General features: G+C 36.4%; 4 protein-coding genes across 4 annotated transcripts; 2 read left to right on the forward strand and 2 right to left on the reverse strand.

The window, feature by feature from the left end:
* The first annotated feature begins 10,593 nt into the window (after positions 1-10,593).
* Positions 10,594-14,164, forward strand: LOC113352629. Its single transcript, XM_026596428.1, has 7 exons — positions 10,594-10,659; positions 11,031-11,475; positions 11,571-11,750; positions 11,864-12,126; positions 12,196-13,024; positions 13,114-13,235; positions 13,724-14,164. Exons 2-7 carry the CDS (start codon positions 11,040-11,042, stop codon positions 14,162-14,164), a joined length of 2,271 nt encoding a protein of 756 aa, XP_026452213.1. The 5' UTR covers positions 10,594-10,659; positions 11,031-11,039.
* An 18,874-nt stretch (positions 14,165-33,038) lies between these two features.
* LOC113354423 (transcription factor MYB30-like) lies at positions 33,039-34,395 on the reverse strand. Its single transcript, XM_026597760.1, has 3 exons — positions 34,254-34,395; positions 34,013-34,142; positions 33,039-33,918 (listed from the first exon to the last, which is right to left on the reverse strand). The coding sequence occupies exons 1-3, from the start codon at positions 34,393-34,395 to the stop codon at positions 33,063-33,065; spliced, it is 1,128 nt and encodes a 375-aa protein (XP_026453545.1). The 3' UTR covers positions 33,039-33,062.
* Positions 34,396-61,234: 26,839 nt separating this feature from the next.
* On the reverse strand, positions 61,235-62,635 carry LOC113352630 (transcription factor MYB30-like). The gene is made up of 3 exons (XM_026596429.1): positions 62,500-62,635; positions 62,218-62,347; positions 61,235-62,102 (listed from the first exon to the last, which is right to left on the reverse strand). Exons 1-3 carry the CDS (start codon positions 62,633-62,635, stop codon positions 61,235-61,237), a joined length of 1,134 nt encoding a protein of 377 aa, XP_026452214.1.
* A 6,128-nt stretch (positions 62,636-68,763) lies between these two features.
* Positions 68,764-71,237, forward strand: LOC113352631 (peroxidase 12-like). The gene is made up of 4 exons (XM_026596430.1): positions 68,764-68,855; positions 69,818-70,070; positions 70,181-70,375; positions 70,468-71,237. Exons 1-4 carry the CDS (start codon positions 68,764-68,766, stop codon positions 71,095-71,097), a joined length of 1,170 nt encoding a protein of 389 aa, XP_026452215.1. The 3' UTR covers positions 71,098-71,237.
* The last annotated feature ends 852 nt before the right edge of the window (positions 71,238-72,089 follow it).

The raw sequence follows: 72,089 nt of genomic DNA on the forward strand, positions 1-72,089 counted from the left end.
AATAAGTAGGAGATAGAAGAGATATACTTTTGAGTGATAGATAAGTTCAAGTCTCCACATACCTTTTTGTTGATGAAGTTCCACGGTTCCTTGTATAGATCTTCGTCGTTGTATGATGAATCGCCATGAAGTCCTTGAGATCAACTACACTTTTCTATCCTAGTCCGAGACTTAGCTATTTAGGCTATAACAATGAGAGAAATCGAGATTCTCGATCATTATTATATAGTGTCATGGTATTATTATATAACATCAAAGTCCAATTGTATCACTACTTTAACAATAATACTACGGTGATATGTATCACTCCCTCTTAGTCAATACTCCATCTCGATCATGGAAACCACTCCCCCTTACACAATGATCCGAAAACCATATGTATTTGTAGTGTGAACTACAATATTTCTCCCACTTTTTGTCAATAAAATTGGCAAAGGTACAAGAATGGGATCATAATGAAATTTCCACAACAGACATTTCATGACCAAAACAAAAATACATACCAACTTAATTTAGATGCAATCTAATAGCCGAAGCTAACATCATTCATCAAGGAGTTTTAAGATACAAGATAACCCCTATAAAATTCCAAAGCCGCACTCCCCGCAAGATATTACCATTAAGCACAAGTTCAAAAGAACTCTCCCCCATTTGATGTCATTCTCGAGAGAACAACAAGAGCGACCTTAATTTCGATAGAAAAGTATGATTTTTTATTGGATACCAAAAACCATGAGAATAATTTTCTATATCCAAAACTCAACCAAATTAATCACAAGTAAACCCATGATTAATTCAATTGGAATACGCAACTAAATCAAACCACAAAACTGATCAATTTAATTGAAAGTGCTCAACATAAGTAAACTCACGGAGCTACGACTAAGTCAATCACACGGATATGACTAAATTAACCGTTTAAATACTCAACATAAGGAAAACCTTACGGAATATTGACTACATTAACCAAAGAACATGATAGTGTATCCTTTCATATACTCAACACAAGAATTTGTGGAATATATGAAAAATCAACTAGATTAATTACAAGAGAACCTATAATTAATCTAATTGGAATAAAAATAACCAAACTAATCACCGAAGTAATCAATTTAATTATTTTGGGCTCAACATATGAGAACTTATGGAACCCCGACTAAGTTCATCATAGAATATGACAACCTTAACCGTACATGTACTCGACATAAGAAAGAAGACTTATGGAGTACTAACTAAACAACCAAACTAGTTGATTAATTTAGTTCCTAATGCTCTTGATATAACATCTCATGGAACAACCAACAAATCCAAGGTAAATCGACTTAGTTGTAAGGTCCTCAACATAAGACACACAATGGATCCTTCAGGGTAAAACATAATAAAATGGATCAATGAAGATCAATACCGTGGATAACATACAAGGATCTATTCTATTTTCCATCATAACGACATAATAGACTTTATCCTTGTTGAACAAAAGATTTTATCCTATTTTCCATCAAATTAATGATTACATAGGCTTAACTTTTGTATATGTCAAAAGTCCATTCGTCCTTTCATCCATTCAAATACCGGTTCATGAACGACTTTACTTTTGACTGCAATATGGGACCTTCAAGTTCACTGACGTAAAAAATACATATCCCATAAAAATATTGCAATATCACAAACCATTAAAATAATGCAATAAACATCATCCTCCAAATATTTTTAGAATTTAATAACCAATAAACCTAAAAAAAAATAACATAAGAAGATGAAAACAAAAATAGCTATGTGTAGTCACAATCATCGCTATTCAAAGCACTAGTTATTCTTACAACTAATCCAAAGGAAGACTTAGTAGGTATTGTAGATCTTATTAATTATTTCACTTACCTTGAATATTCTTCTCGTATTCTCTATACTCTTCAAGCTCATCTTCGATTAAGTCAATCCTTGATTCAAGACTATCCATTTTCTCCTCAAGTTTTTTGGAAGACACTTCAAGTTCATTTTTCAGAGCACGAACTTGTTCCAAAACGAGACTCATGGTAGAGAGAGCTTATGAAACTGAGAGACAGAGGGGTTCGCATCAGAAGAAGAGACATGTTTGTCATATCACATCTCATTTTCATAAGAATCGAAACGAATCTTCTTTGAGGGAAATAGAACTTTCCATACATCGCTTTCTTTACTTGAAAGACTATAGGAGGACATGATAGAGAGGATGAAATGAGAGTGTGGAAGAGGTTGAGCCTTTTAAAAGGATTACAGGTGTAGAATTCCCAGAAACATCCTTTTTACCAAATCCTAACAGAAGTTGGTGATTAAAAAGTTGAAGCTGTTCACGAACAAGACTTGGAAAAAAAACACAAAAAAATCTGTTACATTCCCCTTGTATATTATGATTCTTGTATAAGAGTAAGAGAACATGATTAAATATTTTTTTTGTGGGTTGTAGTAATGAGGTTCAAACTCTCGGACTTGTGAAGATTAAATTTAAAGGTTTAATAAAATTATATACAAAATTATTAACAATGGGTGCGAGAGGTAACCAAGACACTAGATTCCACTATTATGCAAAATTGAATGATAAATATTTCAAAACTCTATTCAATTCTTAAGTCCTCTTTTATCTTTAATTCACTATCAATCATACAGATTCTCAAACATTATTTGTAAACCTTAAGCATAGATTATCAAGAGATTAAACCAAGCATAACCTATCAAACTGAATAACAAATAATTAAGACAATCATTCAAATAATTTAAAACTCTGCAAAAGCAGCGATTAGGTGAATTATATAATTAAATGAAATAGTTACCCATTTATGTTGCGTGAATAGCTTCCTCCATTGCATTGGTTACGAGGGAATTAGCTCATCATAGTAAAAATGCTCTCAAAATAATTTATTATGGCTCAAAAATGGTTTACAAATGATGAGAAGAAGAGAAAATGGTGTAAACAGCTAATGTGCGACCCACAGGAAGCGTCACACAAGAACGATACATATGAATTGCTGTAATAAATTACGACCCACACTCCGCTTTCGCTGTCACTGTTGAAGAACGACTGCTCTGGCAGGTCCGTTCTTCGTGTTCTTCATCATCAGCAGCAGCAGCAGCAGAGTTTTGTTAAACTCTGATTTCGTCTTCTCTAGCTCTCCCTAGCTCCCAAAACTCTCGACACCCTTTTCCAAACTGTTTTTCCTTGTATTTATAGTGAATTGGAGCAAAAAATCCGACCATTGATTGCATATATTCTCCATTTAATCCAAATATTCTCGGCTGCCAATAATAACGAAAATTTCCAAAATTAACTCTGTCACACGTTAGAATTGGTTCTGCACACTCCAATTCAGCTCTCCCACGCCTAGTAAGTCGTCGAACGTCCCTTAATCACTTCCATGCATAGCCAAAACACACACAACAACGTGTACAGGGTGTGTTCAGTCCGTGTAGCTCTGTTTTGAGCTCGAGAATCAAATCGATATTTCCAGCCAATTCCGATCAAATTCGACACCCAAACTATCTTCCTTAGGATAAATCATAACTTCCTACCAAGTTTGAGCGATTGAATCGCACTCTAACTCATTCATTTTGACGATCACAATTCTACCAGTTGAAAACTTCATTTCCCGCCAAAACACAAATTCAAATTGTTGAAGAAGGTGCCCCTTATCCAGAGTGTTGGGGTGCGAATAGTAATTGAGGTGGAAATAGTAATTTTTCTGGGTTCCTCCGGGACATTTCTGGGACGCTTCCGGCGCATTTCTGGGGTTCCTACGGTACATTTCTTTGGGGTGTAAAACACTGCTTTTTGAGCCCATTTCGCCGCAAGGGCTTATTTCTCTAAAATTTCCTACAAGAACACAAAATAACACAATAAGTACTTAATCGAGTCTAACAATACAGAAAATTGAGAACAAAATAGACACATAAATGCGTATATTAGAACACAAGAATCATTTTTTTTAACAAGATTATTCAGCATAAGGCCTCCAATCCAAGATTGGACTGGGATAATCTTTGCAAAGAGAGAAACCACCCATTTCACTAGGTTTCTGCTTATTCATTGTGATCAGAGTTTTAGAAAACTTGATTGCAGATCTTTGCAAATTCGGCACCGTTTTTGAAAACACCTTTTGATGAAAGGTAGACTTCCTTTTTGTTTTCAGCATACTACGGTTGGCCAGGAAGGACTTTTTTTGATTTGACGTGCTAAGATGATCCTGAGGTTAACTCAACTGAACGGAGTGACTTGGTAGACTCTTTTCCGATAAACTCCTGCAGTTCAACACAAAATCAGGAGAGATTTTCTGATCCAACACAGGCGGACATGTCACATGAGAATGATCAGCAAAAAGTCTAAGAGAGCAATCATAGATTTCCTTAGAACAATAATCAAGAGTATTCATCCATGCTGTAGTTATCTCTCTTGTCTCCATTTCAGGATTTTTCGAAGAGGCTTGAACACACATAAGACCAATTTCATTAGTACGGCTCTTCTTGGTATTCTTATCCTTTATATTGACTAACGAAGTTTCCTTTTGAGACTTTCTTTTACTACGTCTGAGGATCTTCTTAAGTTTTTGTATAAACAAAGACAACGTAGAAATAAAGCAATTCTCACTTTTGTCTTTCGTCAATTTTGGATGACAAGATTTATGATCAGGAGAGGTGACACGGTTGCCAAGCAAATGATGATCGTCTCTGACCACTAATACGAGCCACGGCAAGCCAGCTTGGCAGGCTAATAACGGGTCTTAAACAGACCTCGATATGACATGCCAAAAGGCAGAGATATTGAGCCTGGTCTGGGCCATCTTTGAGCATGGGCCCGACCTGGGCCTACTTATTCACGGGCAAGGTTAAGCTTGTGCCTACTAATACATGCTAGACTTGAGCCGGCCTGGCCTTGTACACCTCTAGTCGTACCGGATTTTTTGAGAGTGTGCACCATACTCCTGATAATTATTTCATATAGATCTTAGCATACCCCAAAATATCTTATTTTTAAATGAATTCTGGTACACCTCAAACAAACCGGTACCCGTTACCAAGGTCGACAACGTTATACACTACGCCCATTCAGGCCCGTTATATATATTTAAGTGCATCGTACACATCTTCTTTGAATAAGTCGGTCGGTCGTCTACCCCCAAAGAATTTGTGTATAAATGCATTCGGATTTTTGACGTCTAACCACGAGGAAAATCCTAAATTTTTATTGGAACTATAGTTTGATTATTCCGCAAGTTAGGGCAACAGTAAGTTCTTGTTTAGAGCATATTGTTATTTATATGTCATCATCATGATGTCGGGAAACCGAGGTTAGGTTTATTAACACAAATCTTACCAAGTAGCAAAGCTTTATTGTACTTATACTTTCATAGTCTTATGTGTGGTTTCCCGTACTCACAAGCGGGGTAGCCGGCATATACGATATTAGATGTTAAACAATCAAGGTGCGTCTAGACGTATTTGCAGATATGAGTTGATCTGAAACAAATACAGTCTGTATCGGTATATATATACGCAATTGGTATGGGGAAATTCAGATAAACTGAGGATCTTAGATCAATTTAAACATAAACTGATATCATAGGATAGATGCGGGTTATATCGACACATAATAAACAGACCATGATTCCTGTTCCGCCATATTTTATTTTTAATAGCTAAAGCTAGGCCCAGACCTTTACCCAAATCTAACCAGTTGGACTAGCCTCATTGCCAGACACAAACTCGCCAAACCCCTCTAATCCAGTTTGCCATTTTTAATCCCGATAATTTAGCTCTGTGTGCTGTTACAAATATATGCCTCGGTGACGTACTGAGTTGAACTTTCTTAGTTACATGTTTATTGCAGTTTTTGGGTAAATCGAACTAAAGATGAAGTGGAGTATGCAAAATATATACTTTTCATGCTTTTAAAAAAAGATCAAAAAGTCTAACCAAATTGTTTAAAAAAAATCGCCAAAAGAAAACCCATCCCAGAAACTCTCACAAAAGCCGGACTCTCTGCTGTCCTTTGAGAGGCCCACTGGAACCATACCGAAAAACTGTGAGACAAATTTAAAATGCCGTTTTGGTATTGGTTTGCCCACAAGGTCTATTCAGAACCACTGAAAAAAGATACTATACATTTCGTGCTCAAACTGCAACTAAATGTATTCTCGAGGAAGTAACTAGTATTTAATGGAAAATTCTAGACATGGGACAACTATTATTGTCCAGATATGGGACAATAGATCCGAACCTTTAATCATTTCACTCTTCACCCCGCTACTAATCCAGATGCTAGAATCATTCCCATATTCAATACCGTTGTAAGTTTGTAATGACTTTATCAAAAGGTACTTGCTATAAGCCGATAATATAATTGGTCGCTATGAAGCACGGATACTGATACGGAGATACCGATTCCGGAATACTGATATGGGGATTCGTCAATTTTTGTAAAATGGGGATACGAAATACGTAGGGATACGCGTATTTATTAAAATCATTTAATTTTATAATAGTTCATGTTAGTAAAAAGAATCACATAAAACAAAAAAAATCTTAAATACTTTAAGGAATATTAAAATAAAACAGATAAAAGTTGTCTAACATCTGGCTCACCCATCACCCATTTATATTGTGTTCATCAAAGAGCATCGTTTTTTGTTGCGGTTCGTCAAGTGAAAGATTTGCAACTTCAAGTTCTTTCACACCGTCTAGTGTATCAAATTTATCTTCACTGATATCCTACATTCTACTTTCTTCTTTTGTATAATTTTCACTTTCTCGTGAAAGGAGATGAATATTACTGTAAACAAAGAATAAATCCTCAGCACGTGAGGTACAATCTTGTTTCTCTTCATTGAATGGACAAAATTATATATGCTCCAATTTCTCTCCAATGATAAATTATACTAGTATATGCTCAAATTATTTTATAGATTGTATCCCCTCTTAGAGTATCCGAGAGGTATCCCAGAGTATCCCCTGTTCTTTTTGTAATTAATAAAAAGGATACTTCAAATAGAGTATCCGATAGGTATCCCCAAGTGTTCCCAAATATCTGACACTGATATGGTGTCTGACATGGATACGTCAACGATTTTGAAGTGTCCGTGCTTCAGATATTGGTCGTCATCTATACATGTAGTTAAAATCGCCTTCCAAGGGCTATTTCTATGCAAGTGTAGTGGCTAGTCGCTAGTTTGCGTAATTTACAATTCCTCAGCGTCTGCAAGTTTTGATGAATTTTAAGCTAGTCGGATTTTCCCAAATTTTAATTAGCACGGTTGACATTTCCTAGGAAAATTTAAGAACAACTTCTAAAAAAATAATTATGTTTTTGTTTACCAAAAAGCTTTGCTTGTTGACTTCTAAATATTACTTGTGCTTCGTGTATATATTATCCGGCCACCTCATAATGACACGTTTATATAGTTCAGCAATTACTAACTAAGACTGATTGCCACTAAAACTGAGCTCCCTCTTGTAATCACTTTTTTTTTTATCATGATTAATTTCTGATCTGATGGCAAATTATTTATCCGACAGATTGAAATGGTGGTAGTTATAAAGTTTCTGAGTGCAGTCGTAATCGACAAAAGGAAAAGGCAGATAATGCACAGAGAAGTGCTGGGTGGTGTTTCAATGAGAATTGATGCAAACATACAATAAAGGAAAACGATCAACTTTTAAAACCAACATACCGTACCTATACTATTTACACACTTAGCAACTAGCTAGGATCACATTGATCATACACATTGAAGAAGCAGGCAGTAATTCTTTTAGGGAGCTATATATCAGCCTTCATCTTTAATTTAAGCACGTAAAAACTAGGTTGGCGCGGCGCCTTTCAGTTTTACGAAACACTGTTATGCTGTTAAGTTAAGCATATAAGCCCTCGCAGTTTCCTTCCACTTCCAGATCCCCTAGATATGAAAATTTTCAAGCAGAAATAATATCGAGAAAAGAAATATGTTGTGACCAATTGATTAAAATCGAGATCCCCGCACATATGATAATTGAAGCAGAAATAATCTTGAAAAAAGATACACGTTGAAAACGCACAAAAAAAGTAACCATATATATATACACATATTTCCATAAATAAAAAATAAAATAGAAAAAGCATATGGGGTCTATGGATTGGACTATAAAAGGAAAAGGAAAAAAAAAAATCAGATCTCTGATTCGAGAGATTGATCCCCTTGTCAAAGAAAAAAAGAGAGAAAGATATGAAGCCCCACTTCATGAGATAATGAGCTTTCGGAGAGTTTACACTCCTTTTTTAAGCTTTACTCCATACAAATAGCTAAGAGATAAGATCTAGAGGTTTGAAGTGTGTGGTGCGAGCACATTTATAACATAGCACGATATAGCTTGAACACGGTACGACACAACATTCTACTGAGCATATCACCTGCTAAACACAGTTGATAATACAATATGTAAGAATTTGAGTAGTTTTGCCAAATTTATTGTATTTTTTTTTCTGAAAAATCATTTAATTTCTAGATGTGCTAATTTCCGAAAAATAATTTATTTGAAAATAAAACAAAATAAATGTGTCACCACGGCCATCACCAATGTTATTCGTGTGCTATGCCTGCGGTGTGGCTTGATGTGCTTTGCTTTTAACGAAAAAGCACAACACGCTTTTAATTCATAAATCATGGCACACATTATGCTAGGTATAATTGGTATGGCTAGTGAAGCGCAATAGTGGCACGTTATAATATATTCGGTCTAGTCGGTGAACATCTATGATAGCATTACGTTGTATAGACTATTAAGAGCTAAAATAGAGGGATCCTGCAGGGCCAGTAAACTATGTTGATTTGCTAAATTGTAGAGTTACTTACTAAGTAATGAAGCTTATTGGCCGACACAATGAAACTTCACTGGAAGGCAAGATAAGGCCAAATGATAAAAACAACATTTGATGTTGGCATTGATGCATATCTGTGGAATTGAGTTAGCCCAACTCAATGATGATGCAAGAACATGGAATAGACCAAAAGTTGGCCTGTGCATTAATCCAAGGATGGTCAAAACTTGGACAGTGCAAACAATTTAGTGATGCAAGAGTATGCATCACTATATATGACGCATGGTACATTCGAATGAGCTAAGTGAATGGCCAGGATGATTACTATGTTAGTTGTGCATTGGCTCGGGCCAATACAACTACAGTGCTATGTTGGTTGTGTATTCACTCAAGGTCAAGGGTTTAATAATGCGCAAGGATAACCAACTACAGTGTTATGTTGGTTATCGGCTTTACAAACATGCCAAAGATGCGATACAATGGTGAACGGTTATAGAGGAAGTCTATAACCTAATGGGAGTGTCCATAACTGTTTTGGAATAGGTTTAGAAGGACGGATCGAGTTGGGAAAGAAACTGCCAGTATACACAGTTATTGGCGGTTATGGAACTGCCTTATAGGACACGTAGATGTTCCATGCATTTGCAAGTGTTGTGCACGGTTTTTGGGCATTGTAACCACTGTATAAATATTGTAAAGATATTAGAAAATCAGTAGAATTACAGAGTTGATTGTGATATTTAAATTGGGAGAGTGCTGGTAAGGTAAATGCATAGTTCAAGAGGAACAAGTCTGTGTAAGTCCCTAAGTGAGAAATTTTTGTATATCTTCCCTCTGATGCAATAAAATGAGTTATTTGTGTCATGTTCTATGTGATATAGGTTGGCTGATTGTTGTTCATAATGTATGGTAAAGTTTGAATATGTTGTTGGGCATATTTGAGAAGAAAAGAAAAAGAAAGGTTAAAGACTTTCGTTGTCAACTCAAAGGAGTGTTGTTGTGTGTTCTGGTACAAACTTATAAGTTGAAGTAATTTTGGTTGAAGCTTAATTCACCGAATCACGTTACTGCTAGGTTACAGTTGCACAGCAAATTTGCTGGGTGCATTTGCAGGTGTAATACTAGGCACGCTTCTTCGTGTATTAGCAGAACATGACATATAACGCTTTACACATCTAGACAAAATCAATTAAATAAATCATTTAGAAATCTATGTTGCTATAACCAATGTAGTCAATTTCGTCCATACCGGCCGAAATATCGGCGATATTACCGGTATCGGACACTGAGCGATACGGAAATCCCGATATCGCAATACGATTTTTTTGCCGATAATACCGTCCGATACGGGAAATACAGTACACCGATAATATCGGTATTATCGGCGATATTTGTCATTTGCTGTAATTTCTGAGGGCATTTTCGGGATTATAAGAGAAGGGAAGAGATTTAATCCCTAAATCCCCTCGATACGCAAAGGGTAGAGATTAAATTCCAAAAATTTCGTTGCAGGTTCTTCTTCTCTATTTTAATGGCGAGATTCAGTTGATTCTATCTTAACAAGAGGTTAGTTTTGATCATTAATCGATTATGTCAATCTATGTCAACTATTTCAAATGGATTATGTCAATCTTTGTTCATACTTTGGTGTATTTTAGGGTTTTTAAGAAAACTATTGGAATGTAATTTGGTTTTGATCATTAACAAATATTGGTAGTCTGGTACCCAAAACTGATGCTAGATTTTTGCAATTTAGGTCCAAGGGAAGATACATCTTATATGCATATCCAGCAAAGGGAAAGTCGCTGAAGAAACATCAAAACAGTTCATCTAGCAACTGGGTATTAAAATAGATAACTCCATGTCTTTACAGATTACAACGATTTTAATTTTTGTGTACTGATTTTCACTGCTTATATATTAATCCCAAAGAAGCTACAGTTGTGTGATAATATTCTTTCTATATTGTCTTTCTTGCTTGGTTCAGGTCTATTTACATACTTATTGCACTTTTGTTTTGTTTGTTTCTGTTTTAGGGATTTGGATTTGAATTTTCTGTTTTACTTATTGCTACTGATTTCCTTAAGATTGGTTGTTGATGGAAATGTTGAGGTTTAATCTTTTTGTTGTGTTGTTGATGATAGTATTAGTATGTAGTTGCATACATTATCAGTCTGTTCCTGGGATTTAATTTGTTTTATTTCTGTTGTAGGTTGTGATTATGGATTCTTCTAATGCATCAAATTCAAATACGGCAAACACTACCTGTGATTTATTGCCCTCTTCTTCGGCTACTCAAACTAAAGATCCAGCATGGGAATGGGGTGAACGCCAAGACCTAGCAAATCAAAATATAATTACTTGTTTGTTATGTAAGAAATTAATTCGTGGTGGTGGAATTACTAGGCTTAAGGAGCATCTTTTACATATTAAAGGGAATGTTTCTTCATGTCCAAATGTGTCCATTGATATTATGAACAAAGTTGGTCTGGTGAATTCTGTAAAGAGGACCAAAAAAGCTCATAAGGATAACATTGATTTAGCGTATCGGCGTGCAAACAACTCAGATGAAGCCTCTGATGCTGATACCGATGTTGAAGAACAAGAAGTTGAAATTGATGGCAATATGGGCAGTCGTGGTGCTGGTGCTAGTGCTGGTGTGGGTGCTAGTCAACTAGTTTCTCAGAATCAGACAAAGAGAAAGAGGATAAGCCAAAGTAATAGTAGAGGTCCAATTGATTTATATATGAAGACAGACCACAAAAAACTCAACAGGCCACTCTTGAAAGAGACTCAGCTGTGAAAGAGAAGTTAATGAAGACTGCATGGAAATGCATTTCAGCTTGGATGACTGAGAATTCAGTATCATTTAACACTGTTCGTTGCCCAAGTTTCAAAGAAATGATATATGCAATAGGCGACTATGGGAAAGGTAAGCAGTTGTGATATGCTCAGTTGATTTTAGCTATAATACGTGCTTTAATCTGTTCTTCTTATCGTATATTCATTTGGTTTACTTTTGCTTTTTATGTTGTTTTTTGTTAGCTATGCCCCCACCATCTTACCATCAGATTCGTACGAATCTTTTCAAGGACCGGTTAGTAGAAATGAAGAAATTTGTTGATACATTTAGGGAACATTGGAAGAGGTTTGGATGTTCTATCACGTCTGATGGCTGGACAGATGGGAAAAAGCGACATCTTATTAACTTTTTGGTGAATTGTCCGAAAGGGACAGTTTTTTTGAAGTCTGTGGATGCGTCAAACAGAACCAATGATGCTGATTTTATACGTGGGCTTGTAAAGGAGGTAATTAACGATGTTGGGGAAGAAAATATAGTTTAGTTCATTACCGATAATGGTTAAAATTTTAAAAAGGCAGGGAAAGATTTAATGCTTGAATACCCAAATATGTTTTGGACTCCTTGTGGTGCTCATTGTGTTCAGTTGATGCTAGAAGAACTTGGTGGCAAGCTTCCACGAATCAAGACAGCCGTCATTCTAGGTAAGAGACTCGTTACATATATTTATGCTCATTTTCAAGTATTAAGCTTAATGAGGGAGATGATCGGTGGTGAATTACATAGGTCTACAAAGACTAGATTTGCAACTCAGTACTACATACTAGAAAGTCTTGCAAAGTATAAAACCCATTTGCAAATAATGTTTGTGAATGATAAGTGGTTGAAAATGAGGTTTGCAAAAGAAACTTTGGGAATTAATGTACTTAAAATTGTCACAAGCGGTACATTTTGGGAAGATGTTGATTATTCTTGTAGAGTGCTAAAGCCTTTGGTTAAGGTTGTAAGGTTAGTGGATATCGAGCGCAAACCTACAATGCCTTGTTTTTATGAAGCAATGAGGATAGCAAGGGAGAAACTCGAGGAGAATTTCAGTCAAGATGATAGTACTTGGGCTGTAATTAAGGCTATCTTTGATAAAAGATGGAAGAATAACTTCAATCATGCTCTACATTGTGCTGCATATTATTTAAATCCTTCCATATTCTACAAAGTCCCTGCTCATCTAATGGATAATGATCTTAAGTACATAGAAATTAAAAGGGGACTTCATACAGCAATGCAAAGGCTTATTCCCAATGAAGAAGATCTTGAGAAAGCTACAACTGAATTGAGAGACTACAGTGATGCTAACGGGATCTTGGGAACTCCGGTTTGCAAAAAAAGAAGATATAAAGATCAACCTCGTAAGTTTGTTTGTTATGTAAGTTGAAGGTTTGATTACATCTGTGTTACCTATGCATTTGTATAATTATTTTGTCCGTGTTTATGACAGATGATTGGTGGATTACATATGGAGGAATCGATACCCCAAACCTACAAAAATTTGCAATAAGGGTATTGAGTCTTACTTGTTCTGCTTCCCCGTGTGAGCGAAACTGGAGCACATTTCAGAATGTAAGTATTCTAATCTTGTTGAGTCTTACTTGCACTGATTATTTTTCATGTATTACCATTTTCCTGTAAGGGTATTTAGACCATATGTATGCCTGTAATTCAGTTTCCTGAGGTGCCGCGACACACCAAGTTGTAGTGAATGTGTAATGTGTTACCATTGTATACCACTATATGAGCAAGAGTAGGGCATTTTTCATTGTTCCATATGATGTCATGTGCTAATGATCCAAATCAGTCTATGACCCAAAATCAAAATGATCATGGTATTGTTCTCTGTGCTGCCATCGCTACCTTTGATGGACCGGTGGTGAGTCAATCTAAACCTGTCTTCTCCTTTTCCCTGCATTTAGGGTCGCTAAATACTAAGTTATGTTCCAACACACTTGATTTATATTTGGCTTTTCTATTTGGTTCAATTTATAATGATGAACATCAAGATTCAATCTGTTTGATGTGTTTCATTTACTTATTATCCTTTCGTCTTTCAGTTGCATTCAAAGAAGCGAAATCGCATAAAGCAACAAAAATTGAATGATAGCGTCTTTATTCAATACAACAAGAAATTGGAACGTCGATACAAAGAAATCAGTCAATATAATGATGATCCGAAAGCTCATGATCCCATTTTTCTGGATGAGCGTGATGACAATGATGAATGGTTGGCTTTAGAGAATTTGGATGACTTGGTTGTACAAGGAGATAATGTTATTTTGGATGATTTGCAAGATATTGTTGGTGAAAAAGGTATGCCAGTTGTTGGTAAAAGTGCTTGTATCTCCCGACGCAAATCTACTTATCCAACTGACTCTGAATATAGTGGATATGATACTGATGACTTGATGTTGGACTCTAATTATGGACTACTTGGTGGAGATGATGGAGCTACGGAAGATTATGATGTCTATGATGAATCGAATGATTTTGATTAAAATTGTAATGTCCATGTTTAATTATGTTTCCAGATTGTGAACTTTAAAGTTGTGAATTCTCCCATTTTTCCAATTTGAACTTCATACGACGACTCTTATGTTTTGAATGAACTTGTTTGTTTCTCTAAAATTGATGCATTTTAATGTTGTATAATTTTGTGTGAAACAATATAAATTATAGATATAAATTTAGAACCGATATCTCCCCGATATTTGAAACCGAGATCTCCCCGATACAATGTTGTACCAGTGTACCGGTCCTCAGCCGAGACAAACCGGTATCCGATATTGACTACATTGGCTATAACTAGGGATGAACCCCACAGTATAACTTTAATCATAAACTATTCTGTCCGCTTTAATTGTTGGCCTTTTTAGCAATAATGGTGTATATCCCAACTATGACAGTTTGGGATTGTTGTTGTCGGCCTTTTTTTAGCAATAATGAGTTTTTAAAAGGATTTTCATACTGTGTGTTGTTGTGTTTTGATGTGTAAAAAAAGTTGCTGAACGTTTGATAAAATATTGTGTTTGGTAAATTATCGGGTTCGACAAATAGTGGTATAACAAATTACAAAAGCAAACATATCTCTTGAAATGGCTTCATATTAGTTTTTTTTATAACTTTTACTATTAAATATATATAATTTTAAAAACTATTATATTTCTTAAGCGTTTTTGCTTATAAGTACAATATTCCAACAAAAAATTAATCAAACTAAATTTGAATTTCTTTTAATATTTACTGTAAATTCTTTTTTTTGGGTTTATCAAAATATAGATGAAAACCACGTCAAACATTTTTCAAATTGTAATTTGCATAGACCGCCATGTCAGTTGGAATTAGAAAAGCTTTTTTTCTTTCTGAGTACAAAGATTGAACTTGTATTAAGAGGAAAAGGTAATCATACATGGACTTTCAGTCCCCAATTACAAACCCTAGAGAGTTATATTGAAATTTACCTACAATCTAGGATTATTTTCCAATGGGTGATCAAATCTCTAAAGATAAATTATCTGAACCAATTTGATGGTGCTCCCCATTTGTATATTTTGGCTTTAACTTCATTGACCAAGGTACCTATGCTTCTGGGATTCTTGCCTGCCATTACTCTTCTATTCCTTTCATCTCATAACACCCAGCAAATGGCAAACATTAACAATGGCCATATCTTCCTTCCCATGTTTCTTCCTCTTCTAAACTTCCATGCTTGTAATTGAGAGCAAACATCTCTAGACTGCACCCATTTAACATTGTATCCCTTCAATAAATAGTTCTATATTTGAGAGGTAATTTGGCAATGCAGCAACAAGTGACTTACATTTTCATCTTCTTGTGAGCATAGAGAACAGGTCATGTTGTTGGAAGCACATCCTCTTCTCACTAAATTATCGGTTGGAGCTATTGCATTTTGTGCAGCTGACCATAAGAAGACTTGAACTTTAGGAGGGACATGCTTAATCCATATGCAAGAGTATGGTACCTGAGAGGAAGGACTGTCACTTCTTTCAATAAGCCAGTTATAACAAAATTTTGTTGTAAACCCAATAGAGACATTGCACTGGATTGAATCTTCTTTTTCAGTTAAATTTGGTGTATCTCCCAGCAGTCGAAAAAGTTCTGTAACCTCTCTGATTTCTACATTTTTGAGATTCCTTTTGAGATTTCTCTTATTGTTGCATTCTTGTTTACTGCAAGTTTATAAATTCTAGGGAACTTCTCCTTTAATGTCACATCTAGTTTCCATTTATCCCACCAGAATTTCAAAGAATTTCCATTTTGTATGTTTAGCTTTGTTATCTCTTATAATATATGTTTTTGTTGTTGAATCCCTTTGCATATACCTCTACCTTGAGGTATCAATGAATCTTTAGCCCATAGATCAGATTCATCTCCCTTTATTTTGATTTGAACTATCTTTCTCCATAACTGTTTTCTCTCACGTCCATATCTCCAGCTCCATTTGGACAACAAAGCTTTATTGGTAATTTTTAAGCACCTAATTCCCAGACCACCCAATTTCTTAGGTTTACTTATCTCATCCCAAGAAACCCAAACAATTTTCCTTTTTATCAGCTGAAGACCCCCACAAAAAGTCTCTCATAATTTGAGTTAACTTTTGTTCCATCTTTACTGGCGTGGGAATGATAGATAAGAAGTAGAGTGGCAAGCTGGATATAGTAGTTTTAATGAGCAGTACTCTTCCAGCTTTTGTAAAAAAAATTCTCCTCCATAGCGCCAACTTCTTTTAGAATTTTTTTACAACAACATCCCAAATGGAGGAATTTATGCTAGTAGCTCCTAGTGGAAGACCAAGATATTTTAGAGGAAGTTGCTCAATGTTGCAATTCAAGATGTCAGCCATCTCTTGAACTTTATCATCTGCTCCCACACTAAGAATTGAGCTTCTAGCCAGATTTACCTTTAAACCAGTCATTGCTTCAAATATCTGTAGTACAATTAGTAGGTTTTCTGCTTCTTCTTCCTTTGCATCCGAAAACACGCCAAAGTGTCATATGCATATTGTAAATGAGACCCTCCCAGCTCATTGTTGATGTAAAACCTAGAGATCATGTCGAGTTCCATGGCTTTATTCATCAACTTTGTAAATATTTCAACTACCATAATAAAGAGAAAAGGAGAAACTGAATCTCCTTGTCTTAACCCTTTCTGAGGTTTAAATTTCTATGTTGATGCACCATAGACTGAATCTCCTTGTAAATATTTCAGCTACCACAATACTGAGTGTTGTGCAGAGTTCACACTCACCAGTCTATCCAATGTATCCATTTTTCTCCAAATCTTGAATACTTTAAAACATGCATAATTATATGTCAGCTTACACTATCAAATGCTTTCTACATGTCTAGCTTGCACAATATCTTTGGAATTAGAAAAGCTCAACTAGTGGCTAGGAAATATAATAATATTGATATTCAGCACTTTTTATATTTTTCCGTATATCATATTGACAATTATATCTACAACTATTTGAATACTTACCAAAACAGAAAGGAGATGATGTAAAAAAAAAAATCAAGTTTCTTAACATTAATAAATTTTTTTTTTCCAAATACTATAGTTGCACCCTCCATAGCCGTGACTATTAATATTTATAATAATTAACCGGAGTAGCGCATAAGAACTTTAAGTCCTACATACTTGCTTATGCAACTGATTTAAACAAATTAAGGTTCTTAGTTTTCACGTTTTTGAAATAAATTGTGGTTGAAATATTTAAGAAGCGCGTCTCCACTTTCCAGTACATAATCAGTGCATAATTTTTTTTTTTCACAAAATTGCTTAAAAAGATCAAAAATCAACAATTCCTAGGTGAGATGGACAGTTAGATTTTGATACTGTTTAAATGGACAAAAATGTAAAAATAGGCAGAATGTAACCAGTTTCATCGTGTCCATTTTCAAATATTTTTTCTTATTTTTAATTTACACAGGATGTATCCAGTTTCATCCTTGCTATTTTTTAAATTTAAGCTAGGATGAATCCAGTTTCATCCTTGCTAATTTTTTTTTGACCATTTCACCCAAATTATTTTTTACTCGTCCATTTGAACCGTGATTTAAAAATATTTGGACAAATGACCCATTTTCCGTTTTTTTTGTTCGGTAGTCACTTTAAATTTTACTTATGAGTTTTGTCCAAGAGACGAAAATGCGACCTTTGATTCATAAACCTTCCCCAATGGTATTGAGAGTTAATTCAAATATTTCATGCCTTGGTATAAATGGTTTAAAAGTTGTAATTTTTCATTCTCCAGAATTTTTATTTTATTTCAAACAATAAAACAGAATTTCTTAGTTTAATTAACAATATGTATGAAAATCTAGCATTTAGATGTACGATACTTATTCTAAGATTTTTGTTGGCCATATCATTCCTTCTGCTCATCTAGGCATTGGAGATAGAATATTCCAATTGAAAATCTAAAAAACTAGTCAATAAAACTAATTAAACTTTTAACCACAATTAGAGGTGTTCTAACAGTATCGGTATACACTCATCATATTACCAGCTTAAAGGGGCACAAAAATTATTAAACATGATGCACATGTTGTTGTACTTCAAAACTTTGGATGAAATGGTACTTTGATTTGCATCGAAAAATTCTTATATGTGAAAAAATTCTTAGATGTTTGTTTGAGATTTTAATTTATCTAGGATCCATGTCAGTATAATGAGGGCATGTTAACACACGGTAGTGGGTTCAAATCAATGACTATATGTCTATATTTAAAGGGAAAAATGATTATGTCCCCAAAAGGCTGCAAGTTTTGGGATACTTTGTTGGTCTGAGAACTCCATGGTATACAAAAACACATACTTTCTAAATAACTTTCAGCAAAGAAAACTATTATCTGATGACCTAACAATTAATAAGTAAACAAAAGAAGAGTTCCTGCATGAATAACTCCTGGAAAACCATTTTGGGTTTTCAAGATCCCGCAGCACAACAGTGTAATTAGTGTAGCTGGATTATACATTGGACAGTATCATTTAGATAAACAAAATATCACAATATCATGTTTTTAGAGACGATAAACTCAGGTAATTTATCGTATAATAGTATTGAAGTCTATTATGTACCCATATCTAGTCTGGTGACTAGTACATAATAATATTGATAGCGGTCGAGAAAACATGTATTCGCAAGATGGGAGGGGAATGAAGGTAGTAGTCATTACTCGAAATATTTGGCTGAGCCGATTCCAAAAATCCTCAGCGTGGTCGGTGCACAGTGCACACACACTAACTATTTTGGAGTTTCTTCATTATTTCTCTATATATTCCTCCATATCTTTTGTAAACAAATTCAAGATAAATCCCCTTAAATTTTACACTTAACGTGGAAACAGAGTGATTAGATGATGGCAGATATGGAGGGATTAAATGCTTATGGTTTTCATGATGAAGAAATGAATCAAGCACCCAATATGGATAACTCAAAATCCAAAATGGGTGATACAATTTCTTCATGGTTAGATTTAGATGATCCGGACATTATTCCTCAAGATCTTCAACAACTTCTAGATTTTCAAATGCTTGATACAAATACCACTAGTACTAGTATAAACATGGAATATGAGCACCCTAATTCACAATGCAACCTTCCTCTCAGCTTACCTAGACCTGATTCACCGTTTCCACTCGATCTTCATGAATTTGATAATACCGTTATTTCTCCACCAGAAGATCACTATTATTACCCTATTCTTCCTGGTCACGACGAAGTTATTCTTGATCAACCCGTTGATAAAGACGCAAACTGTGAGATGTATCTTAATGTAATGGCAGAGAGTAGTTTTCAAAGTGTTGGTGTTAATCAACATTTTCACACTGATAGTGACAATCCAATCACCATGGCATCAATTTCTCCATCATCAGATTCTGAACATGTTCCTCAACAACTTCTTCCTGGTCACGACGAAGTTATTCTTGATCAACCGGTTGATAAAGACGCAAACTGTGAGACGTATCTTAATGTAATGGCAGAGAGTAGTTTTCGAAGTGTTGGTGTTGATCAGCATTTTCAAACTGATAGTGACAATCTAATCACCATGGCATCAATTTCTCCATCATCAGTTTCTGAACATGTTCCTCAACAACTGCGGCTGAAGAAGCAAAAACTCCACAATATCGAAAAGCCACCTAAATCATCAACCAAGCGACGTAATCAAAGTACCACTACGGCTGCTTCTGCTACTAATAGTTCTATAGCAGATGATGACGACGAGATGGAAGAAGATATAGATGGTGAATCCAAAACAGGAAAAGTAAATTGTAAAAATTTAGTTTCAGAAAGGAATAGAAGGAAGAGACTTGGTCAACAACTACTTGATTTACGTGCCCTTGTTCCTAACATCACAAAGGTAACATAACTACTTTTTTTTCAATTATATTTTGTTACATGCGTGGGTTTCTGATTTTGGAGACTAAAGAATTCCATTGGTGAATATGTTGCAGATGAATAAGAGATCAGTATTGGTAGATGCGATATCTTATTTAAAGAATATTCAAGAAGAAACAAATAAGATAAAAAAGGAACTTAAAGAACAACACTTATTTCAACAACAGCGACCTAGATTGGTAAACAATGTTATTATGGAGGGTGATGAAGATGAAGATGATCATGAGCATGATCTTAGTGATGATACTCGTGCAAGAACTAGCGTTCCCGGCACTGCTTCTAAACCCAAACCACAAATAATCGAGGTACGGACATGCATGCATGGCTATTCATATCACAAATATCAAAGAGATGAGTTGGTGACTCATAGCTAATTCCACACTTACCTTTTTGATTATTATTTCCTTTTTTGATTTCCTTTTTGAAAGCAAGTCATTTGTCAAAGTTTCTTCCCGGTCTATAATTTTTACAATGTTCCTGGAAAAACTGTCCCAAAAACTATTCCAAAACACCCTAAACTCTAACTGAATGCCATGAGAATCAGTACGTGAGGGTTTTGGAGAGGTTTGGGGGATGGTCTAATCTTTTTATACTTCCGCGTGACTTCCACTTAGAACACATTTTCCCCTGCATAAACGATTTCTTTTATTTATTTTAATGTAACAATACGCTCCCTTCAATCAACATTAGATGAGTGAAAAAACATTCTGATGATTCTCAAGTTTCCTCCCATAGGTGAGGTTGGGGATCGAAACCATGTAATAGCATAAATCCTACGCTATTGTACTTAAGGTTAGTTCTAGGGACATTCTATGTGTATCAAAAAAGAAATCCACATTCTAGTTCCAAAACACTTAGAGAGTTTTCATATTTTCCACAAAACTACCACTAACACCTTTAATTTTACCTTGGAAGTGTAAACATGGTAATAGCAATAAATATTTGAAAACTTCTTTCATGGACAAAGGCTAAAAAAAACAGTCTTTCTCTTTTTTTCTCTTAATATGTGTGAGAACTGCTAAATCGTAGTTTAAAATGGAATGGAGGGAGTAGCCATAAGCCAATTAGCGGTTTAAATACTTTTTTTCCTTCAAAAGGAAAAATTACATAGCACCGATGTAACATCCACCAATTCGATTTCTATTAGTTGTTGTTGCTTTTCATCCCTATTTCATTCCTCGTTACTGTTTGTTTGTTTATTTGTTTGCTATTCTAAAAAGTAACAATCTTGTAGATCGACATAGAGAAAATGGAAGAGAAAAGATTCATAGTGAAGATAACATGCATAGGTGCAAAAGGCGTGGCAGGGGATATTTTTCGCGTGATGGAAACTATTGGTTTCGAGATTAGTTATGCGGCTCTGGATCAAATTAAACCCCAACAAGTCTTAAGCACTGTCTTTATCAAAGTAAGGTGTTTCAAACTCTCTGTATTTTTGTTCATGTTAATGTTCATTATATACTTCTAAAAGAATTGGATCGCCGGCCATTGTAATGTAATAGTACTAATATATTATATACGAACAGTTCATGATCTTTGGCGATTTAATTAGTCGCTCTCAGTCATTTAAAAGATGGAAAAACCGTTCAAAGTTTTTTGAGTATATGTTTTGAACAATTTAAAAATTAGAAAATGTAATTGGAAAGTGCAGAAAATATCATATCAAAACTATTGCCTTTTTAGTTTTTTAGTCATCAAAAAATAATTGAGAAGTTTAAAACATACACAGTTTTTTAAATGGGAGTAACAAATCAATCAACAAGAATGCGGATTTGTTTTATAACTTTAATTACTCATGTTAACTGGATAACTTAAAGATAAGTTTATGCGGATGTCACTGTGCTACAATAGTAAAGTCAGGATGATATTAACAACGACATCAGCACCAAATTCTTTGTGGATTAAGAAAAAAAATTAAGCTAACTTTAGGTGGTGCTGTGGCGGGTAGATATGTCTTTTGACATAATAATTAACAGATACGCATTTTTAATGTAACCCGATAACCGACATCAATGATTGATGAAACAAATTGTAGAGTTTTTTTTTTTGTGAACTATCCGTTACTGGATTTAAATGTACTTTTTGCAGGTGAAAAAGCAAGAGAAGATGACAGAAGAAAAGCTGAAAGACTGCATTATCAGCTCGGCCTTAAGATGTGGTTTCACTATCCTATTATCATCTTCTTGTTAACAAAAGATGAAAAAAAAAAGATTGCTGGTCTATGTATTAATAATATATGATTATGATGATGCCGCTATATTTTTTACTGTTCAGAAAAGGAAGAGGCCTTGTCATGATTCATCATCAGAGTGCAGTGCATAGAGCTAGATTAGGCTTCTCGTTGTCTGATATCCTTACGCTGTCATTTGTTTTTTGCACTTCTATCAGTACGCTAATAAGTAAGACGCTGTTTAAATCTTGTGGAACAACTCTTAATTTATTATCTTTGATTTCTGCCTGGTATGTAATAATAATTTCACATATCTTGTTTGGTTTGGTTATCTTGTTTGGTTTGGTTTTCTTTAGACTTAATCCTTGCCTTATGAAAAAGAAAAGACAAACAATACATCACATACTCGCCGTACTGTACAAAATTACACCTAAAGGATGGAGGAGGGTGCATGCGCAATACAAAATTCGATTCACTCATTTGTATTTGGAGTGTTGTGTATTGTATGTGTGGGGTTTAGTCGGTGGTGCAAAGTTTGACCTTTATCTTGTGCAAACTTGATCCTAAAGTTTAGGAATTCAAGAGCCAAGTTAGGAAAAATAGCTTGTTCTTAAAGCTAAGGTTTCTTGAAGGCAAAGTTTGTGTTCTCTATATATAGTGCTAGTATTTTAGAGTTGTAAACATAATCCAACTTAGAAGAGCGGTAAATCCTTATGCTTAGGATTTTGATCTCTTTGTTAGGGAGGGTCGTCTGTTAACGTGAAGGTCAATATCGGTGTGAGAGAAAAACTTGTAGAGAGAGGATTTTGGTGTTCTAGTGTTTAGGGTTTGGGGCTTTGCCCTAAACCAGGTTTCTAGTATTTCTATGTTGCTCCTCTGTTATTAGCAAATGTGAAGACGGTGTAGAAGAGAAGACACGAGGCTGGCCTGGCGAATGATAGAGAGCTGGTTTATATGGTTTCTTCGATGGTGTTCTCGGGTATGTCTTGTTAACTCTTTGAGCCTTGTCTTGGGTAAAGAGCATGTAATGTTCTTTGATTTAATGGAAGTTTTTCTGGTGGTGTTGGTCGTGGATGTAGCCTGTAAAGGTGAACCACGTATATCTTGTGTTATGGTTATGTGTGTTTCATTATCTTATGTCTCTCTTACTATTTCTCCCATATTTGGCTTAAATCACCGATTTCCCTTTGTGATCCTGATTTCCGCTGCGCTCGGGGTGCCGATTTTCCGAACAGTATGAACTAGACTTCTTTTTAGCGCTTATTATTAGAAAACGAATTGTGTATACTTAGGTCACCTTGGTTTATTATTGGTTGTGTTTGAATCCCATGTGTCCGTACTCAATGTATACTTGCATGCCTCAAAACTGCAACTAAGTGCGGAACCAGGAAAAAAAATTCTATAATCATGTAGGATTTGAGTGAACTAAATACAAAATTATAGGTGGACTAGATACGAATAAATGATAAAAATACAAGTGCATTTATCAGAGGTCTGGCTGCTAAAAAACTCGACAATGCTGATTTAGTAGCACTCTCACACAGTCGGCATTGAATTCCCACCCCTTGTTTACTTACTGAGGCAGGCATAGCATATGTTTCCTTTAGACTCCCCAAGACATTGACGTTGACAAAAACGATCAACATCCCGGACTTCATCCTTGTCAGGCAAGTCGATCATCATATATTGATTTTATTTTATTTTTTTGATCGGCAAAATTTATAGATTAAGGGACTGCGATTTTCTTTTTGCCATCGGTCCAATACGAAACTCCATTAAGAGTAACTACACTGTTAATTAAAGAATTTCTCAAAGTAACATCATAAGAACATGAAGTTTCATAGATGATCCATTTACTAAATCAGAAGAAAAGAATTCGATGTTGTACCTTGTTCTTTGTTCTTGTGTTTGATATACGAACAACCATATAACTCGTCCAAATGAGTGATGATGAAGAACATTCGTTACATGTGAAACCAGTCGTATAGAGGAAAGGAAATATGCACTTTCTGTCTTCATGGACGAGTTTGAAGAACCCCACTGCCGCTGATTTTGTGTGATCATTCACGGACGAATTTGAAGAACTCCCACTATCACATTTCCGTCTTCACCCTAGATAGGACCTAATTTGGCATTACAATTATGTTGTTATGGGAACCATCCATAATTTGGTAGTCCACGACACACAAAATGACATAGCTAGGAATTGGTAGGAACTTGACAGTCCTCGGAAGTTTTTCTTAACTTTTATTTGGGTAGCACTTAATTTCAGGTGATTTGGGAAATGGTTTGAGTTACGTCATAGACTTTTAGTCATGATATCAGATCGCTGGATCAGTAGACAAGTTTTGGTGAGTATGGTAGATGTCAAGTTGCATGTTACTAATTTTCAGTCATGTTGAAGATTTTTTGCAATTATGAGCTATGAGAATGAGACTATTATTATACATGTGACATGCCGTATCTAACTACATATTCAGTCAAGTGGCAAATTTAGAATCATATACAATGCGTTATTATATGGATATTCGAGTGCATATTGAAGGATTGCTTTTAAAGAAGTTAACATGGCTTCACAGAGGTGTCATGCCAAAATCCATTAATTAAAGCATCAATACGAGCTCTTGAAGAAGTTGACATGGCTTTCAGAGGAAATTGATATTCGAGTGCATATTGAAGGATTGCCTTTAAACAATGCATGGTAAGACAATTGGCTTATCAATATAAGCAGAAAATTTGTTCGCTAGCTAGGGAATTAAGACTGATGGCAGAGATCTTCTTCATATGCTCTGGCTAGACTACTGCATTACAAAGTTCCGGTTCACCCATTGGAGCGAAAGGATGGAGTAGTTCGATAATTAGAAGAAAAGAAAAAAAAAAAAAAAAAACATAAGAGCGCACTTAATAGCATAAAATCCATTTATCTTCAAACACCCAAACGTTCAAAGTCATCTGATTCCTCCTGATTCTTGCATAACAAAGCAAGCCTTCCGACTCCCTGCCAAGATATTGATTACAGCAACTATCAGATCGACTATAATACGAACCGTTATCTTCTAACTCATGATCACATTCGTAAGCCAAGTTTATCAACCTACATTGGTTACCACCAATTTTTCGTTCACTGAAATTGTAAGCTAGGATTCTATTTCTTCTGTCAACCCAAAACAAAACATCATTAAGGAAAACTAAATTATTATAAACAGGGAATCGCCAAGTGACATCTTGTGGGCATAAAATTTCACATATCTTCCATTCATTAAGTTCAGAAGAATATATTTCAATGTTAAATTTGTTCGTCAACGAATTTCCAAACTTCGAACACACACAACCTTGTAACAACTTGCGGAATCCTGCCTTGATGAAGACGCATAATCACACACGAATCCAGTAAGAACAAATGCACTGGCTATTGAAGGTGGAGGAAGTGATGCCCAATTCCCAGTTATTACATTGCAAACATAATATGTCTCCTGCAAATATACGCTCGTCGTACATATAAGGAGGCCATTACTTGAACATGAACATAATAAGGCATAACTGTCCAGTGTTTAGCTGATCTATTTTCGGATCTAAGAACTTCATATAGAACCCATTGTGACCAAATACCAATTGTGAACAAAAATCAATAGAGGAAGCAGTACTTACAGACGTTTTTGCCACCGTGCTATCCGGAAGGTGATGTGTCGGAAAACCAATATACGCTGGTCGCACATATAAGGAGGCCATTACTAACACAACCAGGAAAAATATGATTTGATTCTTTTTTAAGTGGTCCCACGTTTATTTGGTCATTTCAAAAATCACATTTTCCATTTGATCTATAATTATTTAAAAATATTAAAATATCTAAAATAACCTTTATTTTTTTATTTTTCTTTCCTCATCACGTGAATGATTTTTCTTGTTTTCTCTCTCTTCTTTATTTTCTCTATCAATTTCTCTCTCTTTCTAACTTTAATAAATAAAAACTTAAAAATGAAATATCTCTCAAGATATAAGTCGAAAATTAATATATTTTATATATTCGGAAAGCCTTCGACGATAGCTTTCCAACGAGTACCATTGTCGCTATGTTTCAGAGCTTTTAATTTCTTTCGGTATAATAGTTCATTTTCGAGAATGAACACTATTTTTGAACAAGGTAGTTCTTTCTAGTTCTAGCAATTCATTTCGTAAAATGAACTTGTATATACTAGCAATTTATTTTGTACAATAAACTCATAATAGTAGCAGTTCATTTCGTAAAATGAACTCGTATATACTAGCTACTTTTTTGTAAAGTAAACTCATAATAGTAGTTCAATTTGAAGAATGAAGTCGTAATGATAGTTCATTATTATAGTTCATATTGAAGAATGTACTCGTGATAGATGTTCTTAATTTCGAATGAACTCATAATAGTTGTTCATATTCTAGGATTGATAATTCATGTTGTAAAATGAACTCGTAATAGTAATTAAGAATGGTAGCTCATATTGTAAATGAACTCGTAATAGTTGTTCATTATGGTAGTTCATTTTATAAAATGAACTCGTAAACGGTAGTTCATATTTTAGAATGAACCCGTGATAGGTGTTCATATTGTATAATGAACTCGTAATAATAGTTCATTATACGAGTTCATTTTGTAAATGAAGTCGTATGTTATTTAATACAAAGAGTTCACTTTTTGGAATGAACTAACTAGCATGATAGTACATTAAAGTAGTTGATTTTGTAGAATGAACTCGTATAATAGTTCATTAAAGTAGTTCATTTTGTAGAATGAACTCGTATAATAATTCATTTTATAGCCAAAAAATAAGGCAAAAAATAAAAGCTCCGAAACATAGCGACAATGGTACTCGTTGGAAAGCTATCGTCGAGAGATTTCCGAATATATAAAATTTATCATTTTTGGACATATGGTTCAAAAGATATTTAAGTTTTAAGTATTTATTTATTTATTTTTATTAAGAGAGATAAAAAAGAGCAAAAAAAAGGGTATTTTTGCCACAAAGGACTGTGACATCATTGATGACATCATTCCTCGTGGGTATTGTCCACCCTAAGATCAAACAATAATTTTTTGGACCAAACAACAATTTATATTTTTAAAACGGTCCGCGAATTATAACCCCAGAGGTGTCACCATCCTTCCACAAAAAACCCATCAAAACAAAAGTAACACAAAAACCCCATCAAAACAAAATTAACACAAAAACCCAAATTTAAATGTTGGTTTCATCAAATTTTATGATGACACCAAAATAAAATTTGATGAAACCAAAATTTAAATTTGGGGTTTTTGTATCCATTTTTAAAAATTTGGGGTTTTTGTATCAATTTTGTTTACAATGGAGTTTTAATGGATCCCAACATTTGAGTGGGGTTTTTGTACCACAAGTTTGGTCACCATGGGTTTTTATGACTAGTTTTTTTTTTAAAAAGGACCAAACAGACATTTGACATGAGTCAACTGGACCAAACTAACTCTAATATATTATTCTTATGACCAATTGGTGTTTCCTACAACATAATAAGGCATAACTGTCCAGTGTTTAGCCGATCTAGTTTCGGATCTAAGAACTTCATATAGAACCCATCGTGACCAAAAAACAATTGTGAACAAAAATCAATAGAGGAAGCATTACTTGCAGACGTTTTTGCCACCGTGCTATCCGGAAGGTGATGTGTCGGAAAACCAATGCCGCAGTTTAGGGTCCATGGGAGATTTTTTCTTAATCCACTTATGCATGAATAATGGGTTTGATAGAAGTGTGAAAAAGCGGGGGTCTAACAACACCACCCAATATTTCGCTTAGCAATCTGTATGGAATAACTCTGAAATACTTTGCTAGAGAATGAACTAGGAAGTCAAACTCAATCTAGATAAAAGTATCTCAAGGAGTTAATATTTCTCTCTTGATTTGATTTTTACTTAAGCTAAAAACAATAACGAGTCTTTATCAAATACAAGGAATACTTGGACGGTACCAAAGACCAATGTCCAAGGATCAATCAATATCAATCAACAACCAAAGGTTGGATTTCCAATTGATGATCACGAACGCACAACCTGTATTATTTCAATTATATAAAATATAATGCGGAAAAGAAATAACACAGACACCAGAAATTTTGTTAACGAGGAAACCGCAAATGCAGAAAAATCCCGGGACCTAGTCCAGATTAAATACACACTGTACTAAGACGCTACAGACACTAGCCTACTGCAAACTAACTTCGGACTGGACTATATTTGAACCCCAATCAGTCTCCCACCGATCCAAGGTACAGTTGTAATCCTACGCCTCTGATCCCAGCAGGATACTGCGCACTTGATTCCCTTAGATGATCCCACCCACAACCAAGAGTTGCTGCAACCCAAAATCACAGACTTGATAATAAACAGATCTGCCTCACACAGAAAAGTCTATCAAAGGATAAATTTGTCTCCCACAGATAAACCCTAGGTTTTGTTCCGTCTTTTGATATAAAGTCAAGGTGAACAGGAACCAATTGATAATCCGGTCTTATATTCCCGAAGAACAGCCTATATTAATCAATTACCTCTCTACAATCCTTCCTAACTACACAAGCGGATTGCCGAGAAATCACAAATACTGAAACGAAGATGTTTGTGACTTCTTTATCTTGCCTATCGGAGAACTCTCACGATCTCAAGCCAATCAATCAATTGTACTCGTACGACAGAAGATGCAAGATCAGATCACTCAACTACGATAAAGTAGTATCGGTCTGGCTTCACAATCCCAATGAAGTCTTTAAGTCGTTAACCTGATTTTAGTGAAGAAAATCAAAGGTAAATGGAGATCGACTCTAGCGGGCACATTAGTAGCACACAAACATGTGGGGATAAGTTTTTCACAATGTTAGATGTCTCCTTTATATAGCCTTCAAATCATGGTTTTTCCTTAGTTACAAAGCAATCCTTATTCACCGTTAGATGAAAACCTGATTTAGATTCAAGCTAATATTTCTCAACCGTTAGATCGAAAAACCTAGCTTGTCACACACACTTGGGTAGACGTTTACTGGGTTCGTGAAAACCATGCCCAAACGTGTACGTGTATGTTGGTTCAACATAGTAACCCAAAAGGTTAACCATATGAGCATTTCATATTAACCTTGTTTTTCTTCACCATAACTAGTTCAATTGAATCAAATGAACTAGTTAAAGATTTGTTCAATTGCTATGAGATCTTATGTAACTACACAAGACACAACTGAAACAAAGATGATTCGATTCGATTGAATCGGCTCATGAACATTATAGCCACGGTTTGCATAAAGCATTCCTTAGTAATTTAATGTTTCATGTTCAGAGAACATCTTTACATCATAACCTCTTAAGTTCACAAACAAGTTTGCGGACTGGGTTCGCGGACTGAGTTCGCGGACTTAGCACACAAACGAGTTTTGGAAAATCCAGCAGAAATTCTCGGTCGAGAACTTCCGACAGTTCGCAGACTGAGTCTGCGGACTGGGTTCGCGGACTTGGAAAGCCAATTCCACAATCCTCCCGATTTCTCTTGATCAACAAAGTTCGAAAACTTCGGTTCAACAATCATAAAATTTGATGAAGCCAAAATAAAATTTTGATGAAACCAACATTTAAATTTGGGGTTTTTGTGTTAATTTTGTTTTGATGGGGTTTTTGTGTTACTTTTATTTTGATGGGTTTTTTGTGAAAGGATGGTGATACCTCTGGGGTTATAACTCGCGGACCGTTTTTTAAATCCGGAAATTATGTGGAACAAAAAGAGAATACATTCATTATTAGAATGTTTGATTTTGCTGACCGATGGTAATTATTATTCATTCATTCATGCTCAACACTTGCATAACTCTTCTTTTCATTCATTTTGCTGACGGATGTTGATAAAAGGGGAGAAGCTTTTACTCAATGACGGACCTACAGCTGGGCTAAAGGGGGCTTTAGCCCAGGTAGGCTTCCCAGTCCACAAGCCAAATTTTTTTTTTTTTTTGCTCGACCAAGGCTTCTAGCCCGGGCCTTAAAACGAAATTTACCTTTCCTGGGTCCGTCCCTGCTTTTACTCCTAACTGAACTTTGTTAGTAGTTGTACATCTAAGGTTTGCTGCATTGAAAAACATATCATGGTAGATGTGTTAATGCTATCCCAATTGACTTCAACTTATGCAAGTATTGTTGGTTTTTTACGTGTCTGGATGAATGAATTATCTGGTGGATAACATAGTACGGATAATACATCAAAGTTCATCATTAAATGGAGATAAGGATATCACAGTTCATCCGGTGTCGTACAATAGTAAATTTAATGGTACTGTTTGTACCCAGAAATATTTCCAGGCACTAAACACGATGATTTTGGTGATGATGAAGAAAACAGGGTTAAAAATATGAAACAAGCATAAAGATTAGAGACACGAATTTTACGTGGTTCAGCAAGTTTTGCCTACATCCACGGACGAATCCCCTTGGGGACTGATGTTTTATTGATATCAGAATTACATGATTTTTTTTCTATCTTAGCTAACCTCCCTCCCCCTTTTTTGGGATTGTAATTCCCTGTATTTATACAAATGTGAATTAGGGTCTTCCCCTAATTGCCTCCTGGTCATAAACTGTATTAAGTTTCCCTTTATGCCTCCGGGCCATGAACTGCCCTGCATTAATTCTGCATGAAACTGCATAAAACTGCCCTCATGTATTAAGTTTGCATGAAACTTCCCTGCATGTCTATTGACTTGCCCTGCATGTCTCCTGGCATTAATCTGCCCTGCATGCCCCCTTGTATTGATTTTCCCTGTTGGCAGACTTGCTTGACTAGCATAACGGGATGATAATATGGATGGATGATGTCTGGCAGCACAGCTGACAGCATGGGTAGAGACTGGATGGCAATGCGGCATTGGCCGCCGACGTTGGCCACCGGCATTGGCCTCCTTCCGAATTCCTAGAAGCGCGACTGGAAACTTGACTTCGATAGTTGATTGACGGTTGACTTTGACCATTGACCTGGTGTTGACTTCATGGATCACTGGACTTGCTGGTAGCTACTTCAGTGGGTAGGATGGTGGCAGCTGAATAGTGGCCCATGCAACATTCTGGCCCAATATGAGGCAATTTTACTCATGGTACAAACAAGTACCATTTTATCTGAGGGTGTACCAAAAGAAATAGGGAAGGAGGATATCATTGCCATCTATTACCTGGTCAGGCATATTCGATTTGATTTAATTTTTTCTTGATCGGTAAAGAATTTGGTGCTGGCGAGTTTTGAGCTCAAGTCACTGGTATACTAACTTTACCTTTATACTGCGGTGACACCGGCACCAGTCAGGCACATTGATCAACCTATTCATTGTCAACTTCCAAGTTCCATAGTTGGTCTTTCTATTAACTGACACAACTGGATTCGCTGTTAAAACCAGTAGAAAATACCATTACATGTATGAACAGGGGAACAAATTCTTGATTAACTAACTAATACGTATCCATGGGAGTGATGCAGTTTTGAGTTTATATCACTTAGTTCATGAAATAAGGGTTTGAGAGTACCGAAAACTATAAGAGATTTTGCCGAAAAAGACCTTAAAAAATTGTCCAATTCCGCATATATGGTCAACGTATTATTGAATTCCGAAAACAACATACATGACCAAAAGAACAAAATATGACCCCAAAAAATGATGTCCATGTCCTTATACACGACTGCACGATGAATACAGTGAGAACCACTTTTTGGAGTGCACTAATAGTGCGTTCGAAATATTGACCAGTCATGGACTCACATTCGTGGTTAATAGCACTCGGACACTATTTAGTCAACGGTCAACATTACAATTTTCGAATGTCCACTAGGAGTGCACCCGAGTACCGGGGTCAGACAATTGAAATAGTCAATGTTCAATGTTATGTTTGTGGTACGTTTGTGGGACTCAATGAGTCCTTGTTTGACCAAAACAATTTCTAAGAGTCTATTTTCAAGGGCAAAAAATGTATAAAACGTTGCTAAAAGTCCAAAATGTTATTGTTGGAATTTCCGATCACGAACAGTAAGTGCCAGAATTTCACCATTTTTCAAGTCATGTTCCCGTAAACAACTCAACCCATAACTTTGAATATTTATCTTCGCTGTTTTAATTATGCTGACCTTCATTGTTACTCTAGATCATTTTGTACAAAATGTTCGTCTTGTCCTTGCTCATGGTGTTGGTGATTGAACATGCAGTTTATTTGCTAATGGTGTTTCTATTGTCCCATCGTCTAGTGTTTCCACTACTCCTGGATGCCTTTGTTCCATCTATTAGTAGCATCATGTCCTGGTAAAGAGGGTCAGATTCCAATCAAGACGCTAAAATGTAATACTGTATACAGAAATAAACAACTTCCTTACTCCACTATTAATTGACCTTCTTTTACTAAAGGGGAACCGATCTTTTGAAGCCGCTCCCATATTCAATTGCTGCCGGCATACCCTATCTTGCATGTCGCTTCTCCGAGTATACGTAGCGCCCTCTTTTAATTCCATTTTCCACATAAATTCGATAAATTGATAAATTGGAAGTAGAAGAATACAAATTCGAACTCCATGAATAAGAAAGAAATCATATTGAATGAGATTACTGAATACTTTATTTTCTAACCATACTATATATATTTGGAGATAATTCATTACACTCTCTAAGCTCCAAAAACAAAACAAAAATTATACCGGAATAAATAAATTATATATGCAATGTAAATAAGCAAACTTAAGGAATGAAGTCGATCTAGGTAGCTAGCTAGCTACATCGCGCCACATGATAATCAATTCGAACATTCCTCCATATGATCTTCCTCAAGAACCTGTTGAGTTGCTTCATCCAGGAGCCACTTCTCTAGTACAGAAAATGGAGGTTCGTTTTGATCATCTTCGATCAACCTTTGGTGATCACTCGCCAAGATCGAATCAACCATGTCTTCGATTGTGGTAGTTGTTGTTGTAGTAGTAGTTGTTTGAGCTTCCTCTGGTGATGCCGATGTTGTCCCATGAATCTTAGTTGACTGTGGAGAAGATTTCTGCTCCCAACAAGCCACATTACTTGTATTCTCAAATGTTAAAAGAGATTCAAAGTAATCTGCCTCATTTGAGAGATGAGCATCATCGTCATAGCGGGTTTCTTGTTCTTCAACTTTCTTAATGAATATCTCATCATCATCAAGGTTATTGTCGCTAGTGTTGTGGTTGTTGTTATCGGAGTTGTTGCTGCCGCTGGGTACTACTTTGCCTTCTGATTGGTTAGTCTTTAATTCGAGTTTACTACTACTCAACTTGTTAGGAGAAGTTTTCACCCAACCTTCCAAGAGTCTTGAGATGTTTCCTGTGCTTGAAGCATAAGTAGTAGATGAGGGAGTACTAGTACTACTACTAGTAATACTATTAATGAACTTATTTAAGGCCGAAGTTTGATGGATATTCAGATGATGATCGCATTCTAAGTTTCTTGTTCTATTAAAACTATTACTACTATAATCTTTGTTAAGAAATTGAAAGTTAGGTGAAGATGATCCCGAATGATGCGACTGAAACTTCTTCATCAGTTTTTTCTTTAGATGTGTATTCCAATAATTCTTTATATCATTATCTGTTCTTTGTGGAAGATGTGAAGCCATTGCCGCCCATCTGTGTGAAACACCAAAAAAAAAAAAGAAAATGGTCAGCTAATTAAAAAAATAAATAGTTGGCTACTTTACGAAAGAAATGTAAATATATATACTTGTTGCCCCATAAACTTTGAAGACTTATAATCATCTTTTCTTCGAGTTCAGTGAAGTTTCCTCTTTTGATTTCCGGTCTTAAGTAATTAGTCCATCTCAACCTGCAACTTTTGCTGCATCTTAGCAAACCTTGTAAAACAACAACAAACAAAATTTAGGAGATAGACATTAAAGTATATATACGTACGATCGAAAAGAAGTATAATAATAAAATTCCTGAGGAGAACATTCTATACTTACCTGCATTAGTTGGTACTGATCTCCAATTCGCTGGTCCGTGTTGTTTTATATAAGATGCTAAAAGATGGTCTTCTTCAGGAGTCCAAGGTCCTTTCTTGATTTCAAGTACTTCATCACAGCAACATCTTGGCCTATTTCTCATGGCTTGCTTATTGCTTTCTTTTTGTTTCTCCTCTATTTTTATATGATCTATCTATCTTTTAAAGTAATGTACTCTTCAACTTTCCTTCTCTAAGAAAAACAACCTACCTACTTCTTCATATACAAAATGAATGAATGTACAATTTGAATGAGTTGTGAACATAAATTCATGAGAGAGATATAGAGAGGGGGGACTCGTTTGATGATCTGATCTATGAAGTGATAACTACCTACCTCTGGCTTCTTCAGCTTCTTCTATCAAAAAATATTAAATTCAGTCAAATTTACAATAGTAAGTTTATATCCATTTTTCAATTCTTCTAGGCAACCCTCCAAAACAAAAAGAAAAATAAAAGAAGAAAAAGTAATTAATGGTGTTATCAGGTTTAATAAAGCCGCGGTTTAGGTGTTATATATGAAGTGAGTTGATTTTCTTATTGTTTATTTGGAGTATCATGCTGAAGTTTATCAGAACAATGTACAGTTTAATTCTCGCAGTAGATCTTATGATCCATGAGAGTCCACGGTATTGTACCTTTCTTTACTTAAACGAGTTTTCAAGTATATTCTGTTTTTCATGATTATATATCCATAAATTTGCATTGATATTTCATTTTTAACCAAACAGAAATTTATGTATTTGTCAGATAAATTCATATCAAACCAAACATCTTCTGCATTGGATTTCTATATGTAATCAAGTTACCACACCGGGAAAAAAATAATTAAAAACAAACAAACACAAAGTACTCTAGATATGATAAATGGACTATCGTGACATCTACTGATCTACATATGGTATCTGGACTATCGTGCCAAAATTATTTTTTCAGAGGAAATTTTTTGTGGTAAAGAACAGCAGGATCGATAGATACCAGATCTCACAGAAAGATCATCAAATACCAATCCAGAGATCTAGTGAGGTTTTGATATAAATTGACAACTCTCCTTAGAATACTTGTATAAATCTTGAAGAACAATGACTGAACAGTTTTATTGACTAATTAAATTACAAATTGACTTCAACTTAAGGGCCTACGGCGCTGTTCTTCTTTTTTATGTGTCTGGCTGAATTATAGGTGGATAACAACAGAGTACGGGCAATGCATCAAAGTTCAACATTAAATAGAGATAAGGATATCACAGTGCATCAGGTGTCGTACAATAATGGTAGCATTTATGATATTGAAAAGCTAGTCCAATCGATCTTAATTGTTGAATCTGAATCACAAAATCAAAACCTGGCCATCCATCTAACTGTATTCTCAGATTCGCATACCACTATATCAGTGACACTGTTCCATATGACAAATGACAATAATATATATTTTTAATATTAATGAACGGAAATAAAATTCGGCAATGCTACACGGCGTCCCGTCCGGTTCCGCGCCCTACTCACCGCCCAAACTGATGTGTTTTCAGATCACGCCCTACACTTGGATTCTCACTTCTCTCTCTCCAAGTTCTTCTATTCTCTCTCAGCTAAAAAACAGATGGGCGTAGAGTAGGGCGCGGAACGGGGTGCAGAAAAGCATTGAATAAAATTACTGTACTGAATTAGCCCAACAATGATATGCACGTACAAGATAAACATACTCCTTAGATCAAGGCTTGTTGCCTTTAATTCTTCACCAAGAAGGCTCGTCTAATACGAGTACATTTGCAAAAAAAAAATTTTTTTTAAAGAAACTGAGCAAGTATCCACAGTCATTGACCACCCCAAGCAAATTGGCACCCTATTAGCAGGGTGTTTTTCTTCCAATCTAATGCAAAATAACAAAGAAAGCAGTTCTCTCATGCTGGTGGAAATTATACTCCGAAAAGAGGTTCATCCGTATGAAGCCTGACTAACATTTGATACCCTAAAAAAAGAATTATACTCCGGAAAGAGGACGTGGCATTATGGAGAATTCAATAAAAGAGTCTTCTTGTCTTTTATTGAATAAAAAGACAACCATTTGGAAAGAAAACCACAAACAGAAAAACAATAAAAACATTCTTGTCTGAAATTTAAACAAGGAATATGATTAACATGCCAACTAGATTGAACAAGGACATAAACCAAGGATCATTTGCAAAATTGCAATTGTTCTAAGAAATTGTGTTCCTTTTTTTTTAGTAAACGTTCAGGGGCTATTTTGCGTTTCCTCACCTGCCAAAATTGCTAATTAGTGTTTCCTCCCCAAATAGATTGAAATTATTGTTTCCTCCTATCGTTAGGAATTCCGTTACTCAGTTAGCTGAGTCAGCACCTGTGCACGCGTGGTAAAAATTGTACACGTGTTTCGTCACCTTCCCAAAATACCCTCTAAAAATCCCTTACCTCCAAAACCCAAAAATGTCTGAACAGTACACACTTGCTAGACCTGCTTCTTCATCGTCACTTTTACAGAAGCCAGTCGGGTCTTCGGCATAAACCAGAAAAGAATAGATAATCAAACTTTTTGTTCATTGATCATCATTTAAATGGAGAAATCAAATAAACTTTTAAATCAAAACCCAACTTAAGATTCCCAACAAAACAAATTATTCAACCGAAAAAATCAAACAAAATCTATGTTAACCAGTTGGACAACACCCATGTTAGTTTCTCACCCAATATTAAACATCTATTTCATGTCATTTTGCTGCTCTAATAAAAGACAAGTATACACCATTAATGGGTCGTCAATCTTATTTACATCCCTTACCTCCAAAATCCAATTTTGTTCCATAAAATCATCACCATTTATTGTCAATCTCCGATCTATACTTGAATCTAAATCTAAAATCGAGTTTCTGTTCGATCTAATTCATCCAATAATCCATAAAATATCTTAAAGATGTTAATGGGATCAATCCAAATGGAACTGGAGATGGGGTCGGGATGAAATTAATAATGATGATGGTACTGTTAGTAATTCCTAATGGAATTGAAAAAATTATTTTTGCTTGCCTAATGGAATTGAGTGAATCAGTGATCAAGAACAGGGGTTTGGGGAATTAGTTAATGAAGATGGGACTTGGTGATCTTATATCCAGATCTAGAAAATTCTAATTTGTTTTGATAAAAAAAAAACACCCTAATTTTAGAATTCTAAAATCTCATGAAACGTGATATGGGACGGGTTAGGATGAGGGGGTCTTGGGGTTAAAATGAGTTTTAACGGACGAAGAAGATGAGGGTGTTTTAGGCAGTTTATGCGACACGTGTACCTTTTTTCCGCCTGTATATTGATGCTGACACATCTAACTGATATTTGGATGAAAAATCTAACGACGGGAGGAAACGCTAATTTCAATCTATTTAGGGAGGAAATGCTAATTATCAATCTTGGGAGGGGAGGAAACACAAAATATCCCAAAGTTCAAACTAGAAATCGAGTGAAAACGTTTGCAGCAGTTGAAGCTATTGAATTGGTCACCAAATTGATAACCATGTGATCATCACTGAATCTAGATGCGACAATCTCACGGAGAAAATAAAAGTACACGAACAACTTGGCTTGGCAAGAAAATACATTATGGAAAGACTAGAAAATACATTATGGAAAGACTTCAAAGTTCCACGTTTTTAAACTATCAATCTAGTCAAAGTTTTGATTTCACTTATGCAACCTAGAGGGTACATACGGCGTATTCTGCATCGGTTCTCAAATCTAATGCAAATGCAACGTGTTATTACTTCACCATTTTTATCCTGTTAGATGTATATTTTCTTTTCTAAACTCTAAAGGTCATAAGCTACACAAGATCTGACTCAGCCAATACTTCCATGACTCTGTAAGTATTGTCTTGACAGGATGTTTGTTTTTTTGTGGACTCGACGTCTGGTTCCGACTCAGTCCCTGACTCATCCCAAGTCAAATGTGTGACCTTTTGTCTTATAATTTGAGTCAGATCTGACTCGCAAACTGATTCAGACCTAATGCCTGATTCAGACCCATTTGATCTAGGGAATAAAATTCCCTTGATTCATGAGACCAAGCCACTAAATCACATATTTTTGAGTCAGATGAGTCAGATATGCAATCCCTCCTGTTAGTTCTGAGGGTTGTGATGATCTTTATCAATGCCCTTATCGTGGACTGGATGGTTGCAAAAATGGTGTTGGTGGGAGAGGGTATCTGAGAGGCTCATTGTTTAACCACTTGAAGAAGCACCGTTACAACAGGGAAGATGGTATGAATAGATGTCGTGAGAGGTTACGAAGCAACGAAGCTGTTTACATAGCATGGGATTCAGTACCCAAGTACATTTATAGTAATCATCCAAAATGGTAAGAAAGCATTTAGCACCAGTAAGTGATGGAATGGAAAAGGGACCCAAAATATCACCATGTATCAATTGAAAAGAATGTGTAAAAAAAGTGATACTTTTATTATACTTAAGACGTGATTGTTTTTCCCTTGGGAATACATCACACAAATGACTGAAAGGAGAACGAATGTAAGTAAATTAATTGACTAGCTAAGAACTTAAAAAGTTCATATTTGGATGGCCGAGACGGCAGTGCCATGTGCTGACATGATTATTTGCATTGAATGGTAAAACAAATGGATGAAAATTGAAATAGTAGAGACCAACAATGCATCTACTCTATCCAATATCCTTAATTGTTTGACGGTTCTGAAAGATGCAAGACTCTTGTGAGAATGAGACACAATAATTTGCTTTGGTGGTCAATTGACTGACCCAGATCAATTTAAACTTGAAGTTGGGAATATGAAAGATTTTAAGAAGTGTTATAGAAGATCTGATAATACAATACTTCCAATATGTGTTGCTGATATATGTGATCCATCTGGAAGTTGAATTGTGTTTGGTTTAGAAACCAAGGTATATGAAGAAAAGAAAGAACGTGAAGAACAAATATGGTGAATAACACCACTATCAACTATCCATATATTATTTGAACAAGATAAAGCTTTACCTGCAAATTTTGCAATACATCATGGCCTTCACTGTTTAGTTCAAGTAAAGAGAGTAGGCGAGCATATTGAGAAGCGGTGGTATTAGGTGCATCAAGTGCAGAAGCAGTAACAACACCAAGGGTATGAGATTCAGCATCTCTCGAATTTGGCAATTCTTTAGCGTAGTTATTAAAATTCTAGCAGGTAAGTTTTGTATGGCCATGGTTATCGCAGTGCTCACAGAAAGGCAGGGGTCGCTTATTACTATTTTTTTTTGGTGCAAACAATCTCTGATTTCTGGGTTCACTACGAGACACATTCAAAGTTGTAGATTCAACTGAAGGAATTGAACAAAATTGATACCTTGTTGTTCTTCTTATTATCTCACATGGTTGTATATCTTTGCATGATATGACATAGGTTGCATTAGCGAAATCTGGCTACGCAGTTGGGACAATCGATTATGTAGTCCTTGAAGAAACTCCATTGATCTTTCTTGATTATGATTAACCATAAATCTCTTTCCTGATTTACAAATACACGGTTGAGGTGGTCGAAAAGAATCAAGTTGATCCTACAATGATTTGAGCCGACTGTAGTACATGGAAACACTTAAATTGTCTTGTTTGAGTGTTGAGATTGACTGGATACAGTTAAGAAGAATTATGAGGAGAAAAGCGTTCCTTGATTTCAAGCCACATATCCTTGATCTGATTTATGGATCGATAGAGTTTGGAATCCATCTGCCAACCAAATCGTCATAGCGTCTCCAGTGTGGGAGATCCGTTGCATCTGTTTGTGTCTTGATCATGCCATCAATGTAACTTGTCTTACCCTTCGCACTGATAGCTTTATTCATTCCTCTTTCCCAAATACAGTAATTCTCACTATTGAGCAGAGGAGTAAAAATCACAGATGTTGGATTATCAGTCGGATGTAAGTATATAATAAGGACTGGTTGGAGAGATACCAGAGTCATTTTATGAAGCAATGATGCTTTGATATGCCATTGAAGGGTTTATCTCGCCTTCTCCAGTCATGGAGATGAAGATGCAGAGAATTATTTTTTTAACCTAGCTCTAGTGTACCATCTTGAAATGGTGGTATTTTGTTTTGTTTCTCACACAACTGTGTTGAGATTGATTTTATTGAGTTATATACATACGGATTACATAAGTGCAAAGTTCTACATGGATAAGAATATATAACAGAGAAAGCAAAAGAATAGGTATAGCTAAAGAATATGAGGACTAAAACCTAATGAGCTAAAGAATAGGAAGACTAATAATTGTCACACCAACCTGTGCGTGTGAGAATTTAATCAAGTGACTGATAAACTTAATGGAAAGCAATATTAACTGAATGAAATTACTGCATAATTTAGTTTATATCAGTACTATATATTTGAAAATAACTTTGATAGTCTAAATAAGCATACTTAAGGAATGAAATTGATCTAACTTACTAAAGAAAACTTAAAGAATGAAATTATCTAATTAACTACATGCTTATAGTCTTGTAAAATAGAGAAAAAGAGAAGGAGACACAAAATACAAGGAAGAAGAAAGAGAGATTCTCATTAATGTGTGTATTAGGAAAACCTTAAAGCCTCTATTTATAGGGATAGATATATGGCATCCCGGTAATACACGGGATTTATCCTAGATATTCTTAACATAATTATACGTTTATAACACTCCCCCAGATGAGCACTGTTTCTAAGTCACTCTGAATATAACAGCAAAACTCAAAGAGAAAAACCTGGATATATATATGTTGCCTCGTTAAAACCTTGACAAGGGAAAACCAGTAGGAAAAACCTTGAAGAAGGAAAAAGAGTACAACGCGATAAGTCCAGTGAATGCACCTTAATTTGATGATGGCGCTCCCTCTGATGAGTACTTCAGTTAAATCTTGGCTTGCAAATATTTGAGTCGCAACTTCCCAATTTGATGAACGTATTGTTCTTTCGTGAATAAAATTGATACTTGATTAAGTTTTCTTTTGTGTAAGTCTTCTAATAGTAATTTTCTCGAGTCTTCATACTTCTTTAAGTACATTGAGGACTTGCTTCTTGTATTGCTAGCTTATATGGATCAAAATGATATCCAAATTCATAGGAGATGGTTATGTTTATGTAGTCTAACAAAACAAAATGACCTAGTTAATGGTGGGAATCCACCAAATAATCAAAATTGATATAACTCCCACTTGGATGACCACCATGTTGAATTAAATTGTCTCAGTAAAACCTCTCCAGTAAAAACCCAATGGGAAAGAAGATATATGGACGAAGGAAAAACAACACAATATCAACATTTTGAATAAAAATTCATTGTCGGCGATATGTTGCCTCGTTAAAACCTTGTCAGGTCTTAGAGCATAGCTCGGTTGAACCCACCAAGCGTTGGTATGTAAAGTTTGGTTGTCATATTTTAGTGAATCAAAACTCATGTTAAGAGTCGCTTGATTATGTACTAGAGTCAACTTCGTATAGGTTAGCTTGAAAGTATTAGGATTTGAGACTTTACAAGTATTGCGAAGACTTGAAGATGTGAAGAAGCAAGGAGCTACAACGACAACAATCATCCTTCCACTTGAGGTTAGTGATATTTGACTTGAACTGTTTCATTCCCTAACGTATATTTCAAGTCGTGCATATTGAAAACAAAACTGCGAAGCATATTTGAACTCTAGATAATAGACATAATATTAAGGAATACAATACGAGGTTTATTGCTTAACCATTAAACTTTGTAGATAAGACAACGCCATAATCATTTGAATGCTATTGTGATTATGTATGGGTATGAGGTGAGATTCATCCTAGGGAACAATGTTTTACATGTGTTCTAAGGAAGTAAGTTCATAAACTTGTTTGTGAATCAAAAAGGAAATCACCAGGAGTTATTGGTTTTGTTATTCACTGCATATCTTATGAACAACCAATATGTGTGATTGAGTATAACCGTTCACGGCTTGTTGTGTTCTTGGTAGAACTATTCACAAAGGCCTGACTTATGTATTGGTATGACTTTTATTAGTGAAACCGATCTTAAGTAATCACCTGAGATGGTATGATCGGGTTTGTGATTTTTTGTCTGACCAAATATGGGAAAGAGGAACCGATCCTAGTAAGAGGTGCAGTACATCAAAAATAGGAACCGATCCTTGTATGAGGTACAGCAAGGTTTATAGCGGAAAGGGGAACCGATCATATGGACATGTGCAACACGTTTTTAGGAAAATGGGAACCGATCCTATGGACATGTGCAACACATATAAGTTAGATACTATATATATGTGGGGAAACGATCCTAATACCTAGTCAACGGAATTTTAGAAAGCTAGTGTGACTTTGCACAGTACTCACATTTTTTTTAATAGGAATGGAAATTTCATTGCTTAATTTTAAACTGAAATACATAGTTTCTCATTTATGAGATCCTTTAGCCAAACCGGAAAATCAGAGCCCAAAAATTGATCACTACTAAGTACTCTACCATCCTTGGCCAGGGTGTCTGCAACAGAATTTGCAGCCCTTGGCACATGTGTGCACTCCCAACTAACAAAAGACTTAAGCAAATCTAAACAATCTAGAATGGTGGCATTATTAGTCCACCCTACAATGCCTATTGCACCATTTATTGTATTCACTACATTAAGAGAGTCACCCTCCGGGTGCAAAGGCTGAATATTGGAACTCCTTGCCCATTTAATTGCTTTATATGCATCCAATGCTTCAGTTTGCTCCTCATCTTCAGCTACTCCATTCTTGCTCCATGCTCCTTCAACATTCCCTGCACCATCAACCATGATTAGTCCTATCCCCATAGATTTATTAACTTTCAAGAAAGATGCATCAAAGTTGACTTTATGGAAATCCATTCTAGGAATAGTCCATCTAGCTTCAACTCTAGTAACTGTCCTTTGAGCATATTGAACAACTTGTTTCCTTAGATGTCCATTCCACTCATTTAGATATTTTTGAATCTGGTTCACCACAGTTGGAACCTGCAAGTTAATATTATCAAACACTAGTGAACACCTGGCTTTCCAGATATTCCATAAGATTGTACCTGCAGAAACTATCAACTGACTCACATTTTTGTGATCAGAGAACCAGCTTTCCACCCAATCTTTTAAATTCATGTTTCCTATTATTCCTGCAAAATTGTTTTCTACGGAAACCCAGATATCTCTTGACACAGAACAGTTCATAAATAAGTGATCAACAGATTCAGGTTCAGATTTACATAAAGGTTATAAACTATCAATATTTTTCACATGTTTAGCTAATCTGTCATTAACAGGAAGAAAATTATGAACACACTTCCATAAAAAATGTAAGACTTGGGAGGCAAATTAGCCTTCCAAAACTTTAGCCGGGGGAAATTGAGCTGAGCTGCACAGTACACTGGATCATTACCTGCATTATTAATCACTCTATATGCAGATTTAACAGTAAAGATACCATTTTTTGTTGGAATCCATCTTAACTTATTTGTTCCTGACTTTGGAATTCTAATTTTAGTAATTTTAGCAACAATATCATTATCAAACAACGCACAATACTCACATGGAAGGTAGAACCGAAACTTGTTTTGGTAGAACTGTTAAACCCAGGATTGTGATTGAATGTTATTTGATCAATCGTATAGTTCTTGAAAGTCAGATGAACCAATTCTAAACTTGTTTGGAAGTGTGGAAAATCGTATTCAAGGTTGTAAGTGTGAAAGAGAACTTACAAAGTTAAGATGTCGACATACTTTGAACACGTGTTATGAATGTTTATTTCTTTAATTGTTCAAAGTTATTCCTCAATAGCTAAGGGAAGAGAATCCCCGGATAGAAACATAAATAAGTTAAAAATATTTTAATTAAGGTATTTAACTTCATTTTGTAGGGAAATAAGAATTAATAATGTGCATTTACTAATTAGAGATTTTCCGAGAGACTTCGATCATTATTTTTGGACAGAGCATTTCCAGGAATTATGGAAACCGAGTTTGTGCTTTAATGAATATATTGAGAATATTTTCGGTTTTGGAAATTTCTTGGTGTCCAAACATCCTTGTCTACAAATACTTGAAGTTTGTCTTTCTTGCAAACTAATCCTTCGTAACAACAGACTTCCTCTTTGTTGTGTTGTTACTGGTGTAGCCGCCTATTCGAGGAGGAGAGTAACCTAATTAGGCGAAATATCTTACGACCGCTCAGTTTAAAGTCTTCTTTGGGATTGAGAAGCTCTAGCGTGTACCGTTGGTGGGAAACTAGATAATTGCGGTTTATCTTTTGTTTTCTTTGATTTGATTGACTAACGGTGGTTGAACTTTGATTGCACCTAGTTTGTTTATGCTTGAGAATCTTCTCTTCTGATATAATATTCACTCAAACTATTTCAAAGTTTGGACAGGGATCTTTAGACTGTTGTTAGTTCTAAAGACGATCTTGTGATAATCTATTGTTAACAGACTCCGTTCTGTGCATGATTCATCACAAGAGATTCAAGTGATTATGTGTAGGTTTTTGTTGAAGATCTAAGAAGATTTGAAGACGAAGAATATATTGAAGATTTCTGATTTGTGGGTTCATAATCTTTGGTGTACACAATACTTGTTTCGGTAAAACAGGATCCAATTAATAATCGGTTTATCTTTGTGATAGATTGGATTGATTAATTGAGTAGATCGGCATCTGATGAGTGCCAAATAATGTATATATTTATCCCTTTTTCTTTGGCATTTAACTCATCTTTTGTGCATTAATTCTACATTTTATCCCATATTCTGTATTTTCATTGTTTTCAAGAATAAATATTTTTATTAATTAATTTTGCATTTTTAGGTAATAAATAAAGTTCGGATGAGTCGCGGGGCGAAAAAGAGCAGAAAAGTAATGAAAAGCCGTGATAAATCACGCAAGGAAGCCGCGAAGAATGGTGCGCACAACCTCATTTTCTACACACAAAAGCGCCTCCGTTCTCAGCCGTCATATCAGTTCCCAAAAGCATCCGATGGTCGCTCCTTCATAGAGCATCAAAATCTGAAGTCTCTGCCAAGCACCACAGCGCTGAAATTCCAAGCCTTCAGATTAGATGGTTGTTGAATCCAACGGTCGCTCCCTTGCTGTTCATCAACGTCTGATATCTCCGCCTTACACTACAACACCTAACCCCATCTAGAGCCGTTAACTTCGTTGTATAAAAAAATCCAGCGGTCGCTACAAGCTTCACTTCATCTCACCGTCCGATTGATCTTTCATATCCCTATCCCACGGCGCAGCATCGCAGATCATCACACTCGATACACTCGCCTCACACCCTAGCGACCGAGCACCTACACCTCAACCAAACGCACCCTTCCCTTCCCCATCGAACCATCTCCTCCATCACCCCCTCTGCAGAACCGCCATGCCCCGTACCACCACCATGTCCATCTCCATCACCACCACCTCACCCCAAATCACTCCACTAATTTCTCCCCAACTCTATTCTACCTAAACCCATCACGTACCATCTCTTTAATCATCATTTACAACCTCAATTTCTCATCTCTCTGCCTGAAACCCTAGGTGAGAAATTGGGGATATATATGATAATTAAAGCATCAATTGGAGCTCGAGAGGAACGAGAAGAAGCAGGAGAAGATTGGGTCGACGAGATGGAGCGAATATCTCATCAACAGTAGGTAAATCAATTTCACCAAACCCTAGTTCTACTGATTTTGGGGGGAAATTGGGGGAAAACCTAATTATGTGTAATGGGTATAAATTGATGTCATATGAAGTATGTAGAGGACACTATATACCTCTCTGGACTAGCCAGTAGAGAATTGAGCTAAATTTTAATGCATTTCAAATTTCAGTGCTTATCAGTGACAGTTGAAAATTGCTTCTGTTTGTAGTTATCTGATATGTTGCAATTTGTGTTTAATTTATATCATATGATGAATGTGAATGTTTTACTCATGGTTAGCATGAGCTAATCAGCTTCAGGCCAAGGCTCAGTGAAGCCTTGTGCACTGTCAAGTGTGAATGAGCTAGGATAGTTACTTCCTGTTGCTGTGTTTTGATTGTGCAAATGAGAGATGCCAATGTTCATAGAGCCTGTGATTGGCTGTACTGTCAAAAGACAGCCAATGCTAGGGGTAGACTAGTGAGCAAGTTGGTGTTCTTCCATTTCTAGTTGTATGCTTAGGAATGAACATAACCTAGAAACATGTCACTTGATTAGGACACAAGGTGGATCATAAGCCTTGGCTTACCCACCAATTCCCTCTCTGTCACTTTTATTTTTCAGTCTTGTATGCTTGTATTTCAGTTACTTTTATTGCCTTTCATTTTCTTGCACTTTGTAGCTACTTTGCACTGAAGTCAGTGCACTGAACTCACTCTGCCCTTGGCTTCCAAGCCTTGGTTATTTGCTGCTTCTCTTAGCTGTTTCTTTGTTGCTTTACTTTCCAAGCCTTGGTTCTTTGCTTATCTTTCCCTGCTGTGATTCTAGTCTGTTTTTCATTACTTAGCTTGGTTCTTTGCTGATTTGCCCTGCTTTGCTCACTGCCATAGTGCATTGTCACTATTGTTAGCCTAGGAAAACTTCTTATATGCTCCTCTCCCTGTGGACAAACCCCTACTCATCATTTTATTACAAATCTTGGCCTTGTATACTTGCAAGTGTTTTGTGTGCATCTAAAAATCACACCAAGTTTTTGGCGCCGCTGCCGGGGAGCTGGCTGCCATATTTTTGAAGTTTTCATAGCTGTTGTGGCCTTGTTGTGCTTGCATAGTTGTGTGTGTTCATTGCTATCTTGTTCACTTGCTAACTGCTGCTGGAGCTGTGCATTATTTGTTGTTGCTGCCAAGCCTGCTGCAAAGCCTGCTGCCAACTGAAGCTGCCTAGCTGCTGCTGCTGCTGTTGCTTCTGATCCAACTTGCTGCCAACTGATGCTGCCAGGCCTGCTGCCAACCTCTTCTGCTGGGCTTGTGCAACAATCTCTGAACTGGGCTTGAACCAACTGAGCTGGGCTCAGTAATCTCAACTTCTGCTGGGCTTGCAACTTCTGCTCTTGGGCTTGCAACTTCAGCTGGGCTCCGTTGCTGCTGCTGCTGGGCTCTGCTACACTTGCTGCTGCTGGGCTTGGACGTGAGCTGCTAGGACGATCCTAAAGCCCAACTGGGCCTTGCAACTAAAAGGGGACTAAAAGCCTATTTTTGGGCTTCCCTCCAAAAACAAGTAAGCCTAACCCATGAGTTAACCCACTTGGGCCTCATTTAAATTCAAATTTGGGCTTGTAATAATTTATTTAATTATTTATTTGGGTTTGTAATAATTTTTATTTTATTTTTCTTTTTTTTTATTATTTGGGATTGTAATAATTTTTTATTTTCTTTTTTGTTTTTCTTTATTTTTCTTTTATTTTTCTTTTTTCTTTTATGGGTTTGTTTAAATTATTATTATTGTTTTTATTTTCTTTTATGAGTTGTGATAATTTATGATAGGTTTAGTTCAAAAAAATTTTCAAAAACCCAAAATTTTTAAACCAAAAACAAAACCCCTTCTTTAAACCAAAACCCATACAAAAACCAAATCTTCATAACCCTTGGGCCAAATTGTTTCCGATTGCTCTGTCTGACCAACATGTTAGTTAAGGTACCTACTAGGACATGATTGTGACCTACAGAGACCAGACAAACAGACTTGTTAGAATTAACCCAGACGAACCTATCGAAATTCTAAGTTCTGAGGGAGACAGTCCAGATCAACCAGAAACAATGGGAGAACCACGTACCCTCAAGGATTATATGTACCCAACTAGAGCCAGTCAACCGTCCTGTATTTTGCTGCCCGAGGCTAATGGCCATTATGAGCTGAAATCTAGCACAATACAGATGCTTCCTATTTTTAGAGGTGTTGAGAATGAAAACCCTTACCACCACGTGAGAGAATTCGAGGAAATTTGTGGAACTCTGCGTTTCACTCAAATGACCGACGAAACCCTAAAGTTAAGGCTTTTTCCTTTCTCCCTGAAAGATAAGGCAAAGGCCTGGCTCTATGCTTTACAGCCTCAATCCATCATGACATGGGATGACCTCATAAAGGAGTTTTTCAAAAAGTTTTTCCCGAACCACAAGACTGCGACAATTCGTCAAAGTCTGAATAGCTTTGTGCAATTAGAAGGTGAGACCTTAGCTAGATACCTGGAGAGATTCAATGAATTATTGCTCCAATGTCCCCATCATGGTTTTGAAAAATGGAGACTTGTGCAAATTTTGTATGAAGGTCTAGATGTGTCCACCCGAACAACGGTTGAGTCGATGTGTAATGGTCTATTCGTAGATAAAACTGCTGACGCGTCTTGGGACTTCTTGATTGAAGTAGCTGAAAAGACACAACAGTGGGAATCCATCCGTGAAACCAGAAAGACTACATCCGAAGCAAAGGCTTTTAGGATTGAAGCGGATTTTGAGGGTAGAGCAAACATGGCATCAATAGTTAGGAGATTAGAAGAGTTAGAACTACATAAAAATTCAAAACCTTCCACCACTACTCTCCGAGAACATGTCGCTTCGTATGTTTGTGCTGCTTGTAACGACCCCAACCATCAATTCCAAAATTGTCCCGATTTGCTTGCAGTCCAGGAGTCTAGGCTTGAACAGGCACATGCCATGTTTCAAAACCAGAGCATAACCCTTATTCACAGACCTACAATCCAGGATGGAGAAACCACCCTAACTTTTCATGGTCAAAAGGACCCACTCAAGGAGGACCATCTCAACCCAATCAGAGCTATCAAAACAATCAGGGATATCAGAACAATCAAGGTTATCACCCGAGAAACCCTCACAACAATCAAACTCTCAACAACAATCATATCCTCAACACAATACGACAAGAGATTCCACCTTAGAGGAAATGTTCCAGAGTTTGATGCAAAGTCAGAAAAATCTAGATCAAAAGATGGATCAAATATGTGAGAGAGAAAAGGGTAAACTTCCGAGCCAACCCCAACAAAATCCAAAGAGGATATTTCAAACAGGCACAACATCCTGCACTGAAACCTCACCTGATCAAATCCATGCCATTACCACCCTCCGAAGTGGTAAAGTCATCGAGAACAACGTAGGCGAACCTAATGAGTCTGATACAAATTCCACGTTGTCTCCACAACCCCAGAAAACCAAAGAATCTGAGCAAGTTGGAAAATCTGACAATTCTACTGCTGTGAATGTCCCTTTGCCAACTCATCTTCCTGTTGCTCCATTTCCTCAAAGATTGATCTATCAACAGAAAAGTACCCATTACAATGAGATGTTAGATCTGTTCAAGAGAGTCAACATCAACATTCCTTTTCTTGAAGCAATCAAGCAAATCCCTGCTTATGCCAAATTCCTCAAAGACTTGTACTCAAAAGCGCAAGCTCAATGTGCAAAAACGTGCTTTCTTAGCTGAGCAGGTGAGTTCCATCATTCTGAACAAAACTCCACCCAAGTTTAGGGATCCAGGATGTCCAACAATTTCTTGCACTATAGGAGAACACACGGTCAATAAAGCGTTATTAGACCTAGGTGCAAGTGTTAACCTACTGCCATATTCTGTTTATGAGCAGTTAGGTCTTGGGGAGTTGAAACCAACATCTATCACTCTACAACTGGCAGACCGATCTGTCAAGATTCCTCGTGGAGTGGTGGAAGATGTTTGATCAAGGTTGACAAATTCTATTTTCCCGTAGACTTCATTGTCTTAGACACTCAACCTGTACAAAACCCAGACTGTCACATTCCTGTCATCTTAGGACGTCCTTTCTTGGCTACGTCCAACGCGATCATCAACTGTCGGAATGGAGTGTTAAAACTGTCTTTTGGTAACATGACGGTAGTGAATGTTTCGATATTAGTCAACAACCTGTGAATCTTGATGATGATGTACATGAAGTTAATATGATTGAAGGATTAATGCAAGATTCGTTGACTAACATTATTCCGACCCCTTTCAAGCATGTATGGAGAACTTTAACCCTGATTTCTATGATGATGCATACTGTAGTGACGTCCTATCTCTGCTCGAATCTGTACCTCAAATGGACGTCACTGAAAGGAAATATGAAGTGGAACAACCCCTATTCTCTGATTCCAAGCTTATTCCATCCATTGTTGAGCCACCCAAGCTTGAATTGAAACATTGCCTAGTACGTTGAAGTACGCATTCCTAGGTTCTTCTGATACTTTACCTGTCATTATTTCATCATGTTTAGACACGGAACAGGAAAGTAAGCTTTTAGAAGTACTTAAGGAACACAAAGAGGCCTTAGGATGGACCATCTCAGATCTCAAAGGAATTAGTCCCACCATTTGCATGCACCACATTAACCTTGAAGAGAATGCCAAACCATCGAGGGAAATGCAAAGGAGACTTAATCCTAACATGAGAGATGTAGTCAAAGGAGAGATCCTGAAACTACTTGATGGGTATCATATACCCAATTCCCGATAGCAAATGGGTTAGTCCCATTCAAGTTGTGCCTAAGAAGTCAGGCATTACTGTTGTTCAGAACGACAAGAATGAATTAGTCCCTACTCGTACAACCACAGGATGGCGAGTATGCATCGACTACAGGAAGTTGAACACAGTAACAAGGAAGGATCACTTCCCGCTCCCTTTCATTGACCAAATGCTAGAACGTGTGTCTGGACACAGTCACTACTGTTTTCTAGATGGCTTTTCCGGTTATAACCAAATTCACATTGCTCCGGAAGATCAGGAAAAAACTACATTCACGTGTCCATTTGGGACGTTTGCTTATAGACGTATGCCCTTCGGGTTGTGTAATGCACCTGCTACTTTTCAGCGTTGCATGATGAGCATTTTTTCTGACATGATAGATAGTTTTCTCGAGATCTTTATGGATGATTTCTCTGTTTTTGGTTCCTCGTTTGACGAATGTTTGAAGCATCTTGCCCTCGTGATATCCAGATGTAAAGAAAAGAACCTTGTTCTAAATTGGGAAAAATGCCATTTTATGGTGAATTCAGGAATAGTTCTAGGACACATCATCTCAGAGAAAGGAATTGAAGTGGATAAAGCTAAAGTTGACCTCATTCAACATCTACCACAACCTTGCTCTGTGAAGGAGATCAGATCATTTCTAGGTCATGCTGGTTTTTACCGGCGATTCATCAAAGATTTCAGCAAAATCTCCAGACCTCTGTGCAGTCTTCTCTCCAAAGATGTTGCCTTCAATTTCGATGCTGCTTGTGTGAAGGCATGGGAGGAATTAAAAACCCTTCTCACCACCGCTCCTATAGTCCGACCACCCGATTGGAAGCTTCCGTTCGAACTTATGTGTGATGCCTCTGATTATGCTGTTGGTGCTGTTTTAGGACAGCGAGTTGATAGACTACCATATGTGATATACTATGCTAGCAAAACCCTTAATGATGCCCAACTCAATTATTCAACTACCGAGAAGGAATTGCTTGCCGTCGTTTTCGCATTAGACAAGTTTAGATCTTATCTGATAGGGTCTAAGATCATCATATACACAGACCATGCGGCTTTGAAGTATCTTCTTTCCAAGAAGGATGCTAAAGCTCGCCTTATTCGATGGATACTCTTATTACAGGAATTCGATCTCGAAATCCGTGATAAGAAAGGTTGTGAGAATGTGGTTGCTGATCATTTGTCTAGATTAACTTTAGAGTCTATTGATGAATGTGAGCTGATTAGAGAATCATTCCCAGATGAACAGCTGATGTCTATCTCAGACCTTCCTTGGTTTGCTGATATTGTTAACTACCTCGCTACAGGTAGGATGCCCTCACGTTGGTCGAGACAAGACCGCTCTAAATTCCTGGCTGAAGTCAAACATTTCCTTTGGGATGACCCATATTTGTTTAAGTACTGTCCAGACCAAATCATTAGGAGATGTGTCCCCAACACTGAACAGAAAGATGTGATATCTTTCTGTCATGACCAAGCATGTGGAGGCCATTTCAGTGCCAAGAAAACGCTGCAAAGATCTTGCAGTGTGGATTCTATTGGCCATCATTGTTCAAGGATTGCCATGATTATTGTGTTGCTTGTGAACGCTGTCAAAAGCTAGGAAGCATTTCGAGGAGAAACATGATGCCATTGAACCCCATTTTGATTGTGGAGATTTTTGATGTTTGGGGGATAGACTTCATGGGTCCATTTCCCATGTCTGACAGCAAGTTGTACATCCTAGTCGCAGTTGATTACGTTTCTAAGTGGGTAGAAGCCATAGCAACCAGAACAAATGACCACAAGGTGGTACTTTCATTTCTAAAGGAGAACATATTTTCACGTTTTGGTACCCCTAGAGCTATCATCAGTGACGGCGGTTCACATTTTCGTAACAAGTACTTTGAGTCTTTAGTACGCAAGTATGGCATAACTCACAAGGTTGCTACTCCGTACCACCCTCAGACTAGTGGACAAGTGGAAGTGTCTAATAGGGAAATTAAGCACATTCTGGAGAAGACGGTCAACCCGTCCAGGAAAGATTGGTCATTGAGATTGAATGATGCTTTGTGGGCCTATAGAACAGCTTATAAGACACCAATTGGCATGTCCCCCTATCGTCTAGTGTATGGAAAGCCGTGCCATCTACCTGTGGAATTAGAACATCGTGCCTACTGGGCAATCAAAGAGCTGAACTTTTCTCTGGACGAAGCTGGAATTCAAGGAAACTTCAACTCAACGAGTTGGAAGAATTGAGAAATGAGGCTTATGACAGTGCCAAGCTGTACAAGCAGAAGATGAAGATGTTTCATGACAAGCGTATTCTGCGCAAATCCTTCACTCCTGGTCAGAAAGTCTTGCTGTATGACTCCCGATTACATCTTTTTCCAGGAAAACTGCGTTCCAGATGGAAGGGTCCGTACCTAGTACGCACAGTTTTTCCTCATGGAGCTGTAGAGCTGGAGGATGTCTCCAACAAGAACGTTTTCAAAGTCAACGGGCAGAGATTAAAGCCATTCCTTGAGCCATTTCCACCCGACATTGAAACAACCGACCTGGAGGACCCAGTCTATGTGGACTAAACTGGTCCACTCTTTCCCTAAATAACCAAACGTTTTCCAAATGTTTCCCTAAAAACCAAAATTTTTTTTTTCCCAACAAAACCAAATTTTTCCAAAAAGTCCAATCCCATTAAAAACCAAATTTTCTTGTAGATAATGTGTTAGTTAAATTTCCTTTTGTATATTTTGTGCTCATCCATTGTGACTGCTAATATGATGGATTTTTGCCTTGAAATAACGGAGTTTTAATCGAGCTACCACCGTACAATCGGGTATTCTCTCTCCTTTTACTCTACTCAGCATGTTCCTCTTCATATATTGTTTTATAATTCTTTCCATATTTTGAAACATTGAGGACAATGTTTAGTTTAGGTTTGGGGGTATAGAGTAGATACGATAATTGCATAATTGAAAACGAACTCCTTCTTTTTAAAAAAAAATTAAAATTAAAAAAAATTAAAAAATTAAAAAAAAAAAAAAATCATAAAAATGGAGCTCATTTACCTTGAAATGTTGACTCTTGTGCAAATATGTATTTTTATTAGGAGTCTTAGTCTAGATATTTAGGCACCCTGATTCTAGCACAATTCACATAGTGATAAGAAATTTGCACGCGCACGATCTACCAATACATGTATGGCCTCGATCTTCAAGGTGTTGGATAGGAAGTTACGATTGCCAATCACTTTAGAATACTGAACGAAACTGACTAGCTTGTTCTTTGGTTGGTTGGGATAGAAGGTGGAGGTTACATTAAGAAAGACAACCATCGAATTTAACTGGGTGCATCAAAAAGGGCTACCTCTTGCAAAGTGTCATGTAATTTTGTTTCCTTTTGTATATGTATCAAAAGTGTTTCCTATCAGTTCAAAAAAAAAAAAAAAAAAAAAAAAAAAAAAAAAAAAAAAAAAAAAAAAAAATATTCAAAAAAAAATACAAAAAAAAATCAAGTATTATCAATTCCATCATCTCTTGTTCCAAAAATAAAAAGAGATAGTCAATGTAAATAAGAGTCATGTAAATAGTCATCTTTTGTTGTTTGTTGTAATAAGCAAGGAGGGTGTATGCCATTGATGTACAACGCGAGTAATTGTGAAATACCTCCAACTCATTCACAATTCTCGTAAAGTCCGGACAGCTAGCTAGATTTCGACCTCAGTTCTTAGCCTGAGAAACTATCTCTTGGTGATTAGTAGTCATGACTTCAGATCTTTCTTTACACATGTGTAGATACACTTTACACTCTTATCACATGTCCTTATTTGTTATCAGTGCTAGGATTGTGCCTTCGATAGCTAGATTGACATCTCCATTTTGCTGTGAGCTTAAACTGTTTTGCACATGTCACGTTTGATGGAATCTGAGCTTATATTTTGACCTAGAACTTTGTAGGTACGTTCTAAGCAAACCTTCACGAGACTTCAACTCGTCCACTAGGGACACTTAGTGGTTTAAAAGGCTTAGTGCATACGCTAAATGCATTCGAGAGACCAGCGACAGTGGTATAGTTAGGATTTCCTTAGTTTTGTTTTACTTGAGGACAAGTAAAATTCAGGTTTGGGGGTATTTGATGAGTGCCAAATATTGTATATATTTATCCCTTTTTGTTGGCATTTAACTCATCTTTTATGCATTAATTCTACATTTTATCCCATATTCTGTATTTTCATTGTTTTCAAGAATAAATATTTTTATTAATTAATTTTGCATTTTTAGGTAATAAATAAAGTTCGGATGAGTCGCGGAGCGAAAAGAGCAGAAAAGTAGTGAAAAGCCGGGAGAAATTACGCAAGGAAGCCGCGAAGAATGGTGCGCACAACCTCATTTTCTACACACAAAAGCGCCTCCGTTCTCAGCCGTCAGATCAGTTCCAGAAGCATCCGATGGTCGCTCCTTCATAGAGCATCAAAATCTGAAGTCTCTGCCAAGCACCACAGCGCTGAAATTCCAAGCCTTCAGATTAGATGGTAGTTGAATCCAACGGTCGCTCCCTTGCTGTTCATCAACGTTTGATATCTCCGCCTTACACTACAACACCTAACCCATCTAGAGCCGTTAACTTCGTTGTATAAAATCCAGCGGTCGCTACAAGCTTCACTTCATCTCACCGTCCGATTGATCTTTCATCTCCCTATCCCACGGCTCAGCGTCGCAGATCATCAACTCGATACACTCGCCTCACACCCTAGCGACCGAGCACCTACACCTCAAACAAACGCACCCTTCCCTTCTCCATCGAACCATCTCCTCCATCACCCCCTCTGCAGAACCGCCATGCCCCGTACCACCACCATGTCCGTCTCCATCACCACCACCTCACCCCAAATCACTCCACTATTTCTCCCCAACTCTATTCTACCTAAACCCATCACGTACCATCTCTTTATCATCATTACAACCTCAATTTCTCATCTCTCTCTGAAACCCTAGGTGAGAAATTGGGGATATAATGATGATTAAAGCATCAATTGGAGCTCGAGAGGAACGAGAAGAAGCAGGAGAAGATGGGTCGACGAGATGGAGCGAATCTCATCAACAGTAGGTAAATCAATTTCACCAAACCCTAGTTCTACTGATTTTGGGGGAAAATTGGGGAAAACCTAAATGTGTAATGGGTATAATGGTAAATTGTGTTGAAGTATGTAGGGACACTATTACCTCTCTGGACTAGCCAGTAGAGAATTGAGCTAAATTTTATGAACTTCAAATTTCAGTGCTTATCAGTTGACAGTTGAATTGCTTATGTTTGTAGTTATCTGATATGTTGCAATTGTGTTAATTATATCTATGATGAATGTGATGTTTTACTCATGGTTAGCATGAGCTAATCAGCTTCAGGCCAAGGCTCAGTGAAGCCTTGTGCACTGTCAAGTGTGAATGAGCTAGGATAGTTCTTCCTGTGCTGTTTTGATTGTGCAAATGAGAGATGCCAATGCTCATAGAGCCTGTGATTGGCTGTACTGTCAAAAGACAGCCAATGCTAGGGGTAGACTAGTGAGCAAGTTGGTGTTCTTCATTTCTAGTTGTATGCTTAGGAATGAACATAACCTAGAAACATGTCACTTGATTAGGACACAAGGTGGATCATAAGCCTTGGCTTACCACCACTCTCTCACTTTTCATTTTTTCAGTCCTGTATGCTTGTATTTCAGTTACTTTTCTTGCTTTATTTTCTTGCACTTGTAGCTATTGTGCACTGAAGTCAGTGCATGAACTCACTTGCCCTTGGCTTCCAAGCCTTGGTTATTTGCTGCTTCTCTTAGCTGTTTCTTTGTTGCTTTACTTTCCAAGCCTTGGTTCTTTGCTTATCTTTCCCTGCTGTGATTCTAGTCTTTTTCATTACTTAGCTTGGTTCTTTGCTGATTTGCCCTGCTTTTCTCACTGCCATAGTGCATTGTCACTATTGTTAGCCTAGGAAAACTTCTTATATGCTCCTCTCCCTGTGGACAAACCCCTACTCATCATTTTATTACAAATCTTGGCCTTGTATACTTGCAAGTGTTTTGTGTGCATCTAAAAATCACACCAGCATCAACACAATTTTTTGGATTAATAGTGTTGTTGGCTTAATCTTAAATGATTACTTTGGTAGTTGAATATAAGATAGATCTAAAAACCTGACGAAGGAGTTTATGTTAAGATAAACGGAAGAGCCTTTGTCCGACTCATATCACTTGGTTTAATAGAGTTGATACCAAACAGATTTGTTATTCCTTTACTGTTTGGAATACGAACCAAAGTAATTGTTCCCAGTACGTGACTAAGGTCGGAGGCATGGGAATACAGACGGAACTAGATGAAATATTGGTTTAGTTGCTTGGTCTCAACCATACGAAGTTAGATGTAATTTTGTGTACGGATTAATCCTGAGAGTAGTCAATTCTGGACAAGGTCCCGGGGTTTTTCTGCATTTGCGGTTTCCTCGTTAACAAAATCTTGTTGTGTCATTTACTTTATATTTCCGCATTATAATTGTTTTATTATAATTAAAGTATAATTCCTATTTACTTGATAAGTGAATACTATTGTGTTTGGTTAAGTCTGAACCTTTTTATCAAGTAACATACTTCGTTGTTGTATTGTCTCGATCTCATATCCATAGACGATCACACGAAGTGTGAACCGATTAGTTGTATTGTCTCGACTCAGTCCATAGACAATCACTTTCGGAGAAAGGATTTATATGCAGGGAAAGTTTTAGCTTGAGGTATATTTGGGTACCCTCGCCTTTTCATCAGGAAAACCACATGAGACAAAACCTGAAACGAAGGGAAAAGACTACAAATTTCGATGTATTTAGGGATGTTAACTCAACTATATGAGTATTTCATAAAACAAGCATCAAAATCATAACTCTAGTCTATATCAAAGACGAGTTTATGCTAGCATAATTCTAACTGCAGATTTTAGAAAGAAAGGAAAAAAGAATAGAATTTATGCCATTAAAGCGTGGATTTTGTGTTTTTAAGGGCTCCTCAAGAGACATGTAGAGTTGATATCATCAACTAATTAATCCGAATTTTTGGTTTTGTACCAAACTTCTAAAAACACATAAAGAATTGTTAATCCTGACACAATCGAGTCAGGTGATTGTCTAAATATAATTTGAATCCTGCAAGGATTAGAAATACGAATATGGTCTCTGGATACATACGACTCATTCAAAGACTACCACACCAAATGCATCATATAAAGAAAACAATTATTAAACCAATCCTGTGGTTTGAGAAAAAAAATAAAACCTTCAAATCGTTTTTACAACGAAAATATTTCTCATATGAAGACGCAATATCACTACACCAACCTGTAATTAATAGGCTTGGCATGTTTAACGAGTTAAGTTTGGATCGAAAATTGCAATCGAGAAATTAATCCAACCTAATTGGATTGTATGCCAACCAATCACATATGCCGATATTCCTCTACAGAGGGGTTAACAACCACCGTCTTTATTATTTTAGTAGCTACCATAAATGAATATTTGACAATCATATTAGCTTATCACGATCTCACACAACTTTCAGTGTATGCATACTTTGAAAAATTCAAAATTTACCTGTACCAGCGCCCAGGGGCATGATAATCTCCTACTAGTCAAATGAGATACGAAATTTTTAGAATGTGAATCGTATTATGATAGGCTCTGTTGGAGCTATCTGTAGTCTATATAAAAATGCTAAATATTTGCTTGCTATATGTGATTGAATTTGTTTTCTCCAGCGGCATAAGCTTATATAAAAGCTATATGAGATATTTTCACGCCTAGTAGACAACCTTTTTCGATTTGATCAAAATGGGATAGAAATTGATATAACTTTTAAGTTAATGAACACCAACGTATGGTAGTGTATAGTCTCCCCATGATTATGACAGAAATATTATAATTTCGTATACGAAACAAGTTTTGTAGAGTATTGTCCGATTAATTCGAGGACATATACTCATTATGAAACATGTTTTTCGACATAAAGAAAACGTAGTCTTAGTAGACATACATATTTACCATCAACCATGGATTACTTTTGAATTAAAAAAATTAATTTAACAAAAAGCATTGAGAATATGCAAACAAATCTCCAAAATAAAACTAAAATCATGACCTATAGGGCCGACGAGATAATTATTCACTTTATAATGAAATTACAGACACATTCTTTATCAAAAGAAAATCAAATTAAGATCAATATAGTCACTACAAGGACTAATAATATTGACTAACAAACCGGGTGCGCACCCATTGATCTTTGGTGTCCGACCGTATTCCAACTACAAGTGAAACGGTTCCAAAATTTAGAGATTTACCATGAGGAAAAAAAACAACTAAATATCCTTTAAGAATGTAGCGAGTCCTCTTCGCATTTGCAATTGTTAATATCATAATAACGATACTTTATATATCCTTTAGGATCAATAGGGAAAAACCAAATCAATTGTCTTATATGATTCATTTTAAGAAAATAAAGAGATCATTTTCGTTATTGAATTAAGTAATCCGTGGTTTCCGGTATGAAATGGAAACCAATGGTTTATTAGTAGAAAAACCCATATTTGATGGTAAAAATCTTTTTGAACAATTATCGTCAAACTAAGAGAATAAAAATAAACAAAATTGTCTAAAATTTCCTAAAATGCCAATTTTAACATCTCCCGCAGGATTGATGGAGAAAACCTAAACCGGTTGGTCTATACGATACACCAAAATTGCATCGACGAAAGAAGAAAAAATATTCGATTTACTCGTGGCATAGGAAAATCCACTTTGACGAATGGCTTCCTGTAAAAGAAATTGAAACCATATGGATAAATCACATGGTCCCTGTTTAATTACCGTAGGTTTTTCAACCATGCATGTAATTAACTGGAAAAGTAACCAACTTGCCCTAACACCAAGTTTTGTTGATTACAATTTCATTAGGGGAATAGAAACCGTGAACCATCTTTTGATGGATTTCTTTTTTCTCTTTTAAAAATATTAGAGAAAAGGAAATTAAATTTATTTACTAAAAATTGATCACCCGCGCTCATTTCGGATTCACCGATGGATATCAATTGCTCCAAAAAAAAAAAAAAAAAGAATGGTTACGATAATAACATTGGAGGTGGAAGATAGGTAAACAAAATCCATTCACGTTTGATATTTTACCACGTTGATTGAGATTGTGGTAAATTAAATTGATATATGCATATCAATAAACCATCATGAGTACGTATTACATAAAAAGCATAAAATATAAAGAAACTGAATTGAAAAACTTACTCAAAGCATCATGTAACCTGTTTTCTGCTCCTATATCGTACGAGCAAAAATCATCGTTAGTCGGCGCATTAAATAACCAACAGGAGTTAGGATACTTATGTAGACAAATCTTTTGCCATGATAACGTGCATAGTCATCTTGAGGTTTTGTCGAGAACCCCCATGAGGTGATATCCTGCCTACAATTGTTACAACAATTAGTTAGAACTTTAAAAGTGTTGTAGTGTGTAACACTAAATCAAAATAAAGAACATAGATTCTGGGAAAGGAAAAAAAAAATCCTTTGCCGTCCTCTTTATGTGGACGACTTCGACTATTATTTTTATAGTATGATTTCAGTCTCCAGAATTCGTGGAGGACTTCAACTACTATTTTTATAGTATGATTTCAATCGTGCCCGATAACGTCCCGTAAAATAGAGAAAAAAAGAAGGAGACACGAACGGGAAGAAGAAAGAGAGATTCTCATTAATGTGTGTATTAGGCAAACCTTAAAGCCTCTATTTATAGCGCTATGGGGCTTTTTGGTAACAATTATTTTAATGGGTTATCAGCCCATAATCCATTATCGAGATTATAAATGGATTTTATATGCATTTGATAACCATTATAATAATTATTTATTTTAATCATAATTGAAAAAATCCATTATTTCCATAAACAGGAAAAAGTTGTTTTTAAAATTTATTATAATCAATTATTTTTTGTAAGAAACTCAAATTAAATTTTTTCTTCTTATTTTCTCTAAACTATCAAGAGAGACAAAAAAAACAACATAGGACTAAAAAAATATCCTAAATCATTGTTTTTTCATCTCGTTTTTGAAATCATTATTCTAAGATAATCAGTTATTTGAAAAAAGTGTTTGGAAAAATTTATTTTGAAAATGATTATACCAAAATCATTTATCAATTTCATAATTCGATAATCATAAATTTTACCAAACAAGGCCATATGACATCCCGATAATAAACGGGATTTATGCTAGATATTTTTAACATAATTATACGTTTATAACATATATAATTTATTTATATAATAAATCTTAATTCTTCATCATTCACTTTGTGATTAAACACAAATTCATACTTAAAAATAATTTTCCCTGTTACCGAGCCAGAGAAGAAAAGCATTACCATACTAAATATAATCAAAATGTTGGATAAATCTCCATTTGATCTTCCTCAAGAACTTGATCAGTTGCTTCATCGAGGAGCCACTTCTCTAGTAAAGAAAATGGAGGACGTTGGTTTTGATCATCAACAACTAGCCCTTGGTGATCACTACCCGAGTTCGAATTAACCCTATCTTTAATTGGGGTAGCAGCTTTAGTAGTAACAGTAGTTGTTTGAGGTTCCTCTGGGGATGCCGATGTCGACCCATGAATTGTAGTCGTTGAGTCTGAAGAAGATTTCTGCTCCCAACAAGCCATATTAATCTTCTCAAATGTTAAAAGAGATTCAAAGTAATCTGCCTCATTACAGATAACATAATCATTCCCATTACAGGTTTCTTGCACTTCAAATTTCTTAATAAGTAGATCATCATAATTATAAGGGTTATTGTTACCATTGTTGGGGTTGTTGTTATCGGAGTTATTGCTGCCACTGGGTAGTACTTTTTCTTCTGTTTGGGTGGTCTTTAATTTGAGCGCACCACTACTGAACTTGTTAGGAGAATTCTTGACCCAATCTTCCAAGAGTCTTGAAATGTTTTCTGTGCTTGAAGCATAAGTGGTAGATGATGATGGGGTACTAGTACTACTGCTAGTAATAGTACTAATGAACTTATTTAGGGCTGAATTTTGATGGATACTCAAATGATGATATTCTAAGTTGCTTATCCTATCATGACTAAGAGTTCTACAATCTTTGTTAAGAAACTGAAGGCTTATTGATGATGATCCCAGATGATGCGAACGAAACTTATTCTTGAGTTTTTTCTTTAGATGTGTATTCCAATAATTCTTTATATCATTATCTGTTCTTTGTGGAAGATTTGAAGCTATTGCTGCCCATCTGAGTGTAATACCCCCACCAAAACAGAGATCAAGTTACTAAAATTTATAGATTATGGAATCGAAATTAATTAAGCATTACTAGGGTTTTATGAGAGAAATGTAAATATATATACTTGTTTCCCCATAAACGTTGAAGAGTAATTATGTTGTTTTCTTCAAGTTCAGTGAAGTTTCCTCTCTTGATTCCTGGTCTTAAGTAATTAGTCCATCTCAGCCTGCAACTTTTGCTGCACCTTGACAAACCTAAAAGTTATAACAACAAACAAAAAATCAGGAGGTACACGTTTAAAGTACACATCTACGAAAAGTATAATTATCAGCATGCATAAAATCAAATTCATAGTACGATGTAGAGAGCGCATTGAGGATATTCTATATCTCTATTCTAAACTTACCTGCATTAGTTGGAACTGATCTCCAATTCCCTGGTCCATGTCCTTCGATGTAAGATGCTAAAATTAGATCGTCTTCAGGAGTCCAAGGTCCTTTCTTGATACCAAGTACTTTATCACAACAAGGAGGTCTTCCCATGGCTAATGGCTTGCGTTCTTCTCGTTTGATCTCCTCTCTATTTTATGGGGAGTGTTCTTCAACTTACCAAAATGAGTTGAATTGGGAATAACTTCATGAGAGAGAGGGGTATAAAAGGTGTTCTCACTCATTTGATGATTTTGATCTACCTCTCTGACTTAGCTTATTCTATTACGTAATTACTTTCTTATGAAAACATATTAAAGTCGGTCAAATTTACAACAAGTGTCTAAGTCATTGTAGAGATTTTTATATATTACGAAATTATGGTTTTTTTTTTTGTCTATGTGTGTTTATTACTAGCTAGATAGAGCAGAGTCGCTGTTTCTCAATAAATGGGCGGTTTATGATTTTAAGTTTGAATTTTGGTGACTACGTTAAACCTAAAAATGTTACTTGATCAGAAGATTCAGAACTACAATCGTATTTGATGAATTAGATTTTCTATGATCCACGAAAGTCCACGGTATAACTTTACAAAAATAAAATAAAAAATAAAACCAAATAAAAAACATGGCTTGATTGGGGTATACTCAAACTAATTGGGGTATACCCAATTTTTAAAAGGACTCTTTTTGAGGGTTTTAGGGGGAGTCCTAATAGGTAAGTTACAAAATTACCCTTACCCTTTAAAAACCTATTACCCTAAAGTGGATGTGAGTGTTGCGTTTGATAAGCCAAGAACGCAAAGGTACAGTTTTAAGGGTGCTCGGGATAAGGAAATGCCGAAAAATCCTATGAAACTCTGAGACGCCATCGACAAATTGACTGCGGAGGAGGTGATATTTGATCTGTATCGAGATGATAGAAATCAAGGTTTAATCCAAAGGAGAAATGAAGTTGTTGCATTATACTATGGACCCTTGATGACTACGTTTGATGGATTTTCAATGTACGATCCACATCGGGTAATGGGACAATTGGGTTACGTCCAAGAAGAACCTCATTTCGATGAAGCAAAGCCGTTCTTTACTGTGGATATGACTGATTGCACCACTTCCCAAAAAAGTATGAACGTCGCTTACCTTCCAGCACCAACTCAAGAACATTGGAACGGTAGACGTCGCCGTAAAATCGTTGTGACTCTTTTGGACGACGTGACCACCGGTCATAAAGCTACTGAGAGATACATGACGTGGTACTTGGGTTGGGCTCGTCCTACTGTGATTAGGAAAATGACTGCTGGAGAACTGGCTCGTAAGAAGAAGATGGAATCGAAATACTTAAGTTCTTTGTAAGTATTTTAGAGTTGCTCTTACTATTTTAAGATTGATTGCATTACCGAATCATTCTATTAATTGTTTGTTGTTTAATTGAAAATAGAAGGACCAGTTGAAGACCTTTGTGAGGGTGTTGTGTTGCGCGAAAGACAGAGGAGAGCCTTTGTCGATTGAAGAGCAAACCAAGCACATTGACTATGCTTGCAATGTTGACAATGAGGATGCCCATATATTGTTCAAGCAACTTGAGGCTCAAGTAAAGGCGGAAGAAAAAGTTAGGAGGGAAGCACAGGCCAAGATGAAGGCTGATAAAAAGAGGACTCGTAGTGGTCGTGGTGGTGAAGGTGGTAGCAGTGGTCATGGTGGTGAAGGTAGTGTTCCAAAATGGGGTCGTGTTCGTGGTCGTGGTGAATGAATGCTTTCCTAGTTTATTTCTTTATGTTGTGGTGGACAAATGTTTAAGTTAATGGTGTGCACAAATGTTTTTTTAAGGTTTATGGGATATGTTTTCGTATTTTGGACAAAAAGTGTTGAATTTCTAATTGTTGAATGAATGGTTTGTTTAGCTATATAAAGTTTCAATACTTATACCGGCATGCTTTTTTTAAGATACATTGCCGACTCTTCCAGGGCCGGCAACATTATGAATTGTCAGACTGCCGGCCCTGACAACGAAAATTGTGTAGTTATCAGGGTTGGCAAGGTAATATGAATCCAACCTAGCTAGCTGTTTACTCGCCGTCAAGGTAATATGTTATCGACCATGTCGACTATTTGTGGAAAAAAAAACCTTCTCCTGATGCCTAAAATCATATAAGGTCGGCATGGTAACAAAATTCTTACATTGCTGGCCGAATCCTAGCCGGCATGCTAATGAACCCATACAGTTCCGGCGGATACACAAAAGAAAAACCTTCTCCTGATGCCTGAAATCATCAAAGGTCGGCATGGTTATAATTTCCTAGCCTGCCGGCGATGTGAAAGCCGGCATGCTAATGACCCAATATAGTTCCGGCGGATACACAGAAGAAACTGGTCTCCTGATGCCTAAAATCATCATCATGTCGGCATGGTAACAAATTTCAGACCCTACCGGCCTTTCGTAGTCGGTATGCTGGGGAAATAAAACAGTGCCGGCGGATTTAAATTTCAAATTTTTTGCAAGTACAGTTGCATTGATTGACTTGTACTTGTGCACTATAACGGCCAAATTTGGACACCATCCTATAAATACACTAGTTTTCTCTACAAAACAACATACACCTAGTTCCATATGCTCTCCAAAGCTCATATCATCATATACTCCATCTAACTCTCCCAATACCTCTACAAACAACAATGACTTCATTTGATTCTAATGAAGATTTGGCAATCACCAAAGCTTGGTATGCGGAAAAACGACTTAGACGCCAATCCTCCGAAAGGATGAATTCCACGACCTTTTGGGCTAGGGTACACAACACATATAGCCAAGAGTTTGGAAATCCTACACAAGAAGTGTTCAACAAATGCACGATAGGCACCTAGTCATAGAAAATGCAATACTTGCTTTTTTAGCTCTCCAACCTCGGATTTTTAACACTCGTCCCTTCACCTTGTCCATTGCACAATTTGTAAGTAATTTTGTGTTTTTTTTACGTAACCCATGTTGTTTAATCTTTCAATGAAACACCACTAACAAATGTAAGTTTGTGTTTTGTAGCACGAAGTCGTGAAAGCGCGCTACTTGGAGGTAAAGGGGAAAGCATTCGTGTTTGATGCAAACTATCACTTCTTGGCCGAGAGAATCCTGGAGGATAACCCGGACTACTTGGATACTGTATCGTCTTCGTCGGAGGAAGATTGATGGCTTTAGAAGTTTTTGTACAGGTTTTGTGGGTATACCTCTATGTAAGCCCTCACGAGACTATAACTCGTCCACTAGGGTCGCCTAGAGGTTCAAAGGCTTGATGCACATGCTAAGTGCATTCGTTTTTCCGTCGACAAGGATTAGGTTTTATGTTTCAATCAGTGTAGTAACCAAAATTGAATGAATAAAGTAAATTACATCTTCCATATTTTGTTTTCTGTTTGGTATAAGTGTAGGTTGGCAAGATCAGAAATCCTTAACATGCCGGCTACATGTCAGCCGGCAGTGTTATAAATTATGTGCATGCCGACTTTACGATAGCCGACATGGTAGGAAATATTTACATGCCGACCGTAAGATTGCTGCCCAAGAAAGCCGGCATAATCTTCATTCAAAGACCCTTCCGACTATTGAAAGGTCGGCTTGTTCTGCATCAAAGGACAAAGCCGACTGAGAGGGGTCGGCATCTTATTCATCGACAACTATGCCGGTGAGGTGTAGCCGACACCTTGTTCAAACGTAGACCTTTCCGACCTTTGACATATTCAAAACCAAATTTTTGGATCGAAATCGAACTCAGAAGACAGATCAAAGGGTTAATCTACTAAGTTCATAATTTGAAAATTTTAATCTAAACTCAATTAATTAACCTAATCAGAATTTTAGTGTTAATTAACCAAGGACATATTAGCCATTTAAAAAAGACAAGGTTAAGAGGTGGCTTGATTTTACTTCAAAATAACCATATTTTGTCTTATTGGATATACCCCAATTAGTTTGAGTATACCCCAATCTCGCCAGGATAAAAAGAGAGCAATTATTAATTAAGAAACCAGAAAACCACAATGGGGAGGGACAACATCCAGAGAAATAAAAAAACAAAAGAAATTGTTATTTTAGAATAATCGAAAAGTGGCAAAACATCTATCAACCCCATTGCAATATTAATCATCATTGTGGAGAATTCCTGCAACGGATCGCCTAGGCCACATTGAACTTCAGTTTTTTTTTTTTTTTTTGAAGAAAAAAAAGAGTACAAGATGACAGCGCCTAGGCCAACCAAAGGTACGGGTAAACCACCACCAGAAACAAAGAAATAAACTAAAAGAGTGGTAGAGATCAACTTGCGAACCAAATAAATAAAAAATAATGTTACATAAAAAGCAAATTACTTATGCTTCCTAGACGTAGATCTTTGGCCTTTCCAAAATTTTCATTGAACTTCAGTTAGAATATCTGCAAGCGGCTTTGTGTCTAGTTGTGCTTGTTAAAAAGCATTTTTGGATGTCTATAAGACTATAAATTTTTAATAGTTAACTTTTTTGTTTTCTACATCCATAAAAAAAATTGAATAGTTAACTATTTATGTTTTCCATTTTGGTAGCTTTGTTCCATGTCGGTTGCATTCCCAGCTATATATGATTTTATTTTCTACATCCATATTCCATAATCTTTTTAACGTTTCTACATAATTTTGGGGGAAAATTTGACTTGAAATGACCTGTAACAAATTAAATGTACAAAATAAATCATTTTTTTCTTTTAAAGCACATAGTTGACCAGAAAACTCTCTACTCTGCTCCCTCCAATCTACACCACATATTTAGGATTTGAATCACATTCAGATACAAGTGGGATTCACCATTTTCCAGATATGAGGTTTAGATTGGAGAGAGCAGAGTAGGGAGGTGGACAATTGGGAGCTGAATAGCACCACCCATATTCGACACCTCATATATATTCCAGACCAACACATATTTGACAGCTCTTTTATGGCAATCAAAAAGTAACAAACCAAAGGGAGCTAAACGAGAGTTACAAAAACCAACTACTTGTATAGTTTGGGTAACAATGTCTTCTTTGAGGCAATGTTTGGATGACAAATAGATTTTTGTGGTGAAGAAGGACATGCAGGGGCGGAGCCAAGAATCATGAAAAGGGAGTGTAAAAATTTGATATAGGCACAAATAAAAGTTTTAGAGGATGCAAAAATGCAAAAAACAGGCTTATGTATTAAAAATATTCTTAAAGGGCCTAAAATGGGCTTTAGAGCCAGCTGGGCAGGGGGTGCAAGTGCCCACCCTTGTAATGGGATGGCTCCACCCATGAGGACATGTAAACAGTTTTTGAGGGATTACAGTAATGTATTTGTTCCCAAAGTAGTTTAACTCGCTCCAAGGTCCTACTCGATTGAGGAGCTTGGAGCTTCGAAAAATGAGTTCGGGCTTGGAACTCGCTTGATTCGGCCTAATATCCTGATGAATTTTTTGGTGGTTTTAAGTCCCGCTAATCATATACACTGCTACTAACATGACTTGTACCTGATTAAAATCAAAATTTTAACATCATCATGTGGTGATTTAGCAACACCAAAACAATTAAAACTATATAGGTTCTACATAACATGAATTCAACATAAAAAAAATCTGCTTGGAGTAAGCTAAAAAATCGTCTAAAATCGGCTCTGGAGACTTATTTAATCACTCAAAGTCGGATTCATTTTGGAATCAGAAATCACCAACATCATTTAGCGAATAGTGATTAATCGCTTCGAAATCGTCATGGAGACCTTGTTAAACTACTTTGTTTCTGCCACATTATGACTGGTTTTGATCATGTTGTTATGATGAATAAATAAATAGATATTTCTGTATCTTAGTTCTTTACCACAATTGACTACATTACAAATTGACTTCAACTTACCGCAATATATTGTTTTCTTCCAAAACATGTCTGACAGTTTATATGCAGGTACGGATAATGCATCAAATTCATCATTGAATGATTCAAAAAGAAAAATATTTGAATCACTAAATTGGGATAATGATATATCACAGTGATCAGGTGTCGTACAACAGTAACGGACTAACAGCTTTTATGATGAAAAGCTGGTCCACTCTTTTGTCAATGAATCATAAAATCAATCCCTGGCCATCGATCGATCTAGCTGTCTCCTCCGATTGGCATATATATAGCAGTTACAATGACACTGTTCTATAGTACTAGTAGCCCGACAAAGATACTAAGGCTTGGTGTCTCCCCTATCTTCATAAAGTTCAATGGCTAGAAGACTTGGAAGGATTTGTAAGCGAAAAAAATGTCTTGAAGCACATGACAAGTTGACTGACAATTGGGAGAAGCTAGCCACAAGGTAATTCTGTCCCTCCTTTAAATATATGAAAACAGCAACGAATGCAGTTCTCTGCAGCTATTGACTTGCCAATTAACCTGAGTCTCACGCCATCCAGCTATTAATTAACTACAAACCAAAATCACGTTCGTCCGTCCACGGGAACAGGTAAATAAGAAAAATATACCCGTCCCATTGGAGTTGCTCTAAGAGTTACAAGTTTATTACTGTATAAGTTAAGAAAGTTAAGAAATTGGACCCTTCCATCCCACATACACTCCATCCTTGCATTCTAAAGTTCCATATTTCCATAATCTACCGATTTTAATATCAACAGTTAAGTTTCAAAGACTTATTTTCTCAAAGTAGGTCTATGGATATCTGTATTATTGTTTTAAATAAGAGCATTGCCACTACGGGGCAGTGTACGTTGTAGGTTAGCTATGAGCATAATTCTGGATAAGTTCAATGAAAGAGGTAAAGCTTTCTGTTTCGGCCCTTTTGACTTTATTAGGTCCTTCCCACTGTTTGGTCGTCATTCCTTAATACTTTGGGTAGATCAGAAGAAAAGGAAAAAAACACAGACATTTCTGTCTAGAGTTTGGTCTCTTATATCGCCGGATTCACCGCCTACTTAGGCCACCTTAGTCTATGTTCCCTCAAATGGCAAGAACATGTCTTGAGGTGAGACTGAATAGGCAAATCCAAAAAAGTGACAATGGATCTTAACAATTCAATAATAGTGGTTAGCTTCCACGTTAGTCTTTTATATGTTAAAGTCTATCTACTCTCTACTGACCACCTCAAACCAATGATATTTTTACTATCTTTTTTGTAGTATTCTCTTAAACTTTTATTCATCGAGCCATCGTTAAATTTTTTTAAATAAAATATTTGGTGGAAACGTAAGATCTACGTATTCATTTTGTATCCGAATTTAATCTATAAATGAAGTGGTGAGTTGACATCTTCTGAAAACAAAGCATCAATCTGCTAACAATATCTTCTTCATATCTTATTCTTGCATTGGTTCTGTTTTCTGCAATAGTGAGCTCACATGTAGAAGCACAAATAAACCCACCTCCATTAGCAAAGGGTCTATCATGGACGTTCCACCAGACAAACTGTCCAAATCTGGAAGGTATCATCAGAACTGAACTCATTAAGATCTTTCAAAATGATATTGGTCAAGCTGCAGGTTTGCTTCGTCTCCATTTCCATGACTGTTTTGTTCAGGTAACTCTAAAGTTTGTTTTAACTTCCGATTTTTAGCTAAATTTTTGTGATTTTGATACCACGACTGAGAGTACCAACGTGAGTTCTCTAATTCTTGTATGTTTGTTTAGGGTTGTGATGGATCAGTTTTGTTAGATGGCTCTGCTAGTGGACCAAGTGAGAAGAACGCACCACCAAATCTCTCACTCAGACCTCAAGCGTTTAGAATCATTAACGATCTACGAAGTCGCATCCACAAAGCCTGTGGCCCTGTTGTCTCTTGTGCTGATATCACTGCGCTAGCTGCTCGTGATGCCGTTTTACTGGTAAGCATGCCGTCCATAACATAAGCATATATATGGTTCATTGATCATTACCGGGAAGAACATATTGTACCTAATATTTGAATCCTATGCAGTCTGGAGGCCCAATCTACCCAGTCCCACTAGGTAGACGCGATGGACTCGCTTTTGCAACTCAAGCAGCAACACTTCAGAACTTGCCTCCTCCTTCCGCAAATACAAGTGCACTTATCACAGCTCTGGCTGCTAAAAACCTCGACACTACTGATCTCGTAGCACTATCTGGTGCTCACACAATCGGTATCGGAAATTGCGGATCCTTCACAAGTCGATTATACCCTACCCAAGATTCCACCATGGACCAGACCTTTGCAAACTACCTTAAAGTCACATGCCCAAAAGCTGACACTTCCAATACTACAGTACTCGACATTCGATCACCAAATGTATTTGACAACAAGTACTATGTGGATCTCATGAACCGTCAAGGTCTCTTCACTTCTGATCAAGATTTGTTTATGGATGCAAGGACCAAACCCATTGTGACTAGTTTTGCCGTGAATCAGAATCTGTTTTTCGAGAAGTTTGTGTTCTCAATGATCAAGATGGGTCAATTAAATGTATTGGCTGGTAACCAAGGACAGATTCGAGCCAATTGTTCTGCCCGAAATCCGTCCTCTTCATCCTACTTGTCCTCAGTGGTTGATGAAGTCGAAGATCACCATGACATAATAAGTTTTGTTTGATTTCATGTTATATGTATGATCAAGTGGGAATTAGTTATTCTTCCCATTGGTCTGTCTAATAAAACACATTAATTATCTGATCTGCGTAAGATAATCACTTCTTTGGGCTTTTGTTGAATTGGAAAGTAGGTTTGATTGTACATCTTTTTGGTCATATGAGGATGCGGACATATGATGGGGCAGACAACTCTCTTGCAGAGTACATAGTAAAAAAAAAAAAAGTGAAAGTATTGTAGCATTTGTCTTATACAAGTCACCGATGTACTCTTATCAAGATGACCTAACTGTTCATATACCCCGTCTTAGTGTTATATATATGCCCCAATGTATTTCACGGAACTAAGTATAACCACATTTTTTTCAACTGGACTGATACTTACAACCTCAGTTTCTGTAATCCAATTAACCACGTCTTGTCTGTCTAACCGATCTTGAAGTCTAATATCCGTGTGGAGCAGTGCTATCCCGCACGACTCTGCGGGAGCGCTTAATAAGGAAGCAGTTGTTCATTCGTTGGATCATTTTACCAACGCTTGGATTGATTTTACTTTATCTCTTTCTGTTATATACAGCTGGCACAATTAGTAAATTAGAGTTGGGTCCTTTCTCTTATAAACTAAAAAGAAATCCGTCCTTTATACACATTACTAGGTAGGAATTTCTTGGCTCGTCAGACGTATCGGTAAGTTGGGGAAACAGGCACTTTGGGCACAAGGTCTGAGACAGCTCTATGCGCCATTAAAACCGAACAAGGTCCCTTCTCTACTTAACATTTTTAAGTAGACTTCTTGCAAATTGTTTGTTCAACTTTTGGGATTGACATTTCCAGTGAACAAGGTCCCAGACAGCCCTATGCGACAACGGGTCAACCAGAAACATCAACAAACAAGGAGCAACATCAACATGATGCAAAGCAATATGAGTCGCCCCTCCATGAAAATATCAGATACTTACACATTACTAACAGACAGCAGCTGCCAAAAACCCTCGGA

Source organism: Papaver somniferum, chromosome 2, assembly GCF_003573695.1.
Source record: "Papaver somniferum cultivar HN1 chromosome 2, ASM357369v1, whole genome shotgun sequence".
In the NCBI taxonomy this organism is placed as follows: domain Eukaryota; kingdom Viridiplantae; phylum Streptophyta; class Magnoliopsida; order Ranunculales; family Papaveraceae; genus Papaver; species Papaver somniferum.

Coding starts and splice junctions, on each gene's coding strand:
- LOC113352629 (XM_026596428.1), top strand. CDS start 11,040: ATGGATTCTTCTAATGCATCAAATTCAAATACGGCAAACACTACCTGT. Junction 11,476..11,570: donor TGGTGCTGGTGCTAGTGCTG/GTGTGGGTGCTA, acceptor TTATATATGAAG/ACAGACCACAAAAAACTCAA. Junction 11,751..11,863: donor AATAGGCGACTATGGGAAAG/GTAAGCAGTTGT, acceptor GTTTTTTGTTAG/CTATGCCCCCACCATCTTAC.
- LOC113354423 (XM_026597760.1), bottom strand. CDS start 34,395: ATGAGAAATAGGCCAAGATGTTGCTGTGATGAAGTACTTGAAATCAAG. Junction 34,143..34,253: donor ATCAGTACCAACTAATGCAG/GTAAGTATAGAA, acceptor TTGTTTTACAAG/GTTTGCTAAGATGCAGCAAA. Junction 33,919..34,012: donor CAAAGTTTATGGGGCAACAA/GTATATATATTT, acceptor TGTTTCACACAG/ATGGGCGGCAATGGCTTCAC.
- LOC113352630 (XM_026596429.1), bottom strand. CDS start 62,635: ATGGGAAGACCTCCTTGTTGTGATAAAGTACTTGGTATCAAGAAAGGA. Junction 62,348..62,499: donor ATCAGTTCCAACTAATGCAG/GTAAGTTTAGAA, acceptor TATAACTTTTAG/GTTTGTCAAGGTGCAGCAAA. Junction 62,103..62,217: donor CAACGTTTATGGGGAAACAA/GTATATATATTT, acceptor TATTACACTCAG/ATGGGCAGCAATAGCTTCAA.
- LOC113352631 (XM_026596430.1), top strand. CDS start 68,764: ATGGCTAGAAGACTTGGAAGGATTTGTAAGCGAAAAAAATGTCTTGAA. Junction 68,856..69,817: donor TGGGAGAAGCTAGCCACAAG/GTAATTCTGTCC, acceptor CTGAAAACAAAG/CATCAATCTGCTAACAATAT. Junction 70,071..70,180: donor TCCATGACTGTTTTGTTCAG/GTAACTCTAAAG, acceptor ATGTTTGTTTAG/GGTTGTGATGGATCAGTTTT.